Below are 68,073 nucleotides of genomic sequence, written 5' to 3'. Positions count from 1 at the left end.
GGCGCGTTGGTGACCCCCTGCTGCGTGACAGTCTCAGGCAACGACAACCTAGAGCCCACTGCTCCTCACTCAGGATCCAGTCAGGGCAGGGCCGCTGGACCGTTCTGCTCCCGCGTGAGGGGCTGGGAGACCCCGCCCCGGCAGCTGGGCTTGGCCACAGGCCTCCTTGGCTTCTCAGTGCGGTGGCCTCAGGACAGTGGGGCTTCTTGCCTGGTGGTGGCGGCTTTTCCTGGAGACAAAACCTGGGGCCTTCGCAAAGCTCAGCCTTGAGTCTGGAGGCGGCACCAGGGTACACGTTCTTGGTCAAAGCACCCCCAGATTCCCAGGGACGGTAGACTCCACCCCCTTATGTGGGGGGCGTCGTGAAGGCATGGGTGTCGGGCAAGGGCTGTCGCAGCCCCTCTGCCGCCAAGGACCTTCGCCAGGACCATTTGGAAAGGAGCCTCTCTCCACCGTGAGGTCTGCACCCATCTCCCGGGGCGGGCCCAGGGGTGGGCGCACGCTCGGCTGCGTGAACAACAGCTTCCATTCCCCCCAGTCCTGCGGGCTGGCAGTCCCATCCAGGGGTCTGTAGGGCTGCGCCCCCTCCAGAGTCTTAGAGGAGGACGCCTCCTGCCTCTCCTAGCTTCTGGGGGCTCCAGACGGCATCACCCCAGTCTCTGCCTCCGTGTCCGCGTGGCTCCTCCTCTCCCTGTGTGTCCTCCTCTGCCCATCTCTTCTGAGGACACTGGTCACCGGATTTAGGGCCACCTGTATAATCCAGGAGGACCTCACCCGACGTCATTACCCACAGCTGTGGGGCTGCTTTTTCCTGTAAAGTCACATTCACAGGTTGAGGGGAGGAGGGGGTGGGCATATGGTTGCGGGGCCACTCTCGGCTCCCTACACACGCTGCCCTGGGGGATTGTCAGCCTGGAGGTAGCAGACACCATGGCCTGGAGGAGGCTGGCCTTCCAAGAAGGACAAATGAGCATCAGGGCCAAGAGCTGCAATGGCGCCTCTGGTGTTGCAGTTCTGGGATCCTGCTGGAGCCAGTTGGAGTTGAGATGCTGTCACTGGCCGCCAAGGCCTGTGGGTCTTGGGGTTGGTACCTCATGGGTACCTGAGTGAAAGGCTGGCGCCTGGTCGGAGGTTGGGGCCCAGGTGGGAAGTTGGTACCCGGGATGGAGATTGGTACCCAGATGGATACTCAGATAGGAGACGGATCCTGGGTGGTAAGCTGGTACTTGGGTGGAAGGTTGGCACCCTGGCGGGAGGTCAGTACTTGGGCGGGAAATTGGTACCCATGTGAGAGGCTGATACCAGATAGGAGGATAATATTGGGTGGGAGGTTGATACCCAGGTGGTGGTTGGTACCCTGGTAGGGGGTTGATACCCAGAAAGAGGTTGGTACCCAAGGGAGAAGTTGGTATCCTGGTGGGGGGGTTGGTACCCAGGTGGGAGACTAATACCTGGGTGAGAGTTTGCTACCCTAGTGAAAGGTTGGTCTCAGTCAGATGTTGGCACCCAAGTGGCAAGTTGGTACCTGGGATGGAGGCTGGTGCCCAGACTGATACTCAGGAAGGAGGCTGGTACGAGGTGAGGGGTTAGTAGCCAGGTGGAGGTTGGCGCTCGGGTGAGAGATTAATGCTTGAGTAGGAGCCTGGTACTGGGCGGGAGGTTGGTATTTGGGTGGGAGATTGACACTCAGGTAGGAGGCTGATACTTGGATGGGAGAACGGTACCTGGGTGGTGGGCTGGCACTCAGTGGGGCTTGGTACGTTGTTGGAATGCTGATACCTGGTGGGAGGTTGATACCAGGTAGGAGACTGGCACTGTGTGGAAGCTGGTACTTGGATGGGAAATTGGTACCTGGGTAGGAAGCTGATAGCCAGGTAAGAGGCTGGGTGGGAGGTTGGTACCAGGTCGGAGATTGGTACCTAGGTAGGAAGCTGGTAGGAGGTTGGGGTAGGAGGTTGGTACCCAGGTAAGGTTTGGTATTTGCGTGGGAATTTCATACCTGGGTGGGAGACTGGTACTCGAGTAGGAAGCTGGTCCTGTGAGCTGGAGAGTGGTACCTGCCACCTGCTTCTACGTGGACTGAATCCTGAGCCACTGCAGCTGCCGACCTTCAACACCCCCTGCAGGAGGGGAGATCAGGATGAGGCGCGCTGTGCTCTGGGAAAACTGGCCGAACAGGTCTCCAGATCCTGAGATACCGTCAGGAGAAGACGCTGTGAGGCCGCCCCTTGCTTCTCCTCATATCTGGAAGAGCACTAAAATCCTCCCTGGCCACATCTGCTCCGCATGACCAGCAGCGACCTTCTGTAGAAACGTGTGCTTGGCTGCCCGCACCTCCCCCTTCACCAAAATCGCATCTGCACCGCCCTCCCCTGCCTCCTGGGAGCGGTGGCTCAGACTTCTCTACAAGGCTGCCCTGTGGGCTTTCGTCCTCAATTTGCCCCAATAAAGCTTAACTCACCCCTCTCAGAGTATGCATTTTTTTAAAGCTGACGGTACCCGGGTAGGGACTGGGCGGGAAGTTGATACTCTGGGGGGGGGGGTGTTGGTACCCAGCGGGGGTGTCAGAGTCCTGCTGATGGATGTGGCCTTGGGGCTGGCGGGGTGGCAGGAAAGGGCAGGGATATGGCCCAGCTGGTGGAAGTAGAAGAGGCGGCCTCCTTGCTGACGGGCTTTGGAGGGCGAGGGAGACGGAGACAGGCTCGTGAGGCCAGGAGCCGTTTCTGAGGACAGCACCCCGTGGGAAGAAAGGCAGAGGGAGAGGAGGCTGGGTTTGGGGCCGGGGAGCTGGAGGCACAGGTGGGACTGGCAGGCGAGATGCTGGGGACAAGGGAGTCCTTTGACTGGAGCATGCGAGGGGGTCAGGGGCACAAGCCTCTAGAGTGGCCAGAACTTGGCCAAGGAGCCAAGGGGGTGATGGCGGCCCATGCTCTCCACGGCCTCACAGGCCTGTGCCACCTGCAGCTCCTTTGGCTGCCCCACACGTGACACTGGTTCATCTTCCCGTCCTGAACCCTCGTCCACACCTGCTTCTCCCTGCCACGCTCCGGCCCCTCCTCCCTCCTGGCTGGGGGAGGGGGGGCACTTCTGGAGCTCTGACCACGACCTCTGCCCAGCCCTCCAAGGGTCTCCCTCGGGGCAGCCCGTGTGACCTCGGCCTCATGTCCTAGGGGCCTAAATGGAGCCACACCCTCCACCCCACCCCTGCCTCCATCTGAGCGTCAAGAAACCACTCCCATCTCAGCAGAGAATCTGCGCGGCCGCCCAAATCACCAGCCGCGTGCCTGCCAGGCCCCAGCTCCATGCTCTGCAGATGCCCCTGTGTGCCCTGCCTCACTCCCAGGGGAGAGGGCGGGCATCTCTGACACGTCCAGTCACTCATGCCGTGAGCCCCTCACCCCTACCCTAAGCCAACACGGGACTCTAGGGTGGGGTCCCCAAACATCACCAGCTAGCCCTCTCCTCTAGCTTCTGAATGCCAGCGCACGTCCATGGGCACCTGCCTTGGAACTCACTGCGAAAAAGGGTGGCCAGGCCACCGAGCACACGTGCCCAGCAGCTGAGGAGCGCAGCCTGGGTCCCCAGGACGTGGCAAGGGACTTGCAAACTAGGCCCTGCTATCTTCGCGGGCTTGGCCACTGGACTAGACCAACCTGACACACAGGTGTCCAGAAGGCACCCCAGAAATCCAGAGCCCAGGGCCCCGCCGGGGGTGGAGCCGCTGCTGTTTCTCCAGCCAGCGCCCCATCGAGCTCCTGGGGACGTGGAGGTGACAGAGACAGAGCTGGAGTGTCTGGGAGGGAAAGGTTGGTCCGTAAGAGTCCATCTCCCCGGCCCGGCCGCATCTGCAGGCTCTGGCTGCGGGCCAGGGGCTGTACCAGCTCCCCTTGGTGCCCCATGCAGGGATCACAGCCCCTAATGGCCCACTGTTACCAGCCAAGGCCAGGCCTGGCCCCAGGGGTGAAGCCAAGCCGCTCCTCCTCCACTCTGGTCTATAGAGATGCAAATGACCCATTACGAAGCAAACTGCCCGAGGTTAACCAAGTCTGCAAATCCACGAGCTGAAGGGGCTCCCGTCAACACTAGGACAGTGCGGACCCAAACTCGGAGGACCTCTGGATCGGGCACTGTGGCCAGTGAGTGGACAGAAGGGGCCCCGGAGCGCCCTGGGTCTGCCCAGGAGGCCACGTAATTCTAGGAGCCTGACCGCGGTGATCGGACTTCTGACCCTCCTGTCACCTGGGCCAACAGGAAGGTGACAGCAGATGCTGGGCGGCAGGAGGGGTCCCCATGCGCTGAGGAGGACTTGGCTGGGAGTCCAGGGGATGGGTGGCCAGGGACAGGAGATCAGGTCCAGGGGAACACCCTTCCCCCAGGGTGCTGCCTTGCCTGGTCCCTGGTCCCAGGCGCTGCCTTGCCTGGTCCCAAAGTGTTTGGGGATCCTCCCCTTTGGTCGTGGGCTGACTTCCACAGGTCCACTGCACCCCTGAACGGCGCCGACGGCTTGTGGGTGTGGAGACGGACGCGGCCGCGAGGCGGCAGTGCAGGCTTACACATCTCGGGCTGGGGTTCGCCCGCGCGGTGTCCCGGGTTCGCCCGCCCGCGCGAGGATCCGCCCGAGTGGCATTCCGGGTCCGCGCAAGCCAGATTCCCCGGTGGTCCCCGAGGGTCATCTAGGGGATGGGGTGCTCTCTCCAGCCACCTTAGGCTCCAGGTCGGGCCCGTCTCGGTTTCCAGCATGGGTCACCCTCCCCCGTGAGGTCCCGTGGTGCTGTGGGGCCAAGGTCGTCTCCCAGGCATGAGGGGAGTGGTAGTTGTCACCAAAACCGGGGGCTTCACGCACCCAGCCCAGCGCGCCGATTGCACCAAAGCCAGTCCTCCCCATTTTCGAGCCTTCTATTGATCGGCATTTGCCCCCAAGGGGAACCTCGGCCCCTAATTGCTGGGCATTAGCATTGTTTGAGATGCTAAAGGCAGGGCGTGCCGCAGCCTCCAGGGGTTCTATCGCGGAAGCTCTGCCGGCTGCCCTGCCAGCCGCCCGAGCACCGACTTCCAAGTGGGGTGCAGCAGGTACCCTAGTGTCCAGGAGACACAAAGGGCGTGATCTTGATGTGGTAATGTGCCCTGTGGCCAGTCAGTTCCCGAGGCCATGCCCTTGGGTCCTCGTGAGCCCGTGGACGTGTGTTTCCCAACCCCCCGGAAGCAGCCTGGGTCTGCCCGGGAGCCCACGCGCTGCTCAGAGTGGATCCCACTGCACTCCAGAGTCACAGCCCCACACCACCAAGGCTGGGATTTGAGACTCGAAGGACCCCATGTCCAGGGGTGACAAAAGCCCGATGGGAAGCCTGAGGGGAGCACGGTCCAAGCTCCAGTGGGACACCTACCGCACCAGGCCGCTTGCGGCACGAGGACCTCAGCGGCACCTGCCCAGGGCGGGAGGGTCCTGGGGTCCCGCTGCCAGCATCAGGTGCCACCCTGTTTGCTGGCTACACCCCAGACAGCGCCGAGCGGTTACACACAAGTGGCCGCGGGGCGGCAGTGCAGCCTCACGTATCTGCCGCGGCGGCCCGCCGGGGTCCGCCCGCGCGGCGTACCGCGTCCGCCCCAGCGGGATACCGTAATGATTCACGAGGGTCACTGGGGAGATGGGGCGCCCGCCTGAGCCCCTCCAGGTCATCCCATCCGAGTCACCCCAGGCTGAACTGCAGAAGTGGGGGAGAGGAGAAAGAGCACTCGGGGGCAAGGAGGGACCCCCATCCCCGGGAGTGCGCGGAGGCGGCTTTAGGGGGATACCCTCCCCGCAGGGTCCCTGGTGGCACAGGGCTCTGGGCGCTGCTTTCCGGATGCAGGAGAGTTCCCGGGGTCTCCTTTCTTTGTCTAGAGCCGACCCCCAGGCCTGTCACCACCCCGAATGGTGCCCTGCGGTTGTGGGTGTGGAGGTAGAAGCGGCCGCGGGGCGGCAGTGCAGGCTTACACATCGCCGCCAAGGCGGCCGCGGCCAGGGTCTGCTTCTGGCCAAGTGTGGGGCTCTGCTCCATCCTGGCTCGGAGGTCCACCCATGGCAAAGCCTGGGGTCCTCCCACTGAATATTTGGGGGTCCACTCGTGCCAAAGGCTGGGTGTCCAGTGTGCCAACGGTACATGGAAGCAATGTCTTCCCAAGGACCGTCCAAGGTGTGGTCAGGCCTGGACAGCTGTGAGTCCCTTCGGGACTAGACTTGGTGGCCGAACCCTAGGGACCGTGCCCGAGGGCCCCCACGAGGCCAGGTGTTTGCCCCAGGGACAGAACGGCCAAGGGTGGCCGAGGGTTCTTTTTGTTTGTTTTTTCTTCTTTCTCTTTTTCTTTGGCCGAGGGTTCTTAAAGCGCTCTCTCTGCTCTTTGTCCCGATCCTGAGCGGGCAGTGTCCTGGTCGGTGGGGTGCTGGGCAGCCGCAGCAGGGCTGAGAGAGCCCGGCTTGTCACTAGGGCGCGCCGGTGAGCCCAGCGGGCATGCCGTGTCCAGACGTTGGATGGGGCAGCGAGGGGACTGGGGTGCCCCAGCCCCCGTGGGAAGCCCGCCCTGTGGAAGCCGCTGTGCTCGCCACAACAAGCACCGTCGACTAGCTGGTGAATCAGCGCCCGTCGCCCGCGTAATCCCAGGCGCTTTCTGCCCAACCTGAGCCCTGACCCCACACCCCTTGCGACCGCTCCGTGGACCCTGGGGCGATGAGGTGAACCGTGGGCTTGGCCATCGTGGTGGCAGACGGTGGCACACCCGTGCGCCTGTCGGCCCCCCTCCATCCAGGAGCAGAGTGCGCACCCAGTGGGGGCTGGGCAGGGAGCCGCCTCCACCTCCGCCCTGAGGGGACGGGACTCTTTCGACCCGGAGTGGGAAGGGACATATGCGGACGATGCCAGACCCTGTCTGTGGGGGGAGGGGGAGAAGGCCCTCTTTGGAGAATTCCAGGACGGGTGAGGAACGTGTGCTGGACCGGCCGGGTCGGAGGTGGGCCTTGTGGTGGCCCCAAGCACGGTCCCCGCTCCGATTGGCTGGCAGCGCAGGGGCGGGAATTCTGGGCGGGGCCACCCCTGTTAGAAAAAGCCCGGGCTAGGGCCCGGGAAGCAGGGTGAGGGAGGGGGGTGGTGGGAGGGATGGGGGGGTTGGGGGAAACTGGGGAAGTGGGGGAGCCGAGGGGTAACCAGGGAAGCGGGGGTACCGGGGGCAACCAGGGGAAGATGGGGAAGCGGGGTGCAGGGGCGTTTGCGCGGGCCAAGGACCACCTTGGAAATCTGGAGCCTGGCAGGAGCGGCGCAGGGTTGAGGGGCTGGCTTGGGCAGGGCTGGCTGGCACCTGGGAGCCTGGCGGGGTTGAGGTCCGGGCTCCCAGGTGCCCTATAGGCAGGGCAACATCGGCATGGGGGGTGACAGGCCCGAGCTGGGGTGCGGAGGGAAGAGGGGGGAGCCAGGCATTCATCCCGGTCAATTTTGGTTTCAGGTCGTGGCGGCTGGTGGTCAGGGGGAGCTGGAGAGAGGTTCGCCCCGGGGCCTGGGGCAGCGGAGGTGTAGCTGGCAGCTGTGGGCAGGTGAGGACAGCCGTCTGCCGGGCCAGGTGAGTCCCCTTCCCTCCCCAGGCCTTGTTTCTCTGGCCTCCTGCATCCGGAGGTTCTGGGGAGCGAGGGCCGGCGAGGCGAAGCGGCTGACCCCCCGGCAGAGTGGCGGCGGACGACAGGCAAGGCGGGCAGAACAGGTGACACGTCTCAGGGGGAGCTGGGACCGGGCGGGGCTGGGGGGCCGGGGCCGTCCCAGGTGGAAAGAGCATCTCAAGCGAGTCTGGTGGGAGACGAGGCAGGGCTGCCAGCAGGGAGGAGACGCAACAGGCGGGGGGCATTCCAGGCCCGGGTCGGACAGGACCCGTCGGGGGTGTCAGGACAGTGGGGTCCCCAGCCGCCACTTCACCCACTGCAATTCATTTAGTAGCAGGTACAGGAGCGGCTCTGGCCGGGCCTCTTGAGGCCTGAGCTGGAGCCTCGAGGGCCGGAGAATGGGAAAGAAGGTGCAGTGTGCCAGACAGACGTCACCTGGAGGGAGCACGGCCGTGGGGACGGGCCCCAGAGAGATTTCGGCAGCAGGGAGGCTGCGCGGGCCCAGCCTGCGGACGTGCGTTCCCACGCAGCACTGCGGCCCAGGGGCTGGCGCGGCAGGGCCCCCGGTGTCCTTGGTGGCACTGTGCGCCCTCGCCGCTCGCCCCTGGGACTGGCACGGCAGACAGGACAGCACCCAGGGGAGTCAAGGGCACTGACGAGACCAGACTAGGCGAGGCGGGTGGGGTGGAATGGATGTGACCTCTGGGGGGAGGGAGGTGGGGACGCAGGCAGGGGCGAGGCGCCGGAGCCTGGCGGCGAGCGAGGCCAAGGCGGGCCTCTGCGGGTGACAATGGAGCAGAGATGGGTGACTCTGCGCTCGCACCGGAGACAGGTGAGTGTCTGGCCCCGGCCTGCCGCCCTCCCGGCCCCGCCACCGCCTCTGCCCTCCCCCTCGACCAGGGCCCTCTGCTTCCCCACAGCCTCGTCTCCAGTGGGGGTGGACACACTGCCAGCACCACAGGCCGGACGCCAGGATGTGCTTGGAGGGACATGACACAGTCCGGTGTGACGGAGAGGGACAGACGTGACGCCGTCCGGCCTTCCTGGTGAGCGCAGGTCCAGGCCTTGGCCCCCAGGCCAGCCGCCCCACCCCCCACCCCTCATGGCCGTCTTCTGTCCCGCAGAACACTCTCGGCTGGCCCCGCGGGGGAGCTGCCACACCCAGCGTCTGTTCCTTTGCCTTCCTGAAGGAGCACGTGCATGACTGCTGCTCTCTGGACCCCAGAACCCTCAAACGACAAGGTGAGGCAGGTCCCGCCTCGCCCCACACGTGGAAGGGGCGTGGGCGAGAGCCGGGCGCTGACGGTGCCCCCCTCCCCCTGCAGAGATGGTGCTACCCAGCTCATGCCTGGGCCTTGGACCCGGACTTCTTCAAGTCCTCCTAGCTCTGACTCAAGAATATGCTGCATTCTGGAGCCACTACACTACTTGACTCAGGAATCAGCTCTGGAAGGTGGGCGCGCGCTCCTCCCGCTCCCGGAGCCCCGCCCGCTGCCCGCTCCCCGCTCACGTCCTGTCTCTGTCCTCGTCCGCAGGTTGAGCCAAAGGAACAGACGTCCCACACCACCGGACCAACGGCACCCGCGGGGTTCCCCACCCCCCGCCCGGCCACTCCACCTCGGCGGCCACCCCCTGCTGCGCCCTGGAGACACCACCAGCCTCCCTCTCTCCCCTTCCTCCTTTTTTTCCTCTGTCTTTTCTCTTCTCTTCTTTCCTCTCCTTTGCTCAGAAGACTCGGGGCATCCAGGACTCTGTGTCCCCGTCCTTCCTGAATTAATTTGCACTAAGTCGTTTGCACTGGTTTGGAGTCCTGGAACCAGCCCCGGGTCTCGGAGCGGGTGTGTGAGCTGCCGAGTGGCCTGGCCTCCTCGGCCCGCGCCCCCTCAGCACCTGCCATTGTCCATCTCTGTCTGGGGGTGACTGGGTGGGGGCCTGAGTGTGTGGGGCCCCGCCCTCCCCTCTCCTAGTCTGGAAGCTCCGACCACCGAGCAGACCTCAAACGCTGCACTGAGTGTCCATCTCGTCATGTGCCCCTCCTCGCCAGGGCCACCCCAGAGCCCTGGACTCATCAATAAACTCAGTTACCGGAATCTGTCTCAGGGGCTTTGCAATTGGGCTGGGGGTGCGCCGGGGAAGGGGGGGATGAGATGGGGAACATGCAAGGAAGGGCCTGTGGGCTGGGGGACACAGAATGGGTGGGGAGGGGGCTCACAGGACTCGGGGGGTAATGAACGGGGGGCTGGGCGCAAAGGGGAGTGGGACGTGGGGATCAGGGCGGGGGGCCTGGAGGATGCAGGGTCCCTGCAGGGAAAGGGGGCCGAGGGCGTGAGGCATGTCCTCAGCCCTGAGAGGCCCTACCCCACAAAGCACAGCCTGCGCGCGACCTCCAGGCCCCCAAACCCCCGCCCCAGACCCTGAAGGCCTGGTCCAGGGCAGTGGGTCTGACTGGCGGAAGGAACATGCCACCCAGGCTGGCCACACCACTGGGACGCCCATGGGCGGCCACTTTCATCAAGAGCCTGGCAGGCCCTGAGTGCTGGGCTGGAGGGCACAGAGGGTCCCCCTCCCCTCACGCTTTGCGGTGCTGGGGCACCGCAGGAGTGCCCAACAGGAGACCCCAGGAAGTCTGCTGGGCTGCAGCGAAGGGCAGGGTAGGGGGGCGGCCCACAGGGGCCCAGCTCAGTAGGCAGGTGGCAGTGGGAGGCGGCAGAAAGTTGGAAAGGGTGGACTGGGCACGTCAGGATCTCGTGGCGGCAGCCCCGGAGCCACGGCCTTGGGTGCACTGCAGCCCCCACGGTTGGTGTCCCGGTCCCAGGCAGCAGCTGGGCTGGTGACGCCCCTCTGCCTCTGCCCACCCCCCCACCGCCCCCCCGCCAGCCTCCCAGCCCCTGGGCGCCTGGCGTGACGCTGGGAACGCGAGGGAGCAGGCCTCGGAAACAGGGCTGGGTCCTTGACCCCTTCCTCTGCTCAGGGCAGTCAGGAAATGCCTAGCGGGCCGACTGACCGAGAGGAGATAGCGGAGGCCTGGGAGACCCCGCGCTCGTGCCGTTCCCAGCGTCCGGCCGCGTGGCCCTTGGCTGGCCTGGTTTGGGCCCCATGAGCTCACCCCCCGCCCCCCACAGCCTCCCCGCGTCTGGTCTCCTCTCTGGGCCCTGCTGTCCCTCCTGACGGGGGACAGAGCCCTCCAGGGCCCCGGGGGGACGGTCCCGGGTCAGCAGGGCGGGTGGGCAGCACAGCTGCGTTTGGTGAAGCCCCTGCCCAAAGCACCCTCAGCGTTTCCTCTGCGCGTCCGGCCGCCCCCGGAGGCTTTCCCAAGTCCACGGGCAACTCGCAGGCGAGCCCACTCCACCTCCATCACGCGGGTTTGGCCAGCGGCAGAAGCACTCGCCCTTCAGGCGTCAGGAGTTAAGCCCCTCCAAGGCCCGGTGCTAATCAGCTGCCTCTCCTGGAGCTTCGCAAAGCGGGCTCTCAGAGCCCAGCTTCCCGGGGGCTCACCGTGGTGGCATGGGCACCACAGGTGGCCGGAGGGGCACCGAGCACGACGGGGCTGTGGGGGGTGGAGGAGGGAGGTTGGTGACTCCGAAACCTCTACTGAGGCACACAGAGGACATGGCCGCTTCCAGGGGAGTCAGGCTGCGGAGGGCAGAGGGGCTGTAGCCTCCCGGTCACGCCCTCGCCTCTGCCCTGGATTCCTCCTGGGGGCCCGCGGCTCGTCGGGGAGGTGAGTGCCCCTGGATGGGCGTAGGCTGGGGGGGCAGGGAGTGGGGGAGCCCCGAGGCCCTGGGCCCACAGCCCTGTCTTGCCCCACACACAGGGCTGTCTACACTGGGTGCCCACTTGCTCTGCTTCTAGGCTGTTCCCTGGGCAGCTGCCTGGAGGGCCGTGGGCACAGTGCGGGCAGCCAGTGGGGAGGCCGGGGATGGGGCCGGGGATAGGGACCCCTGCCCCTGGGTGAGCCCCACCTGGGCTGGGAAGACAGCAGCAGCGCCCCTTCAGGTCCATGGACCAGGGGACCCAGGGTGGACTGTGTTTACCTTCAGCCCAGGCCAGTTTCCTGCTTGAGAAAGCCCGGGAGGGGGTGCGGGACAGGCCCGGGCCCCCCACGCAAAGGCAGTTTCGCAATGTCCCTGCGCTGACTGAAATGTCACCAGGCACACGGCTTGAATTTCTCCCCCAGACCTGGCAGGGGCGGGGGTGGGGGCACCGGGCTGCTGGGATCTTGGCCCCTGAACCTCCCCCGGCCCTGCGGCCAGGGAGGGTTTAGGCTGAGTGACAGCCCACGGAAACCTGGACCCGACATGTCTGTGTGTCCATGTGTGTCTGTGTGTGCGTCCACCTATGCGTCTGCGTGTGTGTCCATGTGTGTCCACATATCTGTGTCCACGTGTCTGTGTCCACGTGTGTGTCCACGTGTGTCCATGTGTCTATGAGTCCTTGTGTGCATCTGTGTGCCCGTGTGTCTGTGTGTCTGTCCCCTGCAGTCCCCGTGGACCTGTGTGGTCTCTGGTGTGCAGCCCTAGCCGCGGCCCGTCCCAGGCTGAGTGTCCCCAGGGTGCAGCACAGCTGTGACGAGGGTGTGGGTCCCGCTGGCCGTGTCGCTGGGCTGTGGGCCCTATCCTCTTTGTGGCTGCTCTGCAAGGCCTGATGGCTTTTGTGTGGCCTGGCCGTTCGGGTCCATGCCCCCTGGAAGAGCAACGTCTGAGCTAGCTCCACGCGTGGGTCCATCTCGGCCCAGGTTTAATGAGCCACTTTCAGGCAGGGATTGCACAGGAGGCAGGGTGGGAAGTGGCTCTGCTCAGACTCCTGAACAGGGTCTGGAGATTCTCCAAGGGCACAAAAGAACGGACGATGCCCCTGGGGTCAGCGACAATGCTCCCTGAGAAATCTTGGCACACAGGGCTGGGCCTGCGAGGTGGCCCCTCGCCCCACCCCAGCCTCCTGGAGGACAACCGTCGCCCTGCTCCCAGAGCTGGGGGGCGCCACACGTGGGGCACAGGGAGCATGGGCCCGATTCCAGGCCTGGGCTCCCTCTCGTGTCCAGGATCTCCCCGTGTCTTGTCTCAACAAGCCCCTGACTTGGAGGCCCCAGGGTGACCCCTTAAAGGGGGAACAGAAGGTTCTAGAAGGAGCGTGGCCAGCTTTGGCTTCCCTAGGGCTGTGGTGACCACACTGGGCCACGGCCCAGGCCACCCCACCCGCCTCCTTCCCCCTGGCCCCCTCCCTTCCCCGCACCTCTCCCTGGCCTGCACCTGGTGACACGGCTGGCTCCCAGCCAGGGCTGAGGGGGACCAGCGGGGCCCCTTCCTGGAAGCCCACCTGCAGGCCGGCTTGCTGGGAAGGGGCCTGCTCCTCGCCGGCCCCACCCGCCCGGGGCCGTTTCCTGGAAGCGGTCACTGGATATTTTGTTCCTTGTCAGCGCCGAGCTTGCATAAAGCAGACACTGAGCTCCTTGTCCTCCGGGAGCACGCGCTCCATCACCGAACACCTGGCCGGACACAGGCGGGCAGCCGGGCCTGGGGGAGCAGCGCGGGCCTGGGGCCGGACCAGCAAACGATCACGGCGCTGAGCGCAGGGCCCGCGCCGCTTCTGCAGGCCGCCCCCACGTGCCCAGGCCCAGCGGTGCCCATCCTTCAGGCTGGGAGGAGGCTGTGGGCGCAGAGCTGAGAAGGGGGCAGAGGCACTGGGGGGGGACAGCCGTGTTCCCACACTTTGCAGAAACCTTGGCCGGCCTGGATGTCTTGCTGGGAGAGCTGGGGGAGGGGACAGGGCAGGAAGCCGGTCCCCCCGAGCGGGGTAGGAAGAGGCCTCGGCCCTGGGAGGAGGAGGAGGGGAGGGCAGTGAGATGGAAAGAGCACCAGGGGCTCGAGGCTTCTTTCTGGAACAAGGACTAGAAGGAGGAGGCCGGGCAGCTGCTTGGGATGCTTGGAACAGGCCGGCCCCAGTGCTGACAGGGACGTGACCTGGGGGCCGGTCCCGGGCCCAGGCGGGCTGGGAGGGCGCCTGGTGGGTCAGCGCCACTCAGAGCCCTGGCAGCAGGGGGCCTGGGCACGGCTGCAGGACAGAGCTCAGGACACAGATGGGGGCGAGGACTGAGTGGGGCACCACAGATGCTCCCAGGAGGTGGCCAAGGAGTGGCCTTGGGATCCCAGGATGGCCCTGGTCCCAGAAGATGCGGCAGCCCAAGGGACCAGGCCAGGGCCGCAGGGGGCCACAATCTGAGCAGGGCTCAGGCCCAGGGCAGAGGCCCCCTCCCACCCAGCCCTCCCTGGGCCCGCCTCTCCCGTGCAGGCAGTGGGCTCAGATGGGGCAGACATGAGACCAGGTCCAGGGAGAAGCGGGGCCCCTTGGCTTCATTCAGGTGGCTTTCAGACCGCGCCCCGTGCGTGGCAAGGCCCACAGCGCTCAGGAGCACACAGACCCCCACCACGGGCTCCCCCAGGTTGGGCGGTGACATCAGCCCTGTGTCAACAGCAGGAGCTGGCAGCTCCCCACCGGGGCTTAGGGAGCGGGGACCCTGACCCACCCTGCCACCGCCCCACCCCACCGTGGCCCACACGAGGGCCCGCTGCTCTGGGTCTGGGGCCAAGGCCCCCCAGGCGCCTGGCACTGTCTGCCCCTCCCGCTGGCTCTCCGTCTCCAGTGTCCCCGCCAGAGAGCATGGGGCCACAGGCCTGAATGCCACCCTCTTCCTCCCTCTGGAGGGGGCCTGAGGTTTTGGGGGTTCACAGAGTGGCCTCCGGGGTGGGTCCAGGCCCAGCGAGGCAAAGCGGACCCCAGGGAGTCCCGCGGAATGTGGGACAGCCCCCCCGTAGATCTCGGGGGGGCCACCCTTCCTGGCACCAAGCTCTGGTTGACCTCCATCCTGGGGCTGTGGGCCTTTGGTCAGTGGGGAGGGTCATGACACCCAGCCCACCAGCTGGTGACAGCCCTGGACGTGCCGGCTCAGGGCTGGCCTGCCCCTGCAGCCTTGAACCCCTGTTCTCTGGGAGTGGGGGCGCAGGGGGCGCCGGGGCAGGGTGAGAGACGAGAGCCTCTCTTCCCAGAACTTCTGCCTGCGATGAGGACCCAGCAGGGGCCTCTCCTCACCAGAGGGCCTCTGCCGGCTGCAGGGCCCCAGAGAGGCCCAGAGGCTGGAGGCCGGGCCTTGGGAAGAGGCCGGACTTCCAGAAACCAGCTGCCCGCTCCGCAGCACCCAGCGCCCACTTGGGAGGGGGGCGCGCCCCCGTGCCCCGCCCGGGTCCACTGCTGGGGCCGCCACAATAAAGTTTGTCCCTGCTGGTTACTGTCCGTGTCTGAGAGGTTTCTGGAGCCTGGCCACAATGGGCGTCAGGATGCGGCTGGGAGGGAGCCTCGCGAGTCAGAGTGTGCTGGTCTCGGACAGGCCCCGGCGCCCCCAGCCCGTGCTCTGTGGACAGATGGGTGGGTGGGTGGGTGTCGGAGGGGGTTGGAGAGGGTGGGCGGGACGAGGGGCTTCCTGCACTCTGTCCCAGGGAAGCGGGGACCAAGGAGGGGACAGCCCCCGGTCACCAGGAGGGTCCTGTCCCTCTCACCCCCCGGGACAGGTGAGCTCCCCGGAGCCGCCCTTCTGGGACAGACCCCACGGCCAGGCCACGGCCCCCCCACCCCGTGGTCCCTCCGTCCCACGGCCGGCCTGGGGGGCCACGGGCCCAGGGCCCCCGCTCCCCGTTGGCCCTCCGAGGGTGAACGACCTCGCCTGGGACGTGGGGCAGAGGGCAGGCGCCAAGAGTGACCCCCTGGGACACGTGGCTGTTTGCAGTTCTGGAGGCAGCCGAGATAAAGCGGCTGTTTTCCCAGTGGGCTCAGGGCCAGAGGGGGGCGAGGGGCAGCCCCAGTCAAGGCCGGGCCGCTGCCTCGGGCTCCCCTCTGTGCGGAGGGAGGGGGCCGGTTGCACAGCAGCCCCTGCCCGCCGCCCGCCCGCCGGCGCAGGCACCGTGGGACCCGGCCTGGTGCCCCTCCCCCGCCCCTGCTCAGGGGCCAGCCCTCTCTGGTTCCCAGGACGCCCCCGCCCCGCAGGCGGCCAGAGAGTCCCAGAGTGTTAGCCTCCCACGTGTGGGATCCTGTCATATGCGACAGCTTAACTCAGGCCGAATTTCATGGGTCCTGGATTTGGGTGGGCACGGCCCCTGCACAGCGGGGCTGGAAGCCTAAGGCGGTGGGCGTGGGGGTGAGAGGCCCGCAGACAACAGGAGGGAGGCTGGGACACTTCAAGGGTTGACATGCTATGCCTGTCACGGATAAATGCTTACGGAGGAGGGCCGGGGGGGGGGCGCGGGGGGCTGGGTGGGAAGGACAGAGGGTGGGGCCGGAGGAAATGGGATGCAGAGCCCACCGTGCACGCTCTGCTGGCCTTTGAGCCTCGCTGAGTCGCAAGAAGCCCTCGGGCCTGGAAACAGACCCCCGGCCCCCACCCCCACCCCGGCCCCCGGATTACCCCGGCATGGCTGGAGGGCCCGAGAAGCCACCCAGGCTTCCCGTGCCGAGCTGGGTGCTGGGCCCAGCCGAGCGGGCTTGACGCCACGCTTAGCCCTCCCCAGGGAGCCCAGGGTCGGAAGGAAGAGGCCGGCCGGAGGGCCGTGGCCGCTCAGGCTGGAGGGGGCCCCCGGGTCAGGATGGGCCCCAGACGTCCCCGCTCCCCGGCCATCCGTCACGGAGCTGTCACCCAGGAACGTGCTCCAGACGTGCTTTCCTGCCGCCGAGGCCCCGAGCAGGCTCCAGGCGCCCCCACCCCCGAACGCCCACGCACACCCTCGGTCTGCGAACACCCTGCCGTCATCCGGTGGCCCCGGTTCCCGCCGCCCGCGCCATCCGGGTGCCCCTTCCTCCCTGGGTCGGGGGCCATGCCCTCAGCGGGCACGCAGGCCTGTGCAGGTCTGTTCTGACTCTTCCCCAAAGACGCAGGCCGGCTGCGGGCGCCCCGACCTCGTCTGAGGCCCGTTTGTGCTCACTGGCTGTCTCAGAAAGGGGTGCCCACGGGAAGCGCGTGTTCCTTGGGCCGCAAGGCAAGGGAGCCCACCCCAAGGTGGCTGAGGGCAAATGGCCCAGGGCCTCTAAGGAGTCCCTGGGGGCCGGGCCGGCCTGCAGCTTGAGGAGGAGAGCCCTGGCTCTGCTCCCCCGGGCAGGTGAGCCCACGGCAGGGGGCTCCCCAGCAGCCTTGGCAGGAAGCAGTGAGGAAGGGGTGAGGATGAAGGCAAGGGGGCCTGCGGGGACTTGGGCAAAGCCCCTGAAGAACTGAGTTCCTCGGAAAGGCCGGAGCCCTCAGCCGAGCCTCGGCCTCCGAGCGATGGAGGCGGCCCACCTGCGGCCCCAGGGTGCAGCTGTGCATCCGTCCCCCTCGGGCCTCCCCCTGCCCCCCCGGCCACCACACTCTCCCCCTTTTGCCTTTGATCACTTGAGTGCGACAGCTTGTGCGGCCTGAGCCCCAGAGACCGCTGCCCCCCTGCCGCCAGCCCCACGGGAGCGTCCACCTGGGCCTGGCCTGGGCACTCATCCCTCCCGGATGAGGCCTTTCTAGCCTGGGCCGCCCCGGGAGCGGCAGACCCAGCCCCTCGCCCCCCTCCCCCAGTGAAGGTGCTGCCTGGTGGTCTGGGGAAGCCCCTGGAACAGGGGGCGCAGGGTCCCACACGGGTGCTCTGGCCTCCAGCTGCCAGGGAGGGCCGCGCTCAGGCCAGGGTCCCCTCCACCAGAACCGCCAGGGCCCTGGGGAAAACCTGTCTGTGCTAACAGGGCCGCTCCCCGGGACTCCACGGAGAGGTGCGAGGGACCCCTGAGCACCCACCGCCACTAAGGGGCCCAGCCAGCTCGCGGGTGCAGGCAGCCGGCTGGGCGCTCACATGCATACTGCTCTCTGGCTTTGTGTGTGCGCCTGGGTTGGGGTGAGCGGAGGTCCCCGAAGGCGGAAGAGCCCACCCTCCACGCGGGGACCTCCCCCAGCAAGAAGACGGCTGGGACTGCGGGGCAGGGACAAAGGAACAGGAGGAACCTTCTGGAAGGCACAAGGCTTCCACGGCTGAGCGGGCAGAGGAAGGCGGGTCTCTGGGCCATCCCACCGCCCACCGCCCATTCCCCAGCCCCGGAGAGGGGGCAGGATGGACGGGTGCAGCGTGAGAGAGCTCTGGGGCGCTCCCCCCGGGCAAAGTCCCAGGGCACTGACCTCAGAGCCCAAACAGGCCACCGGGGCTGGGCCCACCAGGGGCCGGGGCCAGGGTCAGGGTCAGGGCCCAGAGTGGGGGAAAGGGTGGCGTGTTGCTTGGGGCGGGGGGCGCGCAGGCGGCCCCTCGCACCCCCCGACAGCCCTGGAGCTGAGTGAAGCCCGCGGGTCACCTTGGCTGGGGTTGGGGTCTCCTGCGACCGGCACCCCAGCTCAGGTCATCCTTGCTGTACCGCAGAGGGGCAGGGGTTCTGAGCAGGGACAGGGTGGGCCGCGCAGGAAGCCCCCTTCTCTCTGAGGCTGCCCCGGCCCTGGAGCCTCTCTGGGGCATGCCACCCCTCTCACAGACGCCTCCCAGGAGCCCCCACTTTCCTGCTGCGTGGTGAGGGTGTCTCTCACCCGATTCCTGGCCCCTGCAGGTCGAGTGAGTCCCTGCTAAGCCTGGGGTTGGAGCAGGTGCAGGGCATCACCACACAGCAGCAGAGGCTGTGGGGGCCCCTGAGAGGCGCTCCCAGGTACCCTCCTCAGGGGGCTGAGCCCGGGGTTGACCCGGGACCTCGCCTGCCCCAAAGCCGGCGCCCTCCTCCCGCCCGCCCGACCAGGGCCAGAGAAGCAGGTGCGGGGCGGCACAAACCCAAGTCAGCTTCCAGATCCTGCTGGGGCCGCGTTGAAACTCGAAGCCCCCAGGCTGGGAGGTCTAGACACCCCTGCCCAGACCGACAGCCTGGGCCTGGCTCACAGCTGCCTGGGGGCCCAGGGGTGCACCTGCCCTGTGGGTGGGGGTCAGAGGGCAGGGAACCCTCGGGAAGGTCCCCCAGGGTCAAGGTTGGGCCTAAGCTCCGGTGACCTCTGGGAAGTCTGGGGCTGGGTTTTGTTCCCAGAGGAGAGAGGGCCAGTAGCCTCAGAGGGGCTGTGGCACGGTGGGAAGGCCCCAGGTGACCCCAGAGCGTGCGAAGCAAGCCCCCTTGACTGCAAAGCAAAGGGCAGAGGTGGGGTGGGAGCCTCGACCCCCGGAGCCCAGGTACACAGGGGGAAGGGCGAGGGATCCGGCAGGGGCCACACCCGCCACCCCAGGCAGCCCACAAAGCCTTTGGGCCCGGAGCCCCAGATGGGCCCAGCCCAGCTCTGGGAACAGTCTTCCCAGAATTCCCCAGCTCTGGGTACCAGCAGGGCTGCCCGGCCCCCAGAGCCCTCGGGCGGGAGACCCTTCCCCAGGGGGATCTCCTAAGTGGCAAGGCCTGTTGGGAGGGGCTGGTGAGAGGCCACTCTGGCGGGAAGACCCCCAGCCACCTGGAGCCCCTAGCCACTGCCTGCTGCGGCTCCCTAGGGATCCAGGGCCATCAGAGAAGCTCCAGCGACACTGTTTATTTTCAAATGACACTTTTTAAGAAAAACAGCCTCACCCAAATGCTTGGCCCTGAGTCTGGAATGTGCAGACAGACAGCTGCCCCTCCCCAGAGCCTGCACGGCCCTCCGGGTGGGGGAGGAGCAGGGGGCACCCCTGGGACCGGGCCGCAGGCTGTCAGGGCAAGGAACGTGTCTCTGGGCCCTGTCCTCAATTCCCGGTGCCCAGTGGCCCCAACTTCCCAGCAGACCCAGCAGGGCCCCAGCTTGTCTTGGCCTGGCCGCTGGCCCTGTCACCCCAGGCCTGGAGTTCTGGAAGATTCTGCTCCTGCTCCCGTGTGCACATACCACTCCCCGGGGCAGCCCTGCACTTCTGTTCCTGCTGGGCTCCCTGCCTGCATCCGTGAGGCCTGCAGCCCGCCTGATCTTCCAGGTCCTCCTCCGAGCCCCCGCCTCCAGGAAGCCCTCCAGGAGAGCTCAGGAGGGTCGGCTCCCTGCGCGCAGCTGTCAGACCCCTGGGCCCACCCCGCCGGCTGCTAGGGTCCAGGTTCCCCACAAGCCCTCGGGCAGAGGCTGGGCCGCTGGGTCCCTCGGAGACAACTGGCTCCGAGGCCTTGCCCTAGACGGGTTTCCGGGAGCCCGTCCCCAGCGGCACCCACTGAGTTTTGAACACTTGGCGCCACCCCCACACCCCAGGCGGTGGCCAGGAGGCCTCCTGGGCAGCAGACAGTCCGTGAGGTGGCCCTGGGGTGGCTCCTGACCTGGGCGCTGGCCCAGCCCTGGGCACAGCTTTCCAGATCTTGCCTGCCGCTTCCTCCAGGCTGCCTCGGCCCCTCCGCCTGGGGGTGCCCAGCTTTTCCTGGAGGATGCCCACCCTTGCCCATGGTCAGGGAGGGGCTGAGAAACCCCACCTCGTGCCTCTGCCCGGCCTATGCCAGGGGAACCAGGTTCCCTCCCGCAGGAGGGGACCGAGTCCCTGACAGCCCACTGCAGAGGGGAGGAGGTGCCTGGCTCTGCCCCCAGCCCCACCAACCCCGTGGCTTCCTGTTTCGCAGCCCACAAAGCACTAAAGGCCGCAGGTCCTGGAACATCAAAGACCCGGGAAGTCCATTGTATTGAATTGAGTGTAAATGAGCCTGAGGCCTGTGGCTTGCGTTTCCCACAATTACCGCTGCCCGGGGAGGGCTCCGGAACGGACACAGCCCCCAGGGCCCCTTGCCCATGTGGGGAGCCCAGGCTGGCCTGAAGAAGCCCCATAAGGTGGACCCCACTTTGAGCCCCCACGAGAGTGGGCCAAGGACCAGGTCAGGGGCTGCCCAGGCTCTGGGCCTCCTCTGCCTGCCAGGTGGGCTCCCTCGGGCCCAGCCTGGCCTGCAGGACCTTCCCACGCTGAGTTCCCCAGCCTGGTATGAGCGTAGTGGACGGCAGCCATGCCCAGCACTCAGGGGCCTGAGGGACAGAGCGGGAACTCCAGCCCCCGGGTCCTCGGCCCCTAGGATCCTTCTAGGTGGGGAAGCCCAGGGGAGCAGAGGGGTGAACGCAGCTGTGTGGGGCCCCAGGCTGCCGAGCAGACCCCTCCTGCTCCACTCCTCGGCCGAGTGGGCGCCGAGATGCCGGGGCAGTGCCATTTCCCAGGCGCCACCGGAGGCTCCCAGAGGGAGTGAGGCACGAGCTGGGAGGGAGGGCGGGGGGGCTGGGGAGGCAGAGAGCGGAGGCCGGAGGCCGGTGAGGAGGCCCGGAGGGGGCCTGGAGTCAATGACCCAGGGATTATCGTGCTGGGTCTTTGCAAAGTTGGCTGAGCAAACGCCGGAGCCAAGGGTCAGGGAGACGGGACTGGCGGGGCCCCGCGGCCCCCTTTCCCCTTTCTGGAAAAAGCCTGTTTCCCAGGTCAAAATCCAGCTCATGATCCGCCCCCTTTGGGACTGATGTTCAGAGGCCCAGTGGTCCCAGCACCTCTGTCCACCGCCCCCCCCACGCTCCCGGGGCCGCCAACCCCTGTGGGCTGCGAGGTGCGGGCACCTCTCCCTTCGAAGCAAAGCCCTGCCCTGCGTGGGCAGCGTGATTTCCTGCTTCTCTGGGGCTGCACTTTGACTGGGGTGGGGGGTGGGCAGCTGTCACCTCATCATCTCCAATTATGCCTCGGCTGGGCCAGGGAGGACCTGGTTATTCCAAGGTCACCAAAGCTCTGGCCGCCAGGCCTGGTTGGTCTACTTTGGGGGGCCCCTCCCTTGAGACCCCGGAGGGAGGATGGAGCGGGCCCAGCCAAGCCGGGTGAAGCCAACACCGGCAGGCAGGGTGGGAGGGAGGGAGGGGTGGGGGCTGGAGGAGGCGCCCCGAGCCCCTCAGCCCCTCAGCCCCTCCGAGCAGCTGCTGGGCTCAGCGGGCTCGCCCCCCGATGTGCGGCCCTCCATAATCAATCATGGAGGGCCGGGCCCGGGGGGGGCGGGCCGACCTGTCAGCCAGCTCCAAGGGCAGGGACAGCTGCTGTTCCGGAGGGTTCCCAGGGGCCAGCCCCACCAGACAGCGGCCTCGGCCCCCCTTCCCCGAGGGGCACCCCCACGGAGGGCCCAGAACGGAGGGACTCGGGGCCCAGAGGCCAGGGCAAGAGTGAAGGCAGCGCCGGTGGGAGCGGCGGTCAGCGGGGTCCAGGCTTCAGTTCCCAAGGAGCCCCATGCCCTGAGCCCGCACTGGGCCCTGTGCAGCCTGTGGGTGCCGCCGAGGCCCGCCACCCAGCCCCCCACCAGCCTGGGGTCGAAGGAGGGAGGGGGTGGCCTGACGGATGGTAACAGCTGCTCCCCCCACCTCGCCGGCGTGGACAGGGCTCGCTTCTCCTGCCCGAGCCCCCGGCTGCCCCATCCGTCACGGCCCACCCAGGACTGTGCGTCCAGCCTCCCTCCCTCCTAATCCCCCCGCATTTTCCGAATTCTCGGGCCACTGCTGCTTCCTCCTCAAATTCCTGGCCCCCCTCGCCCCATCCCCGCCATGGGAAAGGGCCGCGATGCCAGGACACTTGCTCGTCTCGGCCGGGCGGGGGGAGGAGCAGCTGGCTGGGCCCGGCAGCTGTGAGGTGCGGGGGTGCCAGGGAGAAGGGCCCAGATTAGGGGGCGTCATGGGAAAGCTGGGAGGGAACGCTACCCAGAGCCCCTCCTGCCGCAGCCTGTGCTGCTCCCTCTCCGCATTTCTGGCCTCTGAGTGCTCCCTGGAGGGAAGGGACCACTGTGTCCTGCTGGCCTCAGGCTCTGCCAGGAATGTCCATCTGTCCGGGCCGGGTTACCTGGCTCAGAGCGTGGGTACCAGCTCATCCAGCCCTGACGCCTGCTCTCGGGAACAGTGGATGGGCCAGGCGCCCCCGTCACACCCCGCAGCTGGGCTCCACAGACGGGCCCGGGATGGCCACGGAGGTGGGGGGCGGCCCCAGGGCGAGGCTCCCTCCTGGAAGGGCTAGAGTGTGGGCTGCGCGGAGAGGGAGGCCGGACGGCCAGGCCAGGTGCAGCCCGGGGCAGGCGCTGGTGGGGGCTGTGACCCACGTGTGCAGCTCAAGGGTCCAGGAGCCCCAGGGACAGAGCCTCAGGACAGACCCTCAGAGCCACAGCAGGAAGCCTGGTGGCAGTAGCTGGCGGGGCCGTGGGGTGCTCGGCCCTGCAGACAGAGGCAGAGGCAGGCTCCCTGCTGATGACAGGGGCTTTCTCTGTCCCCTGGGGGGCGGAGGGGGCCCGACCATGGACCCCGGGCCTCCTCTCGCACGATTCCCAGGCCAGCCTGGTCTCAGGCAGTCCAAGGTTGCACAATGGTCTCCATCGTCCAGAGTTGCAGAGCCAGCACTCTCCCACTGGACGGCGGCCCGGGGTGGGCTGCACCGCCGCTCAGGGCTCAGGGCCGCGGCCGGCCAGCCCCCCGCAGGCCTTGACCCTGGGCCTGGCTCAGCTGCGCGCCCTCCTCCTTGCAGCTCCGCCTCGACCCCATCCATCAGCCATTTTCCTACCCTTCCTGTAATAAAAAACCCGAAGCGGCGTGGCCCCGTGTCCGCTGGGGTGACTGCGGCCTGCCTGCTGGTGGCTCCCACCTGGGCCCGGCCCCCTGAAAACACACACCCGGCGATGGCTTGCCCGGGGCCCTGGTGGAGGGGCGGGGGGCCTCGCCTGCCGCTTGTCTGAAATTTTCGGTCCCACACGCCCCGACTCCTCTCCCGGCCCACCCTGCAGGCCCGGCCGGTGCCCCGGCCACTTTCCCGAAGGACGGACTCAGCATTTCCCAGGGCACCTGCTGATGGTGCCCAGACCCCGGGGGCCTTCCCGCCGGGCGCGGCCCCACGTCGCCCCTCCAGTGGCCACAGCGGGCCTGGGCCAAGGCTGGGAGTTCTGCACGGGCCTGGGGGAGGAAGGCGGGGGAGAGGGGACAGTCTCCTGGCGGGGACGAGGGTGGGGGCAGCAGGTGGGGAGTTCCCACAGCCGGGGCAGCGGGACGCCGCTTGGCTGCCCTGGGTCTCAGCCGGGGACAGTGCCCACCAGGAGAGAGACGGCAGACAGTACAGCCCACCCGTTTTATATCCTCTCAGGCGGTCTGTGCTTTATTGGGGTAAATATGCAGGACATAGAAACTCTGCCACTGGACCCCTTGGCCGGGGGACACAGCAGCGGCATTGCATGCTTTCTGGGTGCAGCGCAGCCAGCACCACCGGCCAGAGCACCCCATCTTCCCGATCAACCGGACACCCCTTGGCTCATTGGCCCTGTCGGCCCTCCGTCCTGGGGGCAGATGGATGGCCGTCACCTCCTCAGGCTGCCTCCTGAGATGCAGAAACATTCACGGGTCTCACGAGTCCCGGCGGTGGGTGTCGCGGCAGCCAGCCCCGGCTGGACAGACGAGGCTCGGGCCCTGCTGCCCACCTGCCGGCCGCAGCCCTGACAGCCAAGGGGGATCTCACCCCCCAGCCTCTGGTTGTCATTAGCTGCTCCCGGGCGGGAGGTGGGTGCTGCAGCCAGCAAGGATCCAGGCTCACGCGGGGCCACCTGGGCCTCATTACTCTTAAGTGGTCGGGTCTGAGAGTGCCGGGGGGGGGGGGCTGCCCCACCACCTCTGGGCTAGCACCGTGGGGGCTTTGCCAGAGTGGAACTGAACTGGGTCCACCCCAGAGCCCAGAGGGCGGTGAATGGGAGGCAGAGCCCATCCTGGGAATGGACCAGAAGAAAGGGAGCGGGGGTGGGGGAAGGGGCATCAGATCCTGGTCCTTCCTTGTCGCCTGCGGTCCCTCTGCCACCACTCCCCGAAGCTGATCTGGAGCACACGCGTCGTTAAAGCCGCCATCGAGGCCCCACTTCTGACAGACGGAAGGGGGCAGAGTGCCTTCCTCACCGGCCTTGCCCTGGGAAGGCCCTCCCTGCAGCCCAGGAAGCCAGCAGCAGGTGACAGAGCCAGGGGCCCAGGGCCCCAGGGACGGGCTCGCGCGCCCGAGCCGGGGGTCCCTTGGCGTCCCCATCCTCTCGTCCTGGAGCCCTCCTGGGTGACCACAGGAATGTGCAAGGCGGCAGCCGGGTGGCGGCCGGGAGGCAGGTGGGAGGCGGGCGGGGTGGCCTCTTCACGGGCGGGCCTGAGAGATGGGCGCCCGTCCGGCCCTGGCGTCATCGTCTCCGCGTCTCTACCCACTGAGCAAAGACACACGAAATGAAGCTCGAACGAGCACAGCCAAAGAACGGCCGTTTCTGTCCTTTCTTCTTAATCCCTTTGGCTTAGGGTTTCCCGGCCTGGACAGCCTGCCCAAGGGCACATGGGCATCCGTCCGGGGACATTCAGGCAGTGACCAATCCCAGGCCACCCAGGCTGCGCCCTGCGTCGTGGGCCATTTCCCAGCCGGCCAGAGATGGAGCAGCCACTGCGGGTCCCCGAGTCTCGGTGAGACAGTCAAGGATGGACCTTGGATGGAGACCGGCGTGCGGCCATGTCCGTGGGTGAAGGAGGCGTGCAGGCCGTGCTGGGGGACATGGTTGCTGTCCCCTCGGCCAAACCATGAAAAGCAGCCCTCTCCCCCAACCCCCAGCACCAACCCGGAGACCACCCTCGGCCGGAGCCCAGCACGGCCACCGTCACGTCTCGGTCGTCCAGCTTGGGACAGGTCAGTTCCCAGATGTCCAGGCTGGAGCTGGTCCTTGAAGATCCTGGGGTCCAGCCCGCACAGGAGGGCCAGGTGAGAGCCCCTGTGGTTCTAAGGATGCAACCAGGGCCGGCGGGGTGCCTGCCCTAGAGGGGGTACTCGGCCCCCTGGGGACCAGTCACCCCAGGAGGTCCCCAGAGCCCAGCTCGGAGGGCCACAGGTGCCCAGAGTCCCACCTGGGGAAGGCTGCCCCTCCTGCCAGCCCCCGAGCCGGGCCCCTGGCGCCCGCGTCCAGCCGCGACCCCGGGGAGATATTCACCCCCTGCCCCCATGAATCAGGAGGCCCCGAGCCCATGTTTTCAGTCCTTTTCCTCCCATCCCAGCCCCCCAGGAGAAGAGGTGCTGAACTGGGTCCCCTGGAGGCTCCTGAGCCCCAGAACAGTGCCCTCTGAGCAGACGGGCACTCTCAGACCAGCTCCGCTGGACAAGTCAGCTCCTGCCTGCCGCCTGATGGGCCCTTGGGAGAAGCAGACATGGTGAGGAAAAGGCCCTGTGCCCTTCACCCTAATTCCCCAGCCCCAAGTCCCACTGGGTTGCCAGCTTCAACCTAAGCAAATAATTCGTGCCCTCTAAACAAACGCGCGGGAATCCCACCTGCCCTTCCCCCGCCCGCCCCCCCACCCCTGGCCTTGACCTCCAAAAGCACTTGAGGGGGCTTTCTCCAGACACCCTCCAACCCCGACCCCATGAAGAAGGGGTGATGGGGCTGTTACCCCAACAAGCAAGAGAACGAAGCCCAGAGAGGAGTTGGCGTGGACAGCAGGGGTCAGGCCCCTTTGCCCCGAGGGCAGGGCTGGTGCCACCTGGGTCAGGCGGCAGGCCCTGGAAAAGCACCGGAAATGAGCACACCTGGGTCTCTAGAAGGTTCTTCCAGACCTCTGGGGGCTGAGTCATTTCAACACTCCTGGGCCGGGCAGGGCTTCTTCTTGGCCCCGAGGGACAAGGTCCCCTTCGTCCGGGGGGTACGGCCCCTGGACCCCTGTCCCCCGCACCCCACCCTCCGCCTGGTGAGGGCCGCGGCCAGCTCTGGACACAGATCCCTCAGAGCCCCTTCTCCCTCCCTGCTCCCTCGTCTTCCCAAGATGCCCCGGCCTCCAGGTGGGGCAGCCAGGCGGCAGAATGTGGTCCAGGCCTCTCGGCCCCACCCACACCCCCCTGCTCTGCCCTGACAGCCTCCAAGACGCAGGCACGTCGCTGCGTTCTGCGTCCTGTCTCCTCATGGCACAAAACGGTGCCCGCCTAGCTTCCCCCAGAGAAGGGAGATCGTGCTCCCCGGACGGACCCTGCTCTGCCTGTCCTCCCGCCCGGCCTTCAGGGCCTCTCCCCAAGGGTGGCCGCGAGGAGGCCCTCGCCTCCGGCCACGGGGGCTCCATCCTCCCGAGCCCGACAGGCCTCCGCCTGGTGGTCCGACCTCTTCCCCAAGGCCCCGCCCATCCTCCTCGCGCTCCCCCAAACCCTGCCTCTTTCCCCAGCGCCCTCGTCCCCACGGAAGACCCTCCACCCGTGCCATTACACGCTCTCGCCCCACCCTCCCAGCCACCCCCCCTTCCCCATCCTCCTGGAAGCTCCCACTTCCTTCCCGTCTCCCACGGCAGCAGAGGGTCAGCAGCTCAGGGGTCCTGGGGCCGTGGAGATGGCCTGCCCGGGGGTCTCGCTGACCGCCTCCTACGGAAGCTGTGCCGGGGGGTGGGGGTGTCTCTGCCCGAACGGCTGGAGGACGAGCCACATCCCAGGGCAGCCGGAACCTGCGTCCTGGTCTGAGACGGAGAGGCTGGGTGCAGGTGGCTGAGGGGCCTGCACACAGCTTGGCCTGGGGTCCCCTAGGTGACAACACTGGCTGAACACTCATTGCTGCTCCCCTTCCAGGGTGACCCTGGGGTCCCCGTGTGGCCCTCAGGGCACACGGGGGCCCCACCAGGCCTCACAGAACCCCAGTGGGACTGCACCCAGGGCCCACAGAAGTGCGGGGGCACTGGGGGTCCAGAAACAACCCCACAACCAGGCCAAGGTGGCCAAGGCCTTACTCGAGCGGGGCTGCCCGTCCCAAGAGACTCTGGCCAGTCGTCCGGATCCAGCTTCCCGGGGCCGGGCCGCCCGCTGGGCTCCAGGCGGTTCTGGGGGGCCCTCCCCCGGGGGTTCGCCCTCCGCTCTCAGCAGCAGGAAGAGGAGCGCGGCCAGCGGATGGGGAGAAGAGGGCGCCCTGGCCATCTTGCTCCCCCTGGGACTTGAGGAGGGTCTCGGGCCGGGCAGGCGGGACCGGGAGCCACAGAGACCCTGGAGGAGGCAGCATGGCGGGGAGGTGACCGGGGAAGAGGGCCGTGTCCCAGGCTCACAGCCCGGCCTGGCCGCCCGGCCCTCGGGAGGCGTGCCGCTGACCGCCTGGCCGGGAGGTTTGCTGCGTGTGGGGTTTGCAGAAAGTGCTGAGCTGCTGAGCCCACAGGCCAGGCTCAGAGGGGACAGGAAGGAGGTTGCTGCCCAGCCTCGGGCACTGCTGACCCATCTCCCGTTTCCAGGGCACCAGAGCCACCTAATCTGCCGGCTCTGTGCCCAGGGACAGGCTTGCCTGATCTCTCAAGGCCGGGCGCTCCGCCTTCCCTGGGAGAGGGTTAAACATCCAGCCCCAGCCAGCATCTCGGGCAGGTTCCTGGCTCCCCCCGCTCGTGCCTCCTCTGAGACCCTGGTCGGCACACCTTTCCCTTGAGAGGAGGAGGAGGAGGAAAGCGGATGGAACCAGTGACCCTGCAGCCCCTGAGGGCACCTTCCCACGTGCCCCCGCCCGCCCCGCGTCCTCCGCCCCCAGTTCTCACGGCCCCAGTCCTGATGGAGGGAGGGCGACCTCCGGGCTCCCTGGCTCCCGCCGGCTCCGGAAGACAGGGCCGCTCGGCTGGGGCTGCAGGGAGGGGCCCGAGACGCAGGAGAGCAGCCCGGAGGCAAACCCCGCGGGTCTTCCAGAAGGAGGCCTGGCAGGGGGAGGGGGGTGCCACCACTGCTGTCCCTCTCGTGCCACAGTGGAGGGTGTGGGTGGGCAGTGCCGGGGTGGGAAGTGCAGAAAGACCCTGGACCGTGGGGCTGGGCCGCCACGGGGGAGCGGGGTCTGTCAGGGACCCTGGGGGAGGGAGGCGAAGGGCTGGGGCAGAGGCCGGATCACTTCCAGATTTGCTGTGGGACCAAGGGCCGGACCTCGGGGTGACTTCTTTTGTGTGCTGGCCACAGGGGGGCCCCGGCGAGGTCACACGGAAGGGGGCTTCGGACCTGGCCTAACAAGCCCACTCCCGAGGAAGATGCAAGGGGAGGCAGACGGAAGGGCCGAAGGGGGCGATCGGGGGACACCGCGGCAGGGCCGGGGCAGAGAAGGGAGGCAGAGGGCAGAGAAGGGAGGCAGAGGGCAGAGAAGGGAGGCAGAGGGGCCACATGCTTGGAGGGCCAGGGAGGAGCGGGAACGGCGTCCGGCGTCCAGCGCCGAATCAGGCCCGTCAGGCGGAGGGTGCGTGGACCTGCCTGGCCTTCACGAGCACAGTCAGCAGGTCCGGGAGCCCAGCTGGACTCGGGCGTGGAGGCCCAGGCTGGCTGCGCGGCGGCAGCAGCGGCCGAGGGGCCCATGTGCAGAGTGTGGGGCTGGAGGGATGCAGCAGCTTGCAGCCCCCCAGCTGCGCCCCGCCCCCACCTCCAGCCCCGAGCAGGCCTTCTGGGTTCCCTCTGGTGTCGCAGCAATGGGGCCGTGACCTAAGGAGGCAGGCCCAGGTCAGTGGGGTGACCTCTCGTGGCCCCGATGTTTGGAAATCCCCAAATCAAAATGACCCATCCGACAAGCTTGAGACCAGATTTTCCAAGTGGGCCCTTCCGTCACCCAAAGACACACGTGGACGGGCCCCTTCGATTCCTGCTCCCGCAGACAAGAATGCAGCCGGGTCCACAGGACCATCGGACACAGAGCAGGGTGGGGGTCCCAGCCCGGCCCCCTTGGCTGCCCTCTCCCGGGGGCGGCCGTGGGACAGCTGGCCATCCGCTCCCGCAGCTGTGAGAGGGTGGCCTGGGGCCGGCGCACGAGACAAAGACCAACATGTGACAGAGCACAAAGCGCAGTGACCACCTCACGCCACGCTCCACACCCGCCACGAGGTCCGGGGGCCGTGCAGACCCGGCCCGCTGGAGGGGGCCTGGCCGCAGCCGGGCCCAGGAAGAGGCTCGCGTGGCCGGAATCCGTAACTGCGTTTGGGGAGGGGGAGGCGCTGGCCTGGGCCTTGGGCGGTGGGCAGGGGGGTGGCGGGGGGCCCGGGACAGAACGCTCCCTCCCACCCCCAGGGTCACAGCCTGTGTGAGCAGACCTGACATCCTCCTTCTCTCTCCAGGTGTTGTTTGGAACAAAGCACTTTCCAAAGTCCATGCTGAAAACTTCAGCATGAAAATTTAACATCAGAAACCCGTAATCTCTTTCCCAGAGATAAGACGCAGCCCCGTGAGGTGGGGGGAACCCGATCCCTCGGCCTGGGGCGCAGCCGCTGGGCCGGAAGGCAGGGGCAGGGGGTCTGCTTAGGCTGGGGAGGGGGCTGGGCTGGACCCTCCCCGGCCGGGCGTCCACAGGGTGGGCACCCTCGAGCTTCCCGTAGATGCTTGTCGCCAGCCACCCTCTAGACAGACGGGCCCCTCCGGCTCCGGGACCGGACATTTTGGCTGCAGTGGCGGTGGATGTGCCCCGTGACGCCAGAGCCTCTCCCTCAGACCCTAATTTAGGCCCCGAGGCTCCCGGCCAGCAGGGAGGGTTCAGGTTGCTGACAGCTGAGCGGGGACGGACAGAGCGGCCGTCACCGTACCTGACCTCCCTAAGCGGCGTCCAGCTGCCCGGTGGCCGGCAGCGCCGCTCTTGGGGGACGCGGTGCATGCACATTTGTGCTTCCAGGCCTGGGTCCATGGGGGCACCGTGTCCCACCCAAGGCCCGGGGCCGGGTCCTCACCAGCTGTCAGCCCCGGGGGCTGGCTGCGCTGGAGGCTCTGGATGGCTCTGTGTGGCCCGGGAGCCAGCCTGGCTGGGGGCGAGTTCGTGCTGGACTGGTGTGCGGACAAAACCTCTCTAGGGGGCCCCTGACAGCCCCGCCTGGAGCAAGGCCTCCCCCCAGACCCCCGCCCAGGCCTCACCAGCCTGGGTCACCGCACAGCCTGCGCGAGCAGCCCATAAATGCGGCTTGGGTGCCTTTTGGGTGTGTGGGTGCCAGACCTGAGACGCCTTCTGGGGCTGCATTCCTGGGGAGGGGGTGGTGAGAAGGTGCCTTTTCTGGGGGCAGAAGCCACGGACCGCCTGTCACTGTGTGACACTACTGCCCCCGTCAGGCGGCCACCCCAGGGATCTCCCCCAGCGCTGCTCTGAACAGCCTGGGACCCTGGCCACCTGAGGGGCAGGAGGAGCTGCAGCCGGGCTCGCTGGTCCCTGTTTTAAGGGAAGGGCAAGGGGCGTGGTGGGAAGGGTGCCTGTCGCTGTGCTGAGAGCCCCCCAAACACGGGTCCCAGGCAGGGCCAGCCCCGCTCTCGACAACCCACACATTCTGGGGGGGACCTTGGCCCCAGGGGGCCTGGACCCCTCGAGCCAGACCCCACCCCGGTGCCCAGGCCCCTGCGGGGCCCCCTGGCCCAGGCGGGGAGGGGCAGGGGCGGGCCAGGGGCTCACACGTCCCGGGCAAGGCTGGCGCAGAGCCAGCCCGCAAGCTCCTGCCTCCAAACTTGGCAGCATCTCTCCAGTGTCCCACCCTCAAGGGGACGGTCAGGAGTCGGGGGCCACTCTGTTTGGGGCTGTTTGCAGGCCCCTCCCGGCGTTGCCGTGGCAATGACACGGGGCGAGGCCGGGGAGCCATACCTCAGAGGTGACTAAGTGTGCTGTGTGTCGCCCGTTATAGCGCCCGACACCCGCCCCCCCGGGACACACACACACACCTCGGGCCCCGGCCCTGGCCCCCCACAAGAATGTTCCATGAGCCCCATGGGCAAGCATGTGGCCCAGCGTGCCAGGCTGAGCACGCCCCGCCGGCGCCTGCTCCCCTCCTGCCCCGGGGTCACCGCCCGGCCCGGAGCCTTCCGGCCGCGGCCACCCTGCCCGTCTGGAGCCTCCTCCTCGCTGCTCTTAGGTCTTCCTGGTGCAAGGAGCTTCCTGCACGCCTTGCCTCCCGCCAGCCCCTGCACACAGACCCTTGGTGACCCTTCCCTTCCTGCGGCCCGCCTGCCCCGCACTGCACCCCACACTCTGCAGGGAGCTCCAGCCGCCCCCGCAGCCCCCACCCCAGCTCTGCCCAGGACACCGGCCCAGACCCCAGCCTGCAGAGGTTCCCCGGTGGGGAGGCAAGTCCAGGGGGAGAGATAGGCCAACATCAGGAGCAGGCCAGGGGCACAGCCAGGGCCGTGGAACCGCCACTGTGGCCACTTGCCCTCCCTCTGCTGGGGGCCTGGGGAGGGGGGCTTCCAGCTCGCTGGCTGGGGTCTGAGGAGCCCCCGTCAGCAGCCCCTGGAAAAGCCTGAGGTCAGGGCCTTTCGGACCTGCCGTTCCGGCCAGGGTCGCCTTTTGACTGATGGGACAGCTGCGTCCCACTTCCCACAGCTATTTCGGTTTTCGCAGGAGTCGGGAGGGCTGGCACGCGGGCAATGGGCTCTTTTCAGATAAAGGGCGTCACTCATCATCCCCTCGGGCAGCTGCCGGCTCCCCTTACCCTCTAAGCCCCAGAGGGGGCTCGGAACACAGAGTCTTCCTGTTTTGTACCAGCCGCGGGGCCAAGGCGGGCTTAGCCAGGGTGAGGCCAGGGGACCGGGCAGGCAGAGGATGTGTTCTGAGAGGCGAGGACAGGCTGGGACAGACGCGGCAGCTGGTCCTAATCCCACTGGCCTCCCCCAGGACGGGCCCCGCAGGGCCTCGAGCCCACTCTGTGTTTTTGGGAGACGCCCTCCGGAACCCGTGCTGCCTGTTCTCGGGGACACAGGACCAGCCCCGCACAGTCACGCACCAGGTTGTCTCAGGACCCAGGAGAGGCCCAGGGTAGGGGCTCTCGGGTCGTGCTCTCCAGTGACCAGAACCTTGGGGCTGGAGTTCTGGGGCCGTGGCCCCGCACACTCGGCCACACCTGCGCCCCAGCAGGCGAGGGACGGGGGCCCCTCCCGAGGGGTCTCAAGGCCCGGGGGGCCCCCCCGGCAGCACCGAGGGAGGAGGAACTCAAGAGCCCAGATCTGAGGGGCACAGCCTGAGTCCCCGCCAGCCCAGCTCCAGGGCTGAGGGTCCTAAGGGCTAGGTCCCAGGGGCAGAGCCCTTCTTACCATGCAGCTGGTCGACCCCTGAGACCCACCGGGGCCCACAGCGCCCCAAAGCCACAGAAGCTAGGGGCCAGCCAAGCAGGCGGAGGCAGCGCGGGGGCGCTGGGGACACACGTGAGGACCCTCTTCAGAAGGGCGGCTTTGCCCAGGGGCCGGCCTTGGACAGACACGCGGCCGAGGCCCAGCAGGTCCATCTCACGACCGTCCTGCCCGCGGTCGGGGGCCGGCGTGAAGGGCGGTTTCTGTCTGGGCCCAAAAGCACAGGGTGGGTGGTCTGATTTGGGGCTGCCAAACTGGGCAGCGACAAAGTGCCCACTTCTGCCCCCAACCCCCTCCCCGCAGGGTGGACGCCCCATAGCGTGGCCGACCGCTGCTCTGCCTTGCCCGCCCTGCCACACCGTGGCTGTGTAAGGGAGCGCTCCCCACCAGGGACCACGCCCGGCAGGGACAGCTGTGGGGACAGAGGCCTGAGCCGGGCAGGGGCTCCCCGGGCCTTGCTCGACGCCAGGGCACACACCTGGGTGGAGAAGGGGGCCGGGCGTCAAGGGGACAGGGTCCTGGTGAGAGTCGTGGGGTGCCTTCTGCCAGCCTGGCCCTGTCTCCGCCCTGCCCATGTGACCGGTGCCATATCTCAGACAAGAAAGAGGAGGCTGCCACTGGGCCCTCGTGACTGCGAGCAGCAGCTCAGAGTGAAGGGCAGGCCTGGCCCTCGAGGCCCCAGAGCCCCGCCTCCCTTCTGGAAGTCTCCGCAGAGCCCATGCTGCCCCAACAGATTGTCTTGTCCAGGTGGCCATGTCTGCTGGCCACCAGGAGGCAGATGGGCCCCTCACGTCCGTACACTGGCCTCTGGTGCCCAGGCCTGCCCTGCCTGCTCGTCCACCATGTCCTGGGCCCCACTGGGGGCTGGGGGCTGGAGCTTGCCCTACTCCAGCCAGACTTCCTTGGGGGTGGCTTTCCAGGGCCTTTGGTCTGGCCTTTAGCGACCAGGCCCCACGGGGAGCCTGTCAATGGCTAGTCCCTGCCTGGCGCCCCCAGAGGCCCTGCGTTGGGTGAGGGGGCAGGAAGACGCTCCTGGGGGCGTCCTGGGGTCACCTGGGCACCTCCCCAGCCTGACACTGGAAGAAAGGAACCTGCACTGCTTGTCGCCGGAGCTGGCTCGGAGCGCCGAGGGAGGGACAAGCTGCGGCCCTCCCTGCGGGGCCTGCGCGCCCAGTGGGGAGCAGGACACTGAGCAAGGCCGGGCTGCGGGGGCACCCGCGGCCGGATGCAGTCCCCTTCAGCACCCGGCCTCGGGCCACACTGGCGGCAGCCCCTGGTCCCCCCGCCTCCAGCGGGAGGGGCTGCACAGTCCGCCTGGAGAAAGGCCCACCACCCAGCCGCCACCCAGGCCCGTGACTCCTGCAGCTGCAGCTTTAGTTAAAAAAGCGGGGGGTCGGCGGGGGCGGGGCTCGTGAGCCACGGAGTGAGGCAGGGCCCCCCCAGCTGCAGGAGCCCCGCTAGGTCACCCCTCACTCCCTCTTGCACGTGCACGCACACCCGCTGGACGGGAGGCCCCTGGCGCCGGGCTCCCCCCCGCCCCCCAGCAGCAGGCATGGGGTTTTATTAGGGCTACAAATCAGATATCACACAGTTTGGGGCTGACATGGTTTTTATAAGAGTAATTTAGGGCCCTGGCTGCCGTGAAGCCCCAGGGAGGACCTCCATCGCTTGGGCCGCCGGAACTGCAAGCGCCCCCCGAAGGGAGGTGCATCAGGCCACCCCGTGGCCCTGCGCCTGCGTGAAGGCTTCTGGGAGGGAGGCACCTCCCCCACCCAAGGGGACACGAGGCGCAGCCCCCTCGGTGGTCAGCGGGCAGTCTCACGGGTGGGCGCCGTCTTGCTGTTCCTGCAGCCTCTGCCCAGATGCTGGGCACCCCGTGTCCAGGCCGGTGGACCTGGAGGCCTGCAGAATGTCCTGGGGCGGGAGGAGAGACGGCCCAGGACATTCGGCCCAGGGCCCCTGCCTCTGCGTCCCGGAGGGCTGCCCGCCGTGCACGTCTGAGGCACCCACCATGTGCTCGTGCGAGCTCCCAGGCACCTCGGGTGCTGATTCCGAGGACACTGGGGCACCTCCCTGTTTGTCCTGACAGTAGCGTCTCCCCGATCCTTGGCTGCAGCTATGCCCACTGTTGGGAGGGCAGGCGCAGGACCCGGCATGGGGACCCAGCCGGCATGACTGAGGGATGGGTCACGCAGGTGAGCGGGGTAGCCACAGGGGCGCTGGGCCCCAACTCTGCAGAGGGAAGCAGGGGGCCCCTACAGAGCCGGCCCAGGCCGCAGGCAGACGTGCGGGGAGAGGATGGGGTCCCTGGTCGGCCAGGCGTGGGAGGAAAGCGGGCTGGCCGGCCTCGCAGGCTCCACGTCCACCCGACGAGACCGGGGCCAATCAAAGCCAGATGTGGGAGCAGCGAAAAAAAACACTGATTATTTTGACGAGGAAAAGCCCTATTTACAGAGAAGTAACGAGGTGATTTGGGGGGACTGGCGCTGGGGGTGATCTCAGAGGGTATCAGAGGCTGAACAGGTCGGCCTCGCAGCCCACGTGGAGAGCCGTCCTGGCTGGGGCTCCCCGGGCCGCTGTCCTCGTGTCCCCGTGTCGCCCTCGTGGTGTGTGGGCCGAGCCCTGCGGGGCAGCTCCCCCAGGTGGGTGGCTGGGAACCTGGGAGGGAGGCCCCAGTCCGGACGCCTCCCCCTTTCTCCCGGGAAGCCGAGCGCCTGGGCAGGGCAGGGGAAGCAGGCATGGGGCACTGGCAGAAATGGGGGGCTGCCCTGTGGCACCTGACTCTGGGAGGGCGGAAAACTTTGTCTCAGGGGGTGAAGATGGGGTGGGCCCCGTGCCCATGGCGACAGGCAGCCGTGCCCCCGTTTGCCGGCCCCCACGCCTGGGCCCTTGAGGGTTTCCAAGGGCCAGAGCCGCGTGGAAGGAGAGAGGCACGGGGTGGGGGTGCTGGGGCTGGACACCCTCTCCCCGTGCCAGCCTCACTGAAGTGGCAGCTCCCGCCGCGGCAGAGCCCCCAGAGTCCCGCGAGAGGCTGTGGAAGGCGTCCCCACGGGCCTCGGTGGCGGGCGGTACGGGAGCTGCCCGCCGCTCCGCAGCTGGCAGGGAGGGGCTGATACACACCCTTGTCGCCGGTGAGGCAGAGGCAGCACCCGCCTCGCACGAAACATTCCCGGCGAAGCACCCACCCCCCAGAGCGATGGGAACACACGCCGGGCTGTCAGCAGACAGACAGATTCGCGCCGCGTCCTGGGCACGGGGCGGAGTATTACTCAACCTGAAAAAAGAGGGGCAGCCTGACTCGGCAACAGCCCCGGGGGGACCTGGAGGGCAGGACGTGGCGTGACAGAAGCCAGACACCGACAGCCACACGCTGCATGACTCCACTTCCACGAAATGTCCAGACCAGGCAAATCCGTGGAGACAGAAAGCAGACGCGTGGTTGGCAGGGCCAGGCCGGGCGTGGGGGTCGGCGAGCATGGGCCCCGTGCGGGTGCTTCAGAATTGACCTAGGGATGGACACACAGCCCCAACCATGTGCTTTGGAGGGTGGGGGGGGTGGACAGAACCTCAATAAAGCAGTTGGAAAGCACAGGAGAACCCGCCTGGACCAGCTCTCCTGCCTCAGGGGGTGAGGCAGGCGACCGCGCCCTACAGCCCGAAGTCAGCCTCCGCGCAGACGTGGCGGGCCAGGCCCACCTCTCAGGCTCCCCGGGCAAGGCCGGCCAGGCTGTCCTGCGGGCCGAGTGGGGTGTCTCCAGCGGGTTATTCACAGGCACATGCTCGCTCACTCGTCCCCGGGCCGGGCCGAGAGCCCATGTTTGTGGGAGCGGGAGAGGAGCCCCGCAGCCCTGCCTTCAGGGGCCCGACAGCTTAGTTTCGTCTGTTTTACAACCTGGGAGGCGGGAGGGGCCGACAAGAACTGCCGGGTCCCTGGGCCTGGGTCCCCTGCTCGGGCCCAGAAGGCGGAGCCCCCAGCAGGCAGGTGACCTCCAACTCAACTGGGGTCCCGGCAGCTGAAGCGAGAGGGGGCCCCCCCGGCAGTGGGGCCCAGCCAGGCGGCAGGTCACCTGCGGTCGGTTCCTGAAGCCGTGGGCTTGGAGCTGGGATGACAGCGTGATGCAGCCCCGGGGAGACTTTCTGGCCCTCGAAGAGGAAAACCAGATGCCGACGGAGGGGCTGTGGCCAGATGGGTTTCCGCTCCCTCCCGGCAGCCCTGGCGGCTGGGCCTCACCTGGGGCTGCTGGGGGGTCTGGGCTGCCTCCCCGTGGGCCCTGGGCCGGGCCTGCTGCAGCTATAACTCATCAGCACAGGCCTGCGGCTCTGAGCAGGGCCCGGCGCAGCCCCCAGCCCCCCGTCACATGCCGCACCGTGGGGCTCGCACCCCCCACCCAGCGTGACACGTGGCCATACAGACGGGGGGGCCGTGCGGTGGGCACTGGCCTGGGGTACTCCCAGCAGGACCATCCCTGGGGGAGGGCGAGTCCCCAGTCCCCCCCCCTCGGGAGGCTGTGCAGCCCAGGCAGGCCCGCAGGAGTTCCCCCTGCAGCAGGGGACGGGCCTCTTGGATGTAAGGGGGAGGATGGCGCCCAGCCTAGGGGGCCCCACGGGGGGTGGGGAGCCGGGGGGCAGGGCTGCTGGGACGGGACGTCTGGGCCACCACCTTGGGAGGGGCCCATCGTCCTGGGCAGAGGCTCCCGAGGCACCGGCTCCAGCCTCCAGGCCGGGAGCGGTAGCAAGTAGCCCCCTCAATCCTCCGTGTCGGGGGTGGAGCCGAGGAGACCCCCAGCTGAAGCCCACTTGCTGTCCCCGCCCGCGCACTCGGCTCTGCTGCCCGCGGGTGCGCAGGAGACTGAGGCTGCTGCCCCTGGCCGGCCCCTCCTCCTCCTGGGGCTGTGAAGGGCGGGTGCCAGGCCTGGGGGCGCTGGGGGCACAGCAAGGACAGCAGAGGGCCACTAGGTGGCAGGGGGGTGAGGGCCAAGGCTGGCGGAGCAGGGACCCATATCACGGGCATGCGGGCGGCTGGTGCTGGAAGGACGGACAAAGGATGGATTCCTCTCCCGACCTTGAGTCGGGGTCCTCGGGGCCATGGGGCCCCATGAATTATTTCTCTAAGGAGAATGCCACTGACTCCGCCCCACCCCCACCCCTGGCAGCTTCCCCATCACCTTAAACCAACGCTGAAGAGTGGGGTTTCCCTGAACCCTCACCTCCAGGTGGAGGGGAGCTTCAAAGGCCCACGTCATGCGACGCCAGCGTCCCTCGGGGTGGAGGGGGACGGCTGAGCCAGCTCTCCACTCTGCCTCCCCTTGCAAGGCCCCTGGAGGTGGCCACCAGCAGAGGGAAGGGCGGGGGGAGTCGGGGACCAGGAAGCCACGGAGGACACTGGCCCTGAGTGGTCCTGAGCTGCACGGGGCCGATACGGCCCGGTTCCCCAAACAGGCCAGCAGCGCCTTCCCGCCTGCCCCCCGGGCCTCCAGGCCCGGCCCACGCACATGCTCGTCCAGCCAAGCCTGCAGGGCCTCGCTCACGCACTCGGCCAGCGCGCGCTGCCTTCTGGGGGCGCTCGGTAAGGCTCAGTGCCGAGCGTGATCCTAAGAGAACTCAAGCTGCAGGCAGATCCCAAGACCCCGAGAAGCAGGGGACCAGGCCACCTCCAGCCCCACTCACCTTGGGCGCCCCCAGACAGCCCCTCTTCCCCACCAGCCGCCCCCGCGTGCTGGCCACCCCTGGCCACACTCCATTTCCTATCCGCACGCCTTCGGCCCGGCCATCTCCCCAGACGTGGTCTGTTTCCTGCCTCCAGCCCTCTCTCTGGGTCAGCGGCCTAAACAGCACTCCCTGGACCCCCAGCCCAGACCGCGGCCTGCACAGGCTCCCTCCTGGAGCTGGCACCCCTCGCCCACCCAGCAGGCGCTCTCTCCCAGAGCGGCTCAGGGTGACCCACTGGCGGCCCTGCTCACGGGGGGAGGGGGACAGAGCCCTCAGAGTCCGGGCCAGTGTCCACAGGCAGCACTTTTATTCACGTTGTCACGGCCCCACGTCACAGGCCGAACCAGCCGGGGACACCCCCGCGCCGGGGGTCGGGGCTGTGCTTCTGCCGCTGGTCCTCCAGGACCTGGTCCCGGACGTCCACGTCCACAGAGGCGCCCTTCCTCTCGGGAAACAGGTCTGGGAAGGTGAAGGTCTGCCCGAGCGCCTGGGGAGGGAGACGGGGCTCAGCGCGCCGCACGGCCGGGGCCCTCTCCTCGCCCTCTCCTCGAGGTCAGCCCTGCCCGGCCCGCGGAGCAGCCCCTGCCCCAGGAGTCCCCAGTCCAGCCGGCCGGGGGCTGGGAGCGAGGATGGCACAGCAGCGGGCGCCTCGCTGCCACCGTGTCCACCCAGGGAGCCCGCGTGAAAGACAAACCCTGCTTGGGCTCAGAGCGGGCCGACCGGGCGTGGATGGTACGAGCCCCGCAGGCCCGACACCAGGACCGGCTCCGCCAATTAACTGCGTTCCCATCTTCCCCTGAGAGCTCAGAAGGTGTGTGTGCGCGCCCGCTGAGCCCCAGCCCAGCCCCCAGCCGGTGGCGGCAGGGAGGACGGCAGGGAGGACGGGGCCACCTCCGAGGGCCACACGCGCGGAGCGGCTCCGGAGGCGGGACACGGGCCGCTGCTCCCAGGGAGGAGGAGGACGGCGCCGATGCTGGAAAATTTGAATAAGTGAAATCGGTCAAGTGCACTTGGTTCTTGGAGACCCTTGTTTTGTCAAGAAATCTGGAGTTGGGCAGGCGGCCAAGCGCGCTCTGCAACAGCCCGCGGCCCCCGCCCCGCGCGGGGGGCCGTAAATCCGGCTCAGGGGTGCGGGCCGAGGGCAGCCCCGGGCGGGGAGAGGCGGCCGCGGGGCGCTCAGTAGCCAGCCTGCGGGGCGGGGGGTCGCGCTCCTCGGCTCTCAGACGCCGAAGGGCGACCGTCTGCATGCAGGGCGGCCTGCCCGGCACAGGGCTTTCTGTTTAATATTCCGAGGTGATGCTGCTGGTTTTCTGGGGGGGGCAAGACGACACTTCAAAGCATTAAGACAAAGATGGCAATCTGCGGCCCTCTGGGGAAAAACAGGCTGCGGCTGACAGGAATTCCTCATTCCTGCGGAGCCGGGAGCCCAGAGCCACTGCGGGCGCCGACGGCAGCCCCCGGGGGAGGGCGGGGGGTGGCCGCCGCCCGGACAAATTCGCCTCCGACTTTCTTTCGGAAACAAAAGTCCTCCATCCTTGCAAAGCTGATGAGCAGAGAAGAACTGGGAGGGAGGGAAGTGCCCCAGTGAAAAGGGAAGCCGCAGGCCAGCAGGGGCCGGGGCAGGGGCCAGCCTCTGTCACCAGCCGGCTGTGGCTCAAGCCTGGGGGCCGGGGCTCCTTGCTGGGGGGTGACTTACTGGCTCTGGACTCTGGGCCAAAGAAACGTTTATCAGGCTGTGGGGGGAGCCGCCCCCCCGCCCTTGTGGGACAAGCTTTCCTCAAGCAGCCAACTCCAAATAACCGCGGGGATTGAACTTGCCTGATGGACCCTCCGTGGGCTTCACGGTCGGCTGAGACCAGAAGCCCCGGGAACAGGGCCCCGAGGGACACACGGAGGACGCCCCAGCTGACGGGGGACAGAGAAGGGACCCCCCCCCTTTCAGGGGTCAAGGGCCCAACCTCCCCGCCAGTTTCCAGGGTCTGCTGCAAGTTTGGTTTTGGAAGCGAGGGAAGCATGCCCGGCAGGGACAGCCTGTGCCCCCACTTGTGCCACCAATCTCACAGGGGAGAAAGGAGGCCGGGCGGCAGCTGCAGACCCCAGACCCCGGGCCCCTCGGCTCAGCTTCCGGAGTGCGGTGGGGCCCGGGAAACGCCGGGGCTCGGGTGGCTCAAAAGCCACTTGTAACTATGGCTCCTGCTGAAGGGCCTCGTGGCAAAGGCGACATATGGGATGTCAACCGGGGGCCGTGACAAAGACAGATGGCTGGCCTGCACACAGGACACAGGCGTCTTTATAAGGCCAACGGCCGCTCTCTCCGCCCGGATTGGCTGATTTCACGCACAGCAAATATTAGGCCAAATAATGGGGGGCTCTGTTTAGAACAACTGTGGCTGTTTTTCAGAAAAGCTGCCCTGCTAACCTGGTCTGTCAACAGTCGCCTCCTGAGGCCCAGGTCGGCCCTGGGGCCCGAGGCCCGTTTCACAATAGCGCTACTGCCACCTAGTGGCCGAGGCCCCTCGGGCTCCGGCTCCAGCTCGGGAGGCTGCGCACCCCCAACCCAGAAAGCCGAGGACGGACCCCCAGCCCCACCCAGGGTATCAAACAACAGGCAGTTAACGGACACCCGGCAGGTCCAAGGTCACCTGCCCATCGGAGGGTCCTGCCTGGAGCCCGCGGAGCCTTGGCACTAGTGGCCGAGGCTGCGGGTTCTGGGTCAGGAGCTCCCTGGAGAGGGAAGGGAGCCGGAGCCGGGCTGGGAAGGTGTGTGTCTCACTGTCGCCAGCTCTGGGTTTCGGGCCCCCTTCCCCAAGGCCCCGGCCAGGCAGAAGCCGCGGAAGGAGAAGCTGGCCCGATGCGCCATGCTGCGGTCCAGTGGGGAGCGGCCAGCCAGGACCCCAGAACACCGCGGCCAGGCCCGCCAGCTCTGATTTCTGTCTGAGCCCCCCGCCCCACCCAGCACTGCCGCCCGTTCCTGGCATGGCCACCCCGAGAAGGTCCCCACCACCCCCTCCCACGGCCAAGCTGCGCTCTGAACCCTGGCTCCGCCGGGGTTTCATGGGGATTAGAACCAAGGTCATGGCTGAGGTGAGGCGCAAACTCACCAGCTGCACATAGGCCACCTTGTAGTCTGGCTTTTTTATCCTGATGTTCCTGTGATCCCTCCTCCTGTTGGAACCTGTTGGGGGGGAGACAAAACTTCTTCCAGCACGAACTTTCCAGAACCACTAATCCAAGAACCCGCTTTCTAGAAAGGAGCAAACATGCAGGAATCTACGGTCTACAGAGCACAGCCCGGCGCCCGAGCCGACGGGCCAGGCCCGCAGCGCCAGGCGCCACCGGCAGCTCCCCCTCGGTGAACACCCCCCTCCACGGGTCTAAAATAACCCCAGAACCAGATTTCTCCAGTCGGCACAAAGGCTCTTGCTGCCTGACCTGGGGGTCGTCATATTTACGCCTGGGCAGCTGGGGGTGGGGACAGGGGGTCAGCAGGAAGGGCCGGAGCAGAAGCACTTTGCTCAGCGACCTTAGAGGCGGACGGGGGGGTCGAGGCCCCCCGAGTTCCAGCCCAGGAAGCCACACCAACCCCGAGGCTCAGTTTCCTCACACGCCAAGGACTAGAAGCCAGAGGGGCCCGAGCGGGACGCGGCCCTGCGCCAGCTCTGGGGAAGAGCCGCCCGCCTCGGGCACCCACCGTACTGCACCCTCGTCCGCACGGCGGCCACAGGCACGTTGTAAATGCGCTCGAGATAATTCCTGAGGTCCACTCTGGTCATCCTGGGGCAAAGGAGAAACGAGGGAGTCTGAACTGAGCCAAGGTCAAAAGCAGCCATGAGTGGGAGCAGGCCAGGGACACAGCCTCAGCCCCGCGTCAGGGAGAGGTTGGGCCCGAGGCCTGGCCCGGCTGAACATGGACGTGTGGCACTGGTTCATCCTTGACACGGCAGAGCGGGGGTCATGGGGGACCATCTACCCTCCTGGTCCCGCTCACCGGGGGCCTGAGCTGCCAGGGGGTGCCCCGAAGGGAGGGGCCCGTCTACGAGTGCCCCTGGCTGCTCAGGGTCGGCCCGCAGGGCACCATCCCAGCAGGCACCTCTCAGAAGTGACACTCGCGGGGACAGTGGGCTAGGCCCGTTCTCTTTTCACTTGCAATGGCCCTCCACCTCTGAAGGCTGGCAGCACAACCCTCAGCTCACCCAGAAGCTCGAGGCAACCCCCGGGGCCCCTGGCCTGAGCCGTCACATCCTCGGACGTCAGGGCGGGAGGCAGAAAGGCTGTGTTCCTTCCTTAACTGGGGCCTCTGTGAAGGACCCACCCCAGGACGAAGGCTCTGGAAGCCACGGTGAGTGGGGGCAGGAGCCCGGCCCAGCTTCCTGGGAAGGGCAGCCAGGCTTGATGCAAGAAAAAGCAGGGGGTCCCAGGCCGCGCCTCCTCCGTGGAACCAGAGCGCCCAGCACCCCCTCAGCGGCGCTCCGCACACGCCAGGCCTTGGAGCATGGGCTCCGGCTGGAGAACTTTGGTGAGGTGGGGGCCGGGCGCGCCCGAGCCCAGGGTGGGCCTTACTCCATGGGGATCCGGAACTGCACAGTGTCCTCAGGCTGGGCTGTGCCAGGCCGCACCAGCTGGATGAAGAAGTTGGTGCGGAAGACCCGCAGCTGGGGGTTGCCCAGCTGGTACAGAGGATACCTGCGTGGGGGGGGGGAAGAGGGGTCGTGTCAGAGGCTCCGAACACAAGGCCCCAGCCGGGTCCACAGGTCATCACGCCCACAGGCCAGGGAGCAAGGGGGCAGCTCCCGCAGGCCAGCCCCCCATCACCCGATGCAGGAGGCCTGTTTTCCAGCCCCCGGGCAGTGTGGGCTGTTGACCCCCATGGCCGGCCTTTGGAAAGGACCAGTGAATGATTCATAAACAGAGGCCAGCAGGGAGCACGCCCACCCCCCTGGTAAACAGGTCCAGAGACACGTGTTTGTTCAAAGTGCTGGTCCCGCAGGCACGCGGCCCCTGCATGGCTGTCACCCCCCCAGGAATGGGCCCCCAGGAATGGGCCCCCCCCAGCAACGGCCTCACCCACCAGTCCCTCCCACTCAGGTGAGGTGGAATCGGTCAGAACCGGCTTTGCTCAGCCCTGGCTCAACCCCTGCGGCAGGGACAGGGCTGCCCCCCCCCAGCGCTCCCAGGTCGGCAGCTCATCCTTGACAACAGGGAAGATCAAAAGATAAAAGAAGGCGGGGTGTGTGCAGCTCACCAGCTACAAGGTGACCGCCTGCCTCCCCAACCCCCAACCCCCAAAGGGAGCAGAGGCAGCTACAAAGGTGCCAGCAGCCCCCACCTGCGGCCTCTGCCCACGCACCCTGCCCACTGGGCCCACGCCCCCTGTGGGTCTGGTGGGCTTCAGAGGCCATAGTGCCGAATGGACCCAACTGGGCCTTGGGGCTGGAGAGGGGCCGAGGGCCCAGGGTCCGTGGGATCTACTGGGAGCCCAAGGGATGGCTCTTGGAAGGTGGGCACGGGGGCAGAGGAAGCCACCATGGGTCCCACCACACCGCTGGTGACCAGTGTGCAGCACAGCCATGAACCCCCATCTTGGAGGGCACTCCACACTATGCAGGAGGCTCAAGGAAGCCAGACCCCTCGCTGTCCCTTGGCCTCACAAGTCTGGGGAGCATGAGGGGGTCCGGGCCAGAGGACCTGGGTGAGGCACCCTGACACAGGGCACCTGCAGCAGCGCCGTGCTGGGCGCAGTGGCTCGGTAACGTCTACCAATGTCTACGGGGGTCTCCTGGCGACCCAGGCCCACGTGGCACGGCATCCCCGCGGGGTGGGTGCCTGAGAGGCTGGAAGGAAGAGGTTCTGCAGGTGCGGGGCCGCCCGGGCCCCGCCTCCTTCTACCCTCGCGGCGGGGCTGGCAGCGGGCCGCCCGAGGGGCTCGCATATCCCCTCTGGTGACCGGCGGCGGGCACTGCAGCGGGGGTCAGAGTCGCTCCCCGGGGAGCCGTGGGCGTGGGCGGGCGGAGGCCCCGGGCGGCCCGCAAACCTCCCGCCGCCTGGCTGAGCGTCGGGCCCCCGCCCCCAGGGCGGCCCGCGCGGCGCCCCCCACGCCCCGCCTCCACGGCCGCTCGGACATCGCACGTTCGCGCGCGGCAGACTCTCTGCCCGACCCCCGCCCGGGGCCCCGGCCCGGCCCCGCGCTCGTGCCCGCCGCGGGCGCGCGCCCCCTCTCCGACCCGCGGGGCGGCGCGGGGGCGGGGCGGGGCCCCCGCAGCCAAGTCCCGGGCGCGGCCCCGCCCCCGCCCCCGCGGCGCGAGACCCCCACTCACAGCACGTTCCGCGCCATCGCCGGCTTCCGGGGCCGCGGGCGGAAGGAACGGCGCGCGCGGCGCGGGCCCCGCCCCCGCCGCAGCGCCCCCTGGCGCCCGGGAGGACGCGCGCCGCCGCCCGCGCACCCGGGCCGCACCTGGGCCTCACCTGCCGGCCACCGCCCCGCGCGCACCTGGGCCGCACCGGAGCCGCGCTCTGCCCGACACACACGCACACGCACGCAGCAGCTACTCCTTGCTCCCCTCGCCCCGCTTGTGTGCCCACACGCCTGGCCCAAGTGCCCACAACAGCCCTGGGTCGGGCCCACTCAGAGCCTGCCAGCCTTCTGGCTGCTGGCCAAAGTGGGAGACTGGGAGAGTGGGAAGGGGTGGGGTTGGAGGCCCCTCCCTCCCTAGTCTGGATCCCCACTCCTCTCCCCCACTCCCGCCCCAGCCCTTCTGCAAGCCCAGCTGAAGTCCCTGGGCCCCTCTCTCCACCCTTGAGACCACGGCAGGTGCCCCCAGCCATGCCTCCCTGTGAGGCCACTGGCCTGGCCAGGCCTTGCTGCCAACCCACCCTACTTCCAGCCTCCCACACAGCCCTCACTGGGGACCCCCACCCAAAGGGCCGACTCCCCTCCCCCGAAACACAGAGCTGTGGGGAGGGGGCAGCACCCTCCTCCCTCCTGGCCCCAGCCCCCGCTCTTCCCTGGTCCTCTCTGCTCCCGGCTTCCAGCCTCTCCCCCAGCAGACTGGTTTTCTCTGCACCCCCACAGCACCCCAAGTGCTCTGCGGAGCTGGGGGTCCTTCAGCAGGCTGCATGGAGAGAGGGGACCCCAGGAAGCAGGAGAAGATCTGAGGCTGCCAGAGGACCTTGGCAGGGCCCGAGGAGGAGGGGAGAAGGATCCTGGGACCTGCAGGAGGGGGGGCTTTCTTTTTGTAAAGCGCGGGCTGAGCAGCGGTACTCCAACCACAAGGTTCTAATGTCACTCCGAGATGTGGCTGGAACTTGGGCTCAGAGCCACGGGTGGCTGATGGGAGGGCAGAGGGTAGGCGCTGTGCTGCATTTTGGTGGGTGGTGCTCTGAGCCGTGAGGCTGACAGGGCCAAGGTCCTCCTCAGGAGAGATGGGGTCTCAGTGGTGCTGAGCCCCCAACACTAAGACCCCGCTTCTCTGATCATCTGCCAACAGAATTCCTCCCGAGACCTCTGAGTGTAAGGTGGGGCTTCACCGCCTGGGGAACCGAGTGTGGCCCCTCTCGCCTCCTTCCTGGCCTGCGGCACCACTTGCATCCCATCACTGCTTCGGCTGCTCGGTTTGAGCAGCACGGCTTCAGGGGTCTGTTTGCCGGACAGAGTAGAAGCTGCCCGGTTACGTCGGAAGCTCTAGTAAAACAACCTTTTGTTTGTTTTTTAATAACTCTTTTTAGAGTGATTTTAGGTTTACAGGACATGGCTCAGAGAGTAAAGAGTTTCCACATCCCCCCTCCCGCTGCCCAGTCTCCAGGCCTGTTCACCCTTGCGCCGGCAGGATGCGTTTGTTAGAACCGAGGTTACGAGTCGTTACAATACCGACGCCTTATTATGAGCTCGAATCCACGGTTTGCAGTCTCCTCGGCTACACTCTACAGGTTGTGGCCGAGGCACAAGGACGCATGTCCACCATTACGGCGCCACACAGAGCAGTTTCCCTGCCCCCACGTCCTCTGTGCTCCGGTGGTTCATCCCTCCTCCAACCCCTGGCAGCCACGAGTCTTGTTGCTGTCCCCATGGTTTTGCCTTTTCCAGAATGTCCTACAGCGAAGAGCCTGCAGTGTGTAGCCTTTTCAGACTGGCTTCTTCCCCTTAGTCATCTGCATTCCGTTTCCTCCGTGTCTTTTCACGGCTTGACGGCACACTTCTCCTGCGCACTGGATAGCACCCCGTGGTCCGGATGGACCACAGGAAGGTATCCCCTCGCCCCCGAAGGGCATCGGCTGCCTCCTGCACTTCAGCAGGTACGAGTAGGCTGCTCGCAACAGCCGTGCGCAGGTTTTCACGTGGACCTGTTTTCAACTCCTCTGGGCAGGGACCAAGGAGCCTCGCTGGATGGTACCGCGAAAGTGGGTTTAGTTTTGTAAGAAACCTCCGAGCTGTCTTCCAAGGTGGCCACCCCGCCTCACCTGCACCCCCCCCCATTGCCCCGCACCTTCACCAGCATTTGGTAGTGTTGGGGGTGGGGGGTTGGCCCTTTCTAGCAGGCAGGCAGGGACGCTTTTATTTTTACAGACATTTTCATTTGCTGCATCTGACATACCTCCCCGGGGCCCCACCAGGACTCCTGGGCCTCCCGGGAGGTGGAGAGGGGGCTGGGCAGGTTACAGGCTCGGTCCCGCAAGACCCCAGCCACAGTCCAGGTTGTCACCTGACCCAAGAGGTGCCCACCACCCCCTCCTTGGGTTCGATTGATTTGCTAGAGTGCCTCGCAGAACTCAGAGAGGCATGTTCCGTATCTATTACAAAAGGTTTCTCCTAAAAAGACTGAGCAGCGGCCAGATCGGAGTGCTGCGTGGGGTGGGGTCTGGGGAAGGGGTGGGGCGTGGGGGCTCTCTGAGCATCACGCCCACAGAACCTCCTCAGGTTCACGACCCAGAGACTGCCCAAACCGCATCCTTCGGGGCTTGGGGAGGCTTCGTGGCAAAACCCAGTGGATGCAGTCAGTGGCCATTGATCAGCAGGTCCATCTCCAGCCCATCTCCCCGCTCGTGGAGGTGGGGGCCCTGGAAGCCCCCGCCCAAACTCAGGGCCGGCTCTCCTTAGGTGTTTCCCAGAGCCTCCTCCTCAGCCAGCCCAGCAGTGCTGCCAAGGGACTTGCAATGGATGTGATTTAAACAAGACACGTTCTTCACAGCCATGGCTCTGGAGTGGCTTCGGGAACGGAGGTCAAAACACCAAATATTATAACAAAAGATGCCCCCATTGCTCTCACCCCCAGGGAATTTCAAGGGTCTTGGAGGATGCCGGGAGCCAGGGATGGGGGACAAAGAGCAGGTGGTTGCTTCGTATGCGCCGCAGTCCCCCAGCCTGTTCAGCAGCACAGGAAACGCCCTGTCTCTCCCCAGCAGCCCCTTCCCCACTCCCGTGACCCCAGCATCCTGCTCCTCACTGCAGGGCTGCCTCTGCCCCCCCCCCACTGGCTCCCAGCCTCCCCCTGCCTAGGGTCCACCCGGCCTAGGGGCCGAGGGGGCACCCCCTATACCCCCCCACCTCCCTTCCGGACGCCACTGGCCCAGCTGCCTCCATCTGTTCTTTCTCAGACAGGGAGGCCCCTCCTTGTGGGGGTGCCCTGGGTTTCTCGTCCCAGGAGCTCCAGGGGTCCCCGTGCCCTTGCATTTTGCTGTCCTGCCTCAGCGCCTCACGTGTGGGAGGAGCGCTTCCGTCTGAATCAAAGGCTCAATAAATAATTGTCGGGCGACCCCGCACAGCGCTGCGGCCCGATCGTCACCAGCAACGGCGAGACAGCCCAGGGGCACCGCGCGGGGTCCCCGTCCCCGCTTGGAGACTCCGAGCAGATCGAAGTCACCTGGCCAGCGCAGCAGGAGTGACGTGGCCTGGCGCCCGAAAGGGTTGTGCTCACAGAGGATTAATCCCTAGTCCATCTATGAAAGAAGTGGAGACATTCGTGCCAGTGCCCCTGAGGACTCCAACCTTCCAGAAAGCTCTGGGACCTTCCGGAGCGGTCGGGGGAGGCGGCGGTCAATGTGTGTGATGCTGACGAAAGGGTGGGTGCGGCCGGGCACCCGTCTTGGTGGATGTTTTTAGTGCTTTTCTAAGGAGGAGAGAGGCGAGAACGTGCTTCCTAAAGTGTCCTCCTGGAGCCCCATCTGAGGGCCACGCTCCCCGTTTTCCCAGGTCGCCTCCTGGTCCTTGTCCCCAGCTCCTTGCAGGGTGGGCCGCGGGGCGGCGGCCGCGGGGGCGAATTCTCGTAGGCCTGGACGGCCCGCCGCATTCTTTCTTTTACAATCGCTTCCCTTCCTGCCTTCCTTTCAGCCGAGCCCTGGCAGGCGTTTGGTGACCTGCTTGTCTGGGGGGCGCTGGGAAGGCTCTCGTCCCCGCGTCAGGCGAGGATTCTGCGCGGGGCCTGCGCAGGGCCCAGTCACTGGGCACGCTTAAGCGTCGCCCCGAGCCTCTGGGCCCCCTGTCCCCCTCGTCTGCCAAGGTCCCCCGCCTCCTGCGGCTTCGTCCCACACCCCGAGTCCCACTCTTTCGGTCCCCGGTCTTGGGGCGCAACGTCCTTGATCCATCGTTTCAAGTCACCTCCTCGCCTTTCCTTGTTGTTTGGCTCCGTCCCCTGTTTGGTAACCTGCCAGAGACGGCAGCCTTGTCAAATGGGCGGAATAGGAGTCATGGGGCTGGTGACATGCCTCAGGTCACGAGTCTAAGTATGTAAGCTAAGGCCTTCCCTGAGCCGCGGCCCGTATCGCCCCAGGTCATCTGGCCGCTCCGTTGTGTCCCAGCGGCTCTATCTTGAAGGGAAATGATATATTGTCCTTTGCTCATAAAGTCCACCAAAGACGCCTGCACGTACGAGGCCAGCGGTGGGCCATCGTGACCCCTTGCAGGACCGAGAAAGGAATGTTATCTTTGAAAGGGCCGCACGGCTGACGTCAAAAGAAGAAAAATAGATTTTATGGGCGCGCAGGTATTTCTTTGTTGGTGGGTCTGGTTTATGCATGATGCCCACTGGGACGGGGTGGCGGGGAGGGGGAGGCCGGGGGGGCAGAGGAAAAAACCTCAGGTTGAATGTTTCTGGTCTTGCCTTTGCCGTGGGAATCTCTCCTCAGGTATCTTCCATCCATAACCAGATCAAGCGCTGTGGGTTCTGGCCTCGCCTCGGCCCGACCGGAGGGCGCCCCGGGAGCCCCGCGGTCCCTCCCCAGGGGCTCCCGGCAGCTTTGTCTGGTTCCCGGCAGGCAGAGGGGTCACCTCAAGCCGGGGTCCCAGCACTGGGGCAGCCTTTGCAAACCAGAGCTGGGGAGGCAGGCGGAAGCCTGGGCATCTGATTCATTTGCATGTATGCTTTGATTAGACACCTTTTTGGTGCATTTATTGGTCATTTGTATTTCTGGACCTGTAACTTGTCTGGTTATGTCTTTTGCTCATTTTTTTTTTTTCCCCTGTGAGCTTGTGCTACGGGCAGAACTGTGTCCCCAAATGCATATACTGAAGGCTTGACTCCCAGGAGCCCAGAACGGGACTGTGTTTAGAGACGGGTCTTTAAGGAGGCAAGTTAGGCCGAGCGAGGTCACCAGAGTGGGTCCTTGTCCAAAGTGACCGGGGTCCTGCGAGGAGGAGGAGGAGGAGGTCAGGACGGAGACACACACACAGGACGACCCTGTGAGGACATGGGGGTGGGGAGCAGACGGCCTGCAGCCCCGGGGAGAGGCCTCTGCAGGGACCAGCCCTCCCACCCTGCGGCTCGGCCTCCAGCCTCCAGGACCAGCAACAATGACAGTCTGTCTATTCAGCCGCCCCGGGCCCTGGGCCTTTGCTTCTGTCCTCTAGCAAACCAACCGGGTGCTACTGTTCTCCTTGGGGGTTTTCAAGTGCCTCTAATGTCTTAGTCCTATTACCCCCTCGTCTGTCCTGTGTGACTCAAAATATCTCCCCAGTGTGGGCCTTTGCCTCTGAATTTTTAAAAATCGGCTCTATTGAGTTACGTGGCGTCGCCTCAGGACACACTGCCCTTTCTAAAGCACACAAGGTGACAAGGTCTGACCCGTGCGGACCCCCGGGAAGCCGTCACCACCATCAGCCTAGTGAGCAGGTCCAGCGCCCCCGAAAGCGTCGCGTAGCCTCCATGCCACACCCGCCCCCTTCTCAAGCAACCCATGACCTAACTCGCTTGCATTTTCTAGCGTTTTCTGTAATGGAAGGACATAGCGTGCCTTCTTTTTTGGGTCTGGCCTCTCTCTCAGCTCCACTATGCTGAGGTTCGTCCAAGCCCTTGCGTGCATCAGGGCCCCTCTCCCGACGGCTGTGGCACGGGTACCCCGAGGACTTGTTTATCCGTTCATCTGGATGGATGTTGGACCTGTTTCCAGTTTTTGTCAATTACAAATAAAGCCACTATTTACGTTCCTGTGAAAGTCTCTGCAAGGACAAACATCTCCTTTCCTCGTGGGGAAATGCCTAGGAGTAGAATTATGGGATCACGTGGGAGGCGTGTGCTTCATTTGTTGGTGAGTTTTATTGAAGTAGAGTTAATTCACAGGGCTGCGGTCATTTCCGCTGGGCGGCGAAGTGAGTCAGTGATCCGTGCACACACAGCCATTCTCTCTCAGACGCTTTTTCCACATAGAGGGTCACAGAAGACGGGGAAGAGTTCCCTGTGCCCCACAGCAGGTGCCCACCGGCCAATCGCTCCACAGACCTCCGTGTGCTGATGCCAATCCCAAACCCCCAGTCCATCCCTTCCCCCTAATTTTTAAAGAAAAAAAGATGCCGCCGAACTGTATCCGTTTACAGTGCCGCCAGAGACGTGGCTTTCCTCCCCGTTCTGGCCTTTGGGGGATGGTTACGTCCCTGCGGTGCTGGCTTTTCTTACCGAGTGGGAGCCTGGCGTGTATTTTGCGTTTCCCCAGTAGCGGCTGGAGCTGTATGTCTCTCCACATGCCCGTTTATCTTGTCTAGTGAAATGTCTGCTCTAATCTTTTCCCCATTTTCAAAAATCCGGTTGTTTTCTTATTATTGAGTTTTGAGGGTTCTTTATATATTCCGGATCAGCCCTATACGAAACGCATGCTTTGCAAAGATTTCCTCCCAGTCAGTGGCTTGTTTCTCCTTCTCTTTACAGTGTCCGTTGAAGAACCAATGTTACTTTCCCACTGTGATCTGGGGATTAGAGGGACAAAGCCTTCGCCTTGTCCATATTCGCAGAGGTTTTCCCACATGCCTTTGCAGTTCTGGTGTTGCATTTAGGTCTGCGATCCACTTTGAGTTAATTTTTTGATGTAACATGAGATAAAATCCAAGTGTTCCTTCCCCCGCTGCTGCAGCTTCGTCTTCTCCACCCCCCCCCTTCTGCTTCTCTGGCATGTGGGTATTTTCTTGCAGCATGATTTACTGGAAAGGCTGTCCGTTCTGCCCGAACTGCCTCTGTGCCTCTGGAGGATCAGGTTGTCTAAGAATAAAGCCATTTTCAAAGTTCCCATTGTGGCTCGGTGGTAACGAACCAGACTGGTATCCATGAGGATGTGGGTTCAATACTTGGCCCCACTCAGTGGGGTAAGAATCTGGCACGGCTGTGAGCTGTGGTGTAGGTTGCAGATGTGGCTCAGGTCCCACGTTGCTGTGGCTGTGGCATGAGCCAGCCGCTGCAGCTCCAATTTGACCCCCAGCCTAGGAACTTCCATATGCCGTGGGTGCAGCCCCCACCCCCCCCAAAAGAATTAAGTAATTTTCCTTGTTTCTCTCCAATCTGTATGGCTTTTTCTTGCCTATTTGCACTGGCAAGAACCTCCGGGGCAATGTCGGATGGCAGTGGTGAAAAGCAGACCTCCTTGTCTTGTTCCTTGTTGAAGTGAGAGAACATTCAGCATCGGATCACTCTCATCGGGCTGAGGAAGTGTCCCTTTACTCCTAGTTTGCCAATGGCTTTAAAAGAAAATCAGGGATGAGTGTTGAATTTTGTCAAATGGTTTTACTGCATCTTTTGAAATGATCATGTAGCTTTTTGGGTTTTGTTTGCTAATATGGTGAGTTACTCTGATTGCTTCTCCAATGCTGTACCCACCCCATATTCCTGGGATAAACCACTCTTGGTCATGATATATTACCCCTATGATATATTTGAATTTTAGTTGCAAAAGGATGTTTAGGATTTTTGTGTCTATATTTATGAGGCACAGGGGTCTGTGGCTTTTTTTCTCTACTGTCGTTGGGTTTGGTATCAAGGTAACGCTGGCCTCATGGAACGAGTCAATGTTTGGGTAGAATTTGTGTATAAGTGTTCTTATTTCTTCTTCAACTGTTTGGCTAAGTCCACCCGTGAAGCTGTCTGGGCCTGGAGCTTTCTTTGTGGGAAGGTTTTAAACTACACTTTCGAATCTTAAGTAGAGAGAGAGCACTATCCAGGGTTGTTTCTCTTCGCGTGGGCTTTGGTATACTGCGTTTTTTAAGAAACGTATCCGGGGAGTTCCTGTTGTGGCTCAGGGGGTTAAGAATCCGACTTTAGCAGCTCAGGTGGCTTCAGAGGCTTGGGTTCAGTTCCCGCCGGGTGCAGTGGGTTAAAGGATCCAGTGTTGCTGCAGCTGTGGAGCGGGTTGTAACTGCCACTCAGATTCAGTTCCTGGCCCAGGAACCCCCATATGCTGAGGGTGCAGCCATTAAAAAAAAGAGGAAGAGACTTGTCAATTTCTTCTAACCTGTCAAATTTATTGTTGTGAAATTGTGCATAATATTCCCTCGTTATTTTTGTAATAGCTACAATCTGTAGCCATGTCACTCTCCGCCTTCCTGCTATTGGTAATTTCAGTTCTGCCTCCTTCTCTTTTCCTGGTCAGATTGGTTAGTGGTTTATCAAGTTTTATTGATATTCTCAAAGAACTAAGTTTTGGATTGATTTTCCTGTTTTCTCACTTGCTTTTCTGTATTCTATCTCATCGACTTTTACTTGATCCTTTTTTTTTTTTTTTTTTTTTTTTTTTTTTGTCTTCTGCTTTTTCTAGGGCCGCTCCCACAGTATATGGAGGTTCCCAGGCTAGGGATTGAATCGGAGCCGTAGCCGCCAGCCTACACCAGAGCCACAGCAACATGGGATCCAGGACACCTCTGCGACCTACACCACAGCTCATGGCCACGCTCGGATCCTTAACCCACTGAGCAGGGCCAGGGATCGAACCCACAACCTCATGGTCCCCAGTCGGATTCGTTAACCACTGCGCCACGACGGGACCTCCTACTTGATCTTTATGATTTCCTCTCTCATGCTCACTTTGCGTTTTTAATTTGCGTGTCTGTGTCTCTTTTTCTTAGGCTGGAAGCGGCGGTCATTGATTTGGGACTCTTTCTTATTCTCCAGTACACGACCCGCTCCACAGCTGCAGCAGCGCTGGATCCTTTAACCCACTGCTCCTGGCAGGAATTGAACCCAAGCCTCCGAAGCCACCTGAGCCGTAGAAACATCACCCTAAGTTCTTCTCTAGCGGCTTTGCATTAGTCCCCATGTGTTGTGTTTTTATTTCCGTTCTGTTGAGACTGCTTCCTAATTTATTTTCTTATTTTCCCCTGACTCAAGGATTGTTGGGAAGTGTGTTCTTTAATTTTTTTTTTTGTCTTTTTTGTCTTTTTGCCATTTCTTGGGCCGCTCCTGCAGCATATGGAGGTTCCCAGGCTAGGGGTCGAATCGGAGCTGTAGCCGCTGGCCTACGCCAGAGCCACAGCAATGTGGGATCCGAGCCGCGTCTGCCACCTACACCACAGCTCACGGCAGTGCCGGATCCTTAACCCACTGAGCAAGGCCAGGGATCGAACCCACAACCTCATGGCTCCTCATCGGATTCGTTAACCACTGCGCCACGACGGGAACTCCGGGAAGTGTGTTCTTTAAATTCCAAGCATTTGAGACCGTCCCAAGGATTTTTCTGTTATTGATTTCAAATTTAATTCCATTATAGTGGAAGAACATAATGTCTGCAACGTGAATTCTTGTGGACTTAGTAAGCCTCGTTTTGTGGCCCGGACGGAACGTGGTCTGTGTTGGCGACTGTTGCAAGTGCCCTTGGGAAGCATGTGTGTTTGGGTGGCGCGGTCTGTAACGGTCTGTCCGTCGGGTCGGTTGGCGGTACCGCTCGAGTATGCTGCGTTCTTGCTCCTGTTCCGCCCACTTGTCCTATTAATTATCGAGAGGGGACACGGCAATCTCTGACTTCCGTTGTGGATTTGTCTGCTTCTCCTTGCAGTTATATCATGTTTGGCTTTGTGCATATTTCAAAGGTCTGTTATTCCTTTTTTTTTTTGGAAAATTTTTTTTCGGGCCACAGCCAAGGCATATAGAAGTTCCCAGGCTAGTGGTTGAATTGGAGCTGTAGCTGCCCGCCTGCACCACAGCTGTAGCCACACGGGATCTGAGCCCCATCTGCGACCTACACCACACGGATCCTTAACCCCCTGAGCAAGGCCGGGGATTGGACCCGCGTCCTCACGGGTACCAGTCAGATTCGTTTCCACGGAGCCGTGACGGGAACTCAGTGTTATTTCTTTAAATGCACGTGTCTCTCTGTACGCGCAGGGTGTCTCCCGTAGGCAGCACTTGCTTGGGTCTTGCTTGTTAAACCGGGTCTGAGCATCACTGCCTCTTCGCCGCGGTGGTCAGACTGTTTACACTTGACGTGTTTACCCGGAGATGGGAGTCCTCTTCTCTCCTCTGCTTCCTCTCTGCCTTGTCGTCCGTCCTGTCCGTCCTCGTCCGTCCTGTCCGTCCTCGTCCGTCCTCGTCTGCATCCACCAAGCGTTTCGGGTCTTCCGCTCCGTCCTCTTTGCTTTGTTACTGTGCTGGCTGCTTAAGGGCTTTTCTTTTACGGAGTTATCTCTTCACAGTTGCATTTGATTGGTTGATTTTTCTTTTTTTTCCCTTTTCGTGGTTCACTCTTTCCTGCTTCTTTGCCTGTGTGATAATGTTGCATCAAATGCCAGACACTGTGGGTTTTTCCCCTCAGCCGGTGTGGGATATCTTTATACTCCTACCAATACTCTGGAGCTGTGTTCTGGGAGGCAGTGTAGTTACCCGGACAGGGTTTGATCCTTTCTGGCCTGTTTTTTCTGATTCGTGGGGTGGGTCTGGCCCAGCGCTCCACTCAGGGCTAATTGTTCCCAGGGCTGAGGACCCAAGGCCCCCCGGAGTGTCCATTTTTCCAGTCCGATTGGTGAGGACAGGTCCTGTTCGCTGCGGGCAGTGGGCATGGTCCCTCCAGTTCTCCTGGGGGTTCTCTCCAGAGCCTCGAATCATCTCCCCCTGGGCTCGTGCGGATCTTTCCGCGGCTGAGCGCCTGATGGGCCCCTCTGCCGTCTCCAGGGCTCGCTCTCTCTCTCTCTCTCTCTCTGCGTGCCCTGTTCTCTGGCTCAGATCATCTTACGCACTTGTGTTGAGGTCTCCCTAAACCCTCAGCTCTTTCTCATCAACCCAGGGGTTCTGCTGGCTCCCCCTCAATCCCCCCCCCGGCACCGAGGACAGGAAATCCTCTCAAGGAAGGAAGGTGGATGGTTACAGACTCGACGTGATGGTTTCTCGGCTCCTAGGGACCGTTGCTCCTCCCTGCCTGATGCCTACTTTTGCCCTCGTTGGGGGTCGGAGGTCTCCTGGCAGAGGTCAGGAGATGGTCACTCTGCATGCGGACGGGTTGGTTTGGCTGTTGGGTTTTTGGTGGTTGTGTTTGTGGGAGAGGGCGAGCGCCGCCTCTTTGTCCTCTGCCGTCCCGACCCCTGCAGTCTTGAATAACACATCATGTCACGTATCACATGGCTTTCCGTCGTCGTTTTCTGTTTTGGGGGGTGTTTCAGGCAGGAGGATAAATCTAGTCCCTGTGTCTCCATCTCGGCCAGAAGCAAATGTCTGCCTTTTAACTTTGATGAGTATTTTTTGACCTACAGAGACATCAACATTTTAAGTAGTGAAATTTCCTGAGACTTTTCCTTTTCTGCTACGATGCTTTCAGTGTAAGCTTAGGAAACGCTTCCTCAGCACAAGAGCCGATAAATAGGCACCTACATTTCTCTCTGGTTTTGTTTTCACCAATGTTTTTAACGTATTGAACTCTACTTCCCCGGGAAGTATTTTGATATTTGGTGAGGACCGAAATACTTCCCCCGGGAAGTATTTTGATATTTGGTGAGGACCAAAATACTTCCCCCGGGAAGTATTTTGATATTTGGTGAGGACCGAAAAATCCCACTGTCAGCTTTTCTCCACCCATATACATTTCCGGTTTTCTCAACCTCTTTCCTTAAATATCCTGCCACTGTCCACCTTCAAATGAGATGCTCCGAGCTTCTCACATGGTCACGGCATCATGCTAACAAATGCTGCAGAATTGAAATATCTGCACACCCGACAAGAGCCGATGATGGGGGGTTAAGAACCCTGGGCTCTCTATTGTGGAGTCCACTGCTTAGAAGGTGTGCGAGGCTGGGACGCGGCGTTGCCCACTCTGAACTTCAGTTTTCTCTTCTGGAAAACACAGGTGTGAGAGTGTTTGCCTCCTTGGGCTATTGTGAAGATTTCAGGAGACAGAGGCAAAGCAGCCTTGCCTGACGACGGCGGGTCTGCAGGGACCACGCCGCATACATCAACTGTGTTGCGGTGCCTTCGCTTTTGAAACCTGCTCTTAATTTTCAAGCTTTCCTTGGCTATTCCGGCCTCTTTTCCCCGCGTATGGATTGTAGATTCCCCTTGCCAGTGACCTCCCCACCCCCGCTCACCTCTCGCCCCCGAGTAAATCTTACCAGAATTTGGCAAACCTCTCCATTAAATTGGGAAGGTCTAATGTGTGTAAATGTCCTGCCCAAGGACATAATGTGTGTGTGTTTTTTTTCTTCTATCTTTCTTCTTTTGCAAATTTCATGGTTACATTTCTCATCAAAGGGTGTCTTTTTCTTCCTACTGATGCTAAACCTCTCTGAACAGGGTTTGGGCGAAGCAGTTTCATGTTCTTTGCTGTTGCTTTTTCCTTCCGTTTGAGAATGAAATGTTTTCAAATTCTGCTTTATCTTCTCCCTGCTGCTTGCAAGAAAATCATAAAAGCATTGATTTAAATTACGTGTTTTGCATCTGGCTGCTTTCCTGAATTCTCTCGCTTGTTCTGAAGGCTCTCGCCCCGACCCCCTCGGGGATCCCAGGACGGCGGTGTTTGGGACTCTTCCTTTCCAGAAGTTGTGCGTCTTGTTTCCACTTCCCATTTTGGCATTGTCTTCGGGGTACGGACCAGGGCTGAACAGTAATGCGAAAAGCAGGCATCCTTGTTCGGTTCCTGTCTTGGGCGGCAAACGCCTCTGGGTTCCACCATCAAGGGCAGATAACGGACGGGCTTATTTATCATTTCCTACAGTTTATTGAGCTTTTGTTTGGTTCTGAGAAATAAGGACTGCGTTTCGGCAAATGCCCTTCCCCCACTGTTTAACCGTCATGAAACAGAAATCAAAACAGGAGGAGCCTGCATCGGCGGGCCCGCTGCTCCACTTGGCTGAAGCTGCAGGACAGGAGGACCGACCCCAGGGCTCCCGGGACCCTCCCCCTGGAGCCCCTCCGCCTGCTGGAGGGGGCCCTTCCTCTGAGACGTGTTGTCACGTCCAGGCTGTGTGACTCAGTTCCATACGCTGAACCTCGATGCCAGTGGTGCTCTCCCTTGGGTGACCTTTCCGCCACGGCCAGCTTTGCCAGGGGATGCTTGGAGATGCAGGTTGCTGACCCGTGTCCATCCCACCTGCAAACCCACTTGGTGTGCCTTCTCTAGGAGAAGACTTGGAGCTGCTCTGATTTTTCTCTAATTGCCATTAGGGAGCTACACTCTGCAGGAACCGTCACGCCTCTTCCAGCTGCCCAGAGGAGGCCAAATGGCTCAGAGCTTCCCGACAGCAAAGGAAACTGTAAAAATTTAAACAAAACAAAACAAAACAAAAAAAAAACCCCAGGAAAGACAACCCATAGAATGTGAGAAAATCTTTGCAAAGGAAGCAACTGACAGGGGATTAATCTACAAAATATACACGCATCTCATACAACTTTATGTATATAATAAATACGTAATATATATAATATAATAAGAAATATCCAGTATATATACTAGATATGTATATTTTAAAAACCCAGTCAGAAAGTGGGCCAAAGATCTAAACAGACATTTCTCCAAAGACCCAAAAATGGCCAAAAAGCACATGGAAAGATGTTCAACATCACAAATTATTAGACGAATGCAAAGCAAAAGTGCAGCGAGGGGCCGCCTCACACCAGGCGGAGTAGCCGTCACCAAAAGTCTACAAACACTAAGCTCCAGAGGGTCGTGGAGAATAGGGAACCCCCCACGCGGCTGGTGGGAATGTGAATTAGTGCAGCCACTACGGAAAATAGTATTTAGATCCCTCAAAAAACTAAAAATAGTGCTACTGGAGGATCCAAAAACCCCACGCCTGGGCATATACCTGCACAAAACTACAGTTCAAGAAGAAATACACACACCCCGTTGCTCACTGCAGCACTAGTCGCAGTAGCCAAGAAGTGGAAGCAGACTAAATGCCCATCGACAGAGGAGTGGATCAAGAGGCCGTGGTGTGTGTGTACACAAGGGAATACTATTCAGCCATAAAAAAGAATGAGATAGTGTCCCTTGCAGAAACATGGATGGACCTGGAGGTTCTCACACTAAGTGAAGAACGTTAGGCACAAACAAATATCACGAGATCTCACTTATAGGTGGAGCTTTTTAAAATTTTTTGCGTTTCATGGCCCCATCCAGGGCCTATGGAAGTTCCCAGGCTAAGGGTCCAATCGGAGCTGCAGCTGCCAGAACATCACAGCCACAGCCACGTGGGATCGGAGCTGCATCTGTGAGCTACACCACAGCTCACGGCAACACCGGGTCCCCAACCCGCTGAGGGAGGCCGGGGTTCAGACCGCATCCTCATGGTTCCTAGTCGGCTGCGTTGCTGCTGAGCCGCGACGGGAACGCCCTATACGGGGAATGTTTCAAAGGGTACGAATGAACCCGTCTACAAAACAGAAACAGACTCACGGGCTGTTCCAAACGTGTGGTTACTGAAGGGGAGGGTGGGGGGGAGGGGGGCTGGGTTGGGGGTTGGCACTTTGGCACATGGAACGGGAGGTCCCCAGAGACCTCCTGCAGAGCGCCGGGCAGTCTGCTCGCTGGTCCGTGACAACCTGCATGCGGCCGGATGCGGGTCTCCGCACGGCTTTGTTTGACAGCAGAAACGGACACGACATAGTAAGTCAACTTTAATCACGTTAAACCTTCAAAATCCCCACAGCGAACTGCTGCCCCAGCCCTGTCCCCGCCTGCCTCCTCCCGAGACGGGGGGCACCGGCCTCAGAGCACTGGCAGACCAAGCCCCCCCTCCACCCCCAAGGAAGACGCAGACGGGAGACCTCCGAGGACAAGGCCACCTCCTGGGCCACGTCTCAGGGTCACACCAGTGACTCGGGGGCTCCAGGCGCTCCGTGCGGCTTTGTTGTCCTGCCCCGTTGTCTCCCTTCATCTGGGATGGGCCACCACTTTTTTTTTGGCTTTTAAGTCGGGGACGGCTTTTTTTCTTTTTTCTTTTTCCTTTTTTTTAGGGCCACACCCGTGGCATATGGAGGTTCCCAGGCGAGGGGTCCCATCGGAGCTGTAGCCGCCAGCCACAGCCGCAGCCACGCCGGATCCTTAACCCACGGAGCGAGGCCAGGGACGGCACCTGTGTCTAGTGGGGCTCGTCACCGCCGAGCCATGACGGCACCTCCCTGGTCAGGGACAGCTCTGTCAGTCCAGGCAGGGGTCTGGAAGGGGCCCGGCCATTTGAGTTGTTGGAGTTTGTTGCTGATCAGACCCAGGTTGAGTCTGGGGCCAGGACACGGCTTTGGAGGGGCTTCGGCCCTCCGCTGCTCACAGCCTGGCGCCAGTGCCCGTTGGTCTCACCGTTGGCGGCGCTAACGCGGATCATTAGCTTAAGGTGGCCACACAGTTCTCCCCATTTTCAAGGTACCATCTAAAAACAAAAACCAAAAACGTGGAGCTCCCGTCATGGTGCAGCGGAAATGAATCCGACTAGGAATCATGAGGTTGCGGGTTCCATCCCTGGCCTCGCTCCGTGGGTTACGGATCTGGCGTTGCCGTGAGCTGTGTGGTGAGGTTGCAGACGCGGCTCGGATCCCTCGTGGCTGTGGCTGAGGTGGAGGCCGGCAGCTGTGGCTCCGATGTGACCCCCAGCCTGGGCACCTCCATATGCGGCCCTAAAAAGACCAAAAATTTCTTTAAAAAGTTGTTGGCGGGCAGCTGACTTACAACGTTGTGTTAGTTTTGGGTGCAAAGGTCCCCTTTTAACCTTGTAAACAGTGCAAGGGTTGTTGGCAGATTGAGGTATTTTGTGCTAAGAAAACCAGCCTGTTTGTGGCCTCTCAGACTCACGTGGTACGTCTGCTTTAATCACTAAAGACAAGGACGCCGGGACCGAAATGTCCATTTTTGAGCATCCTCGTTCGAAACGAGTGATGCCTCCCTCTTCCGGGGTAAAACTCGCTTCTCGGGTGGTAACATCTGCTTCCCAGGCGCCCAGGCTGCGCCGACGTGCTGCGTACGTGCTGACCCATTTTCTGGAAACCTCGAAGGAGCGTCTCCCTGCCTCGCTGGACGGTCTTTGTTCTGACAGACGTAAAACTGTGCTGAAAACCGTGCTGCTCTGGAGCTGAGGCTCAGAGACATCTGAGAGGCTGTCTTCTGAGCTAAGTTCTCTGTTTGGCCCAAATAAAATGCTTGTCTCTAGATGGGGGGTTTTTTGGTTTCTTTTTTGTCTTTTTGCCTTCTCTAGGGCCGCTTCCACGGCATATGGAGGTTCCCAGGCTAGGGGTCTAATCGGAGCTGTAGCCACCGGCCTCCACCAGAGCTCACAGCCACGCGGGATCCTTGACCCACTGAGCAAGGCCAGGGATGGAACCTGCCATCTCATGGTTCCTGGTTGGATTGGTTAACCACTGCACCACGACGGGAACTCCTCTAGATGGTTTATGGATGGTTTCCGTTGCTGCTGCTTGGGGTAGGTGGCAGGATATTAGAAACCCCGCCCAAGGTTACGTGGCCTCCGCTTGGGGACCCAAAAGCCCTGGCCCTGAGGCACCCCACCCCTCCCCCAAGCCCGCCTCACCGCGCCTGGCAGGTGCTCCCCTGCCTCCTTGAACCGCGGGCCCATCCCTCTACCCCAGCTGGGGCCCTAAGACGCGGAGTCCTGAGGGGGCGCCAGAACCTTTCCAGGGTGAGAGGGACCTGGGGGATTTCTAGGCAGGAAAGGCCTGGAAGGAAATTTGGAGGGACCTGGCTTGGCTGACCATTGCGTTGCTGTTGTTGTTGTTTAATGTACTTAAAATTAGCAAGATTTGTTTTGTATGTTCCAGTGAAATGAAACGAAAAACAAAGTGGGAAATTGTGCTTCTAAAGCCTCGAGGCTCCCAGGTGGGCAGCCACACCCTGGAAGGGCAGACAAGTACTCATCCACCCCCCAAATGGCCTGGACGAGTCATTCCAAAATGGGTTTTTTGCACATGCAGGTAACGAAAGCCACCTTGATAAAACATCTTTCCAGAGTTCCCGTGTGGCTCAGGGGTAACGAATCCAACTAGCATCCGTGAGGGTGCGGGTTCGATCCCTGGCCCTGCTCAGTGGGTCAAGGATCCCTCGCTGCTGTGGCTGTGGTGGAAGCCGGCAGCTGTAGCTCCGATTCAACCCTCAGCCTGGGAACCTCCATATGCCGCGGATGCAGCCCTAAAAAAAAAAAAAAAAAAAAAAAAAGCAAAAATAAATGAATAAATAAAACATCATTCCAAAATTCTGCCCCTGAGAGAACAGAAGTCCTCCTGGGAGAAGGCTTAGTGTTGTAGTCTCACCATGTACTTGAAATGCAGACACGGCAGCCTTGTCGGACACCACGGCCTTGGCTTAGTTCGCAGAACCTAACACTGAGAAAAATAAAGGGTTAACTTGAAAACTCAAGCGGGAAACCTATGAGATTTCTGACCGTGTCCCCCTGGATGTGCGTGAGCCCTCGTGTACTTCTAACGATGATCCGCTTTGACGCATGGATCCGGAGGCTGTGGTCCGTACACACAAGGGGCTACGACTCAGCCCGAGCAAAGAGCAGACTAACGCCACTTGCAGCAGCGTGGACGGAGCTAGAGACTCACACGGAGTGAGGTCAGTCAGAAAGAGAAAGACAGATACCGTATGCTATCACTCATGTCTGGACTCTAATATACGGCACACGTGAACCTTTCCACAGAAAAGAAATTCACGGACTTGGAGAACAGACTTGTGCTTGCCAAGGGGGACGGGGAGGGAGTGGGATGGCCCGGGAGTCTGGGCTTAGTGGATGCCAACTATTGCCTTTGGAGTGGATAAGCAATGAGATCCTGCTGTGTAGCGCTGGGAACTCCTTCTAGTCACGTGTGATGGAGCCTGAGAATATGAGAAAGAGAATGTGTCTACGTATGTGTAGCTGGGTCACTTTCCTGGACAGTAGGAGATGGACGGAACACTATAAACCAACTATAGTGGAAAAACCAAAATCATTAATAGTACATACATAGCATCTGTTTCTACCTGTGAATAATATTATCAAAATTAATTTGTAAAAAAGCCCTATTTAGTTGCCTTACACGTAAGGGCTTACAAATCAGATGTTTCTAAATATTACAAAAAACGAATCCAGTGTTTCAAAGAATCGTGTGAGCGGTGATTCATCTTTAATGAATGAAAATGAGTTCAACCTGCCGGTTTCATTAACTCATAGCATGTCTTCAAGTCATCAGCGTTAATCTCATGCTCTTTCTGTACCGTGGTTTTACTAAAAGCCCATAAGCTCATGTTACAAAATTTTTTATCTGCTACAAAAATTTTCAACAAGAGCTCTGACTTGGTACGATGATATTTTCATAAGTAGTGAAATAGAGGTGTATGAGATAAAAGTTCTTTGGTGAACTGCTCAAGAATAGTTATGTCTTATAATATGTCTATTTAAAAATAGTTTCTCCGGGGAGTTCCCGTCGTGGCTCAGTGGTTAATGAACCCGACTAGCATCCACGAAGATGCAGGTTCGATCCCTGGCCTTGCTCAGTGTGTTAAGGATACAGTGTTGCCGTGAGCTGTGGTGTAGGCCAGCAGCTGCAGCTCGGATTCGACCCCTAGCCTGGGAACCTCCATATGCCGCACGTGTGGCCCTAAAAAGACAAAGACAAAAAAAAAAATAGTTTCTCCGCATTTTGATAACTTGAAACTTTAGTTTTGCCAAATTAAGTTAAACGATGTGAATTCACTGAAGATCCAAATCACTTCCAATTTCCTCTTCCTCTTCCTCTCCTTCTCCAGTTCCCAGGCCAGGGGTTGAATCAGAGCTGCGGCTGCCGGGCCTACACCACAGCCACAGCAGCGCATCTGTGACCTAGGCCACAGCTCATGGCAACGCCGGATCCTTAACCCGCCAAGTGAGGGCAGGGATCGAACCTGCATCCTCCTGGAGACAGCATCGGGTTGCCAACCCACTGAGCCACAACGGGAACTCCTACTTTGTCTCCTTATTAGAGAAAAACTGAAAATGTTTGGGCTTGTCAGACACACGTCTTGCACAACATGGAGAGAAGAGTTTAAGCTGTGAGAAAATGTATGTTTCTCCAGGTCAAGGAACACGAGCATAAGTTGGCACATCTAGAAACACTGATATGACAAACAGGTCACACGTGCTGGCTTCTTAGTTTCTGCTAGAGATTCAGGTGTTTTAAGGGTTAAAAATTATATATAACTAATTCTACCAAAAATGATAAGGGGTATGTTTCATTACACAAGGAAAGTAAGATGTGCATTTTCAATAAAAAAGGTATGAGAAATGGAAACGCACTTTGCTAAGAGAAAAGAAAGCGAGTTTGCCCTAAAGCCTTTTTTCCTTTTTACAGCTGCACCTGTGGCACATGGATGCTCCCAGGCGAGGGGTCGAATCGGAGCTACAGCAGGTGCCACACGCTGCAGCCGCAGCAACTCTGGATCCTTAACCCCCTGAGAGAGGCTGGGAATCGAACCCACACCCTCACAGAGACCATGTCAGGCTTTTAACTCACCGAGCCACAAGGGACTCTCGGCCCTGAGGCATTTTAAAGAGAGCTCTTCAACAAATTTGGTGTATCCGGCTTGTTAAATTACATGGGAGGCACTGTCGAATGAAAAGTTACATTAAGCCTTCTTTGTGTTCCGTCTATCTGTATATACATATAGAGCGTTCGAGAAATGCTATGACATTCCTGGCTGTCTTACATGTCCTGACACGGAGTGTTGTCTGCCAGCCACACGGAAGCTCACGCTAACGGGACTGGGTATCAGGGAAACGCCCTAACGTTCACGCAAAGGCAGCAGCGGACTGAGTTACGAGTGTGGTACCTGTGGGTAAAGAGCCTTTTGCGTCTACAAAATTAACCCTGCGTTGTTAGATTTTGCCCTCCTGATGTCTTGAGAACATACGGCCCTTCTGCTCCCAAATCAGAGAAATGCGGGCAAGCAACGGCTGTGAGTTACCCAGGGCTGTAGAAAATTCGAGACGGCCTCTGGGTTCCTCCTGTCTCCGCTGGCAAACCACGCTTTTGATCTGATGGGTTAAAGCCTTCCGCTGCTGCAGGGCCGATGCCCTCACGATGACAGAGACATGGTTACAACCTGTGTTTTCTGCTTGCGATACACCTCCCGCAGCCCCCAGTGGTCAAGGCAGCCACTTCGGTGGCAAATCGTAGGAGCCTTAACAGCAGCAACAAAAGACTCGCGGCGTTCCGGTCGTGGCTCAGTGGAAACGAATCTGACGAGCATCCATGAGGACGCAGGTTCGATCCCTGGTGTGGCCCTAAAAAGACCAAAACAAAAAACACACCAAAAAACCCTCACGACCTTCTTGGAATGGTCACTGCCGCCGTCACCCTCGACAGGCAAGGTCATCCAAACTAAGGGAAATTCTGGACCCAAACAAAACAAAAACCCATTACACGGCATTAGAGGAACTGATTAAGTATCATTATAATTTTTATGACTTTTTGTCTGAAATGTTACTGGCGTTTAATCTTTGTTTTTCAGATATAAGGGAAACTTCCCCCTTAAGGTAATTATGACTTATAGAAATGCAGTAAATTATACCTTCATAAACAGAACTGAAACATTTATCTTTTCTCTCTCTCTGATCCTGAGAGACTTTGGAAATTTCCAGCAGCCTTTTTTTTTTTTCCTCCTTATCCTTTTAGGGCCAAACTTGCGGCATATGGAGGTTCCCAGGCTAGGGGTTGAATCGGAGCTTTAGCCACGGGCCTACAGCACAGCCACGGCAACGTGGTATCTGGGCAGCATCTGCGATATACACCGCAGCTCACGGCAACGCCGGATCCTTAACCCACTGACCAAGGCCAGGGCTCAAACCCGTGTCCTCATGGAAACAAGTCGTGTTTGTTAACCACTAGCCACAACAGGAACTCCCCGGCAGCCTTTCAGAGTGAATGAGGAAGACCCCTTCCTGGCAGGTGCAGGAACCCCAAGATGTTTCAGATGCTGCAAAGAGAGGAATCCACCTAAATCTGGAGACGTTGTGCAGAATTGGATGGAAAGTCCTTGGCACGGCTTTCCTGGCCAGAGAAGCCCTTTAAAACTCAAGCTGAGGAGTTCCCATCGTGGTGCAGGGGAAACGAATCTGCCTAGGAACCATGAGGTTGCGGGTTCAATCCCTGGCCTCACTCTGTGGGTTAAGGATCCAGCCTTGCTGTGAGCTGTGGTGCAGGTCGCAGACACAGTTCAGAACCCACGTCGCTGCGGCTCTGATGTAGTCCAGCGGCTGCAGCTCCAATTCGACCCCTAGCCTGGGAACCTCCCTATGCTGCAGGTGTGGCCCTAAAAAAGCAAAAATACAAAATAAAATAAAATAAAAGTTGAGATTCTTCATAAATAGTTCCCGCACAGACAAATTTAAGAGAACCCATAACTGCAAAGAAGCCACACAGATGGCCAGCAGGCACTTGAAGAGATGCTCAGCGCCACTCACCGTCAGGGATGCGAGTCAACAGCACGAGCTGTCGCCCCCGGTGAGACATGACCCATCACAGTGGCCGCCGCAAAAGACCCAAGTGGCCAATGTCGGTGAGGACGTGGGAAAAGGGAACCCTTGGGCGCTTCTGGTGGGAAAGTAAACGGGTGCGGCCATTGCGGAAGACGGCGTGGGGCTTCCTCAAAAACGGAAAACCGAATTACACGCGATCCAAAAATTCCGCTCATGGGTGTGTGTACAAAGCATGTGGAAACCTGCACGTGCCCCAGTGTTCTAGCAGCATCGTCTACAACATCCAAGACATGGACGTACCCCACGTGTTGGTGATGCATGAATGGATAAAGAAGATAAGTGTGTGTGCGTGTGTACACACACACACACACAGTGGAGTACTACTCAGCCATGAAAATGAAATCCTGCCATTTGCAACGACGTGGATGGATCTAGAAGGTATTACACTTAGTGAAATGTCAATGAAAGACACGCTACATTATCATTTATATGTATAATGTAACCGAAAACACAAATGACTATAACAAAACAGAGACAGGAGTTCCAGTCGTGGCGCAGTGGTTAACGAATCCGACTAGGAACCATAAGGTTGCGGGTTCGGTCCCTGCCCTTGCTCAGTGGGTTAACGATCCGGCGTTGCCGTGAGCTGTGGTGTAGGTTGCAGACGCGGCTCGGATCCCGCGTTGCTGTGGCTCTGGCGTAGGCTGGTGGCTACAGCTCCGATTCAACCCCTGGCCTGGGAACCTCCGTATGCCGCGGGAGCGGCCCAAGAAATAGCAACAACAACAACAAAAGACAAAAGACAAAAAAACAAAACCAAAAAAACAAAAAAAAAAAAAACAAAACAGAGACAGACTCACGGATGTAGAGAAAAAACTAGTGCCACCAGTGGGAGGGGCAACGTGGGGCATGGAATTAAGAGACACAAACTGCTGTGTGTAGGAGAGACAAGCAGCAAAGATAGGCTGTAAAGCACGGGGAAATACAGCCACTATTTTGTAATAATGGTAAAGGGAGTATAATCTATAAAAACATCGAATCACCCTGTTGTATACCTGAAACTAATATCGCAATTGAGCGATACCTTAGTAAAAAATAAATAAAAGAACCCATATATTCAGTACACTCATGTAAGTGATCGAGTCAGGGTTCTTGGAATCAGACTTGTTTTGCAACTGCAACAGTCTTCATTTGACCGTATTTGTTAGAAATTAGGATGGTTTTAGAGAGAAAGCATTGTGTTTCAACAATAGACCTTTGTGGATATAAATTCTAGGGTTACTGTATTTGAGGTTTGGTATTTTCTTCCTGAAACTCACTTCCTAAATGGCTCCTGGTTACCATGTTACAGTATTTTACAGTTTAGTTGAATCATTTTATGTATTTTTTCTAAAACACTGATTTTTAAAAATTACAGTTGTAATTATTATTACAGCGAAATGACCCCGTCATACATACATGCCTACATCCCAATGCATATACGCATTCTTTATCTCATGCTATCTTCCATCTTGTTGTATCATAAGCGGTTGGATAGAGTTCCCTGTGCTGTATGTACCGTAGGACCGTCAGTTGAGTTTTGAGTTGTGAACAGGATATTCTAAACTCATTTCTGAAGCTTACCATAGCAATCTGTCTTGGATGAAGATCAGATGGCCCACGAC

At 62.5% G+C, this 68,073-nt stretch overlaps 2 protein-coding genes across 3 annotated transcripts; one reads left to right on the top strand and one right to left on the bottom strand.

The window, feature by feature from the left end:
• Positions 21,381-30,364, top strand: LOC110259183 (collagen alpha-1(I) chain-like). The gene is made up of 10 exons (XM_021082516.1): positions 21,381-22,011; positions 22,370-22,534; positions 23,931-24,098; positions 24,864-25,060; positions 25,168-25,314; positions 26,199-26,288; positions 26,611-26,784; positions 27,179-27,671; positions 29,401-29,529; positions 30,135-30,364. The coding sequence occupies exons 1-10, from the start codon at positions 21,381-21,383 to the stop codon at positions 30,362-30,364; spliced, it is 2,424 nt and encodes an 807-aa protein (XP_020938175.1).
• On the bottom strand, positions 35,010-44,685 carry MRPL23 (mitochondrial ribosomal protein L23). 2 transcript variants are annotated; one of them, XM_021082607.1, is made up of 5 exons: positions 44,628-44,663; positions 42,626-42,996; positions 42,005-42,087; positions 41,415-41,488; positions 35,010-38,800 (listed from the first exon to the last, which is right to left on the bottom strand). In XM_021082607.1, the coding sequence occupies exon 5, from the start codon at positions 36,079-36,081 to the stop codon at positions 35,113-35,115; it is 969 nt and encodes a 322-aa protein (XP_020938266.1). In that variant the 5' UTR covers positions 36,082-38,800; positions 41,415-41,488; positions 42,005-42,087; positions 42,626-42,996; positions 44,628-44,663; the 3' UTR covers positions 35,010-35,112. The 2 variants fall into 2 exon arrangements, with proteins under 2 accessions (XP_020938266.1, XP_020938267.1); XM_021082608.1 differs by having other exon boundaries at positions 38,599-38,800; positions 42,874-42,996; positions 44,628-44,685.

Source organism: Sus scrofa, chromosome 2 (genome assembly GCF_000003025.6).
Source record: "Sus scrofa isolate TJ Tabasco breed Duroc chromosome 2, Sscrofa11.1, whole genome shotgun sequence".
Lineage (NCBI taxonomy): Eukaryota > Metazoa > Chordata > Mammalia > Artiodactyla > Suidae > Sus > Sus scrofa.
The sequence above is the reverse complement of the archived record's forward strand: the minus strand, read 5'-3'. Positions and strand labels throughout refer to the sequence as shown.

What these genes read in the sequence shown, in the direction of transcription:
- MRPL23 (XM_021082607.1), bottom strand. Translation starts at nt 36,081, where the DNA reads ATGCTCGCCGACCCCCACGCCCGGCCTGGCCCTGCCAACCACGCGTCT.
- LOC110259183 (XM_021082516.1), top strand. Translation starts at nt 21,381, where the DNA reads ATGGAGCGGGCCCAGCCAAGCCGGGTGAAGCCAACACCGGCAGGCAGG. An exon ending in CCACGGAAGACCCTCCACCC is followed by an intron (nt 26,785 to 27,178) that starts GTGCCATTACAC and finishes TGTGGCCCTCAG; the next exon opens with GGCACACGGGGGCCCCACCA. An exon ending in GCTGGCCTGGGCCTTGGGCG is followed by an intron (nt 29,530 to 30,134) that starts GTGGGCAGGGGG and finishes GGTGGCCGGCAG; the next exon opens with CGCCGCTCTTGGGGGACGCG.